Consider the following 72,089-nt stretch of genomic DNA (forward strand, 5'->3'; position numbering starts at 1 on the left):
GTAAAGGTATTTGAATCGAATCTCACTACTATAAGACAACTGGTCAATTACAAAATCTGTTAGAAATCAATTTCAATTGTTACAATATTTCTGTTCTTGATTTCCTAATTAACTCATGATGACCTTATTACTATCTTATCTATATTTATAGATATACATATTTACAAATAGAGGGATATACGCTTACAACAACCGTTAATTTCTTTATTCTTCTACTTTCATTGACAACCATCCTCTTTAAACACCATTCGACCACAATAACCTAACCATTTTTCTTTCTTCCAACTTTCACTAGAGTCACTTGCAAATCCCCTTAAACCCATAGTCACACTACCATTTTTTTTTCTCTTATCTTGTATCCGAAAACCGTTAAATCACCAAAACATCAACACTTGCATTTTTCTTTTCCATTTCGTTTTCAACCGTTAAACCACCACCGTTACTACACGATGAGAACTTCACCACCACTTTCAACCACGGCATCTCACCATCATCCATAACTACCATAGTACGCCACCACCACATCCCGTTTGTTTACTTCTTCTATTTCTCTTCTAATCATGATCAACCAAAAACTATCACCATTTGTTCAATAACTAGCTGCTACTGTTTCCTATATCATCACCATCGACCCACCACTGTTACATCTGTTTCATTCCCTCTTTAATCACCCTTCACCACCATCACATACATAAAAATATATGCTTTCCATCGACCACACCTCAAACCCATTCTCCTTCGTGAACCCCATTGAAACAACCGAGCACCAACTCCTCTTCTTTTCTCTCATTACGTTTCTATTTATATTCGAAAACCATCAAATCCCTTTACAATAAAAGAATCGCTGCAGTATGAAAATTCTTACGCATCATGACACTATATATTTGGATGTGCAATCACCAAATAACTTTATCAAATAAAAAAAATGCTGCAGCGTGCTTCTTTATTCTCTTTATGGCCGACCAAAATATATAAAGAAACGTACAATTCACTTTTTCTTAAAGATTGGGACCGGCTTGTTGCTTCTCTTTTCTTTTTGACGAGCTGCAAACCTCACCCACTAAACCTTGATTGATTAACTTAATTCCCAAAACTTTATAAAAGTGCCATTAATTTGTCTGTTGGGTTATGATAGAGACACGATTAGGAAACTAGTCGGTATACCTAATTAAGTTATCTTTATGATTATATTATTGGAGGGTGATGTAAGGATGAAGTATGAGATGCTAAATAACCAAAAACATTGACCTGTGAATTCTCCTTCTGTTTTTGTTTATAAGCTGGGTCGAGATACACACAAAGTGTAACAACCCTGATTTTTCCGTTACTTTCGTTAACCTTCCGTTAGTTTATTTAACGGCGATTATATAACTTTTATGTGGTTACGTGTAATAAATGCATATTCGATCTTTGGAGGGTTACAATAATTAATATGGGTTGATATTAACTCAAATATATATTTCGGATATTGAAATACGATAAAAACGATACGATTTTGATAACTGCTTTTTGAGCAACGAAACGCTCGGGTTTATGTTAATAATTAATTTTATTAATTATTAACTTTTTTTTTAATATTTAATTTATTGGATTTTTAATAAATTAAACGATTGGTTGCGTTTAACGATCGGGTTAGCGTTTCGGGCCTTCGGTACGACTAAACGACACTTGAAACGAACCACACTTTGTGAACAAGCAAGCCAAAACATAATATAAATAAATTTTAATAATTATATTATATAATTATTATGTTTTAAACATACTTTCAATTTATTAGAATTTATATAGATTAAAACACGAGAAATTGACGTTTAACATTCCGGTTTGCGTTTTCGGCTAACGACACCTAACGGGTTACACAATAAAACTTCTAGATAGGTAAAATAAGTCCATTGACTCCCTCATGTGCCCCTTTGGTCGAATTTCCCAATCCATGGGCATTCCTTTGATTTAATTTTGGCCCGATTAGTTAAATGGTCCACCTAGCCTTTTAATTGAGCCCTAAACCCAACTTAAACCCTCATTTAACAAAAAATAAAGCAAGGCTTCTTTCCTCCCTCCAAAATCACGACTAGGGCAGCTCCAAATCAGCCCCCATCATCGATTTTATCATTCTCCTCAAATCAACAACGAATTTTGCTTATTAGCTCTTGCATTCAACACGAAATCGATTGCTCTTATCATCCTCTACGCGTAGCTACTAATTAATTGTGATTTAGAGGTATATTTTCATAAACCCTAACTTCTAAAATCTGATTTTATTGATGTTTCATAGTTTATGTTGTCAATTTCTCAAGTCTATACGCGTACGTGTTAATCGTTATCGTTATTTTGTTTGTTTGATGCGCTAGGGTTTAAAAACGAATTTGTTTTTGCATGATCAGAAAAATTAAGTTTTTCAAATATTAATTATTATGTTATAATCAGATTCCTTGCGAAAAACTATTGATTTTAGACTTTGGATTCGCTTGATTTCGTTTCCGTATGATTAAGTTATGTCGATTTGAATTATCGTTGTGTTTTTGTTGATTGATCAGAAATCTGGAATTGTTAGACAACGAATTGGCATATGAAACTTATACCACTGGAAATATAATTTAAAAACACTCAATTTAGACTAAGATATCATGTCGTTTGCTTATGTATAACCAAAGATATGCTTGAATTAGTGTAAAAGTAGTTTTATACAGAACTTGCATGAAAATAACCTTGCATGATAAAATGTGTTAATCTCTGTGATTAAAACTTTTCATATTTGAAAAGTAGACAAAAAGTACTTCATCTTTCATGTGGATATCATAGACTAATTGTATCTAGATCTTCGGATAATCGCGTGCGAATGTGGCTAGCTAAATGAGAATCGAATCTATAACTTGCTCACGGTTTTGTACTCTGTGGATTGTGTGAATTGCATGAGCATGTATGCTTCTAGAAAATGAAACTAAACATGATATGTGACTTATTTTTAGTTTATGCCAATCTCTGAAACCTTATGCATTGGGCATAATAGAGCCATACTTTATGTGAATTCTGATTTGAGCTGAAAACTGAATGTTCAACTTGTACGAATAAACTGTACAAATTGGCTAAACAAAAGTTGCTAGATTTTTTATATGTGTTACTTTGATTTGTCTTTGAAATATGGCCACTGGTCTTGTATCAATTTCATGTTCCTAACTCCGGTTATAGCCAAAATGAAATCAGTGTGCGGTCAGAGACTGACTTGGCAAACCCCAAATGTATCCCTTCTGATTCCTGACTTTTAATTGTCGTATGAGTCCCTGTCCAGACTTTTTGGAATCTATTTTAAGTATATTTATGATCTGGAGTTTTTCATTTTTATGTGAATTATGTACTATGAGATAATGTGCTAAGTATGCTACGTGTTCATGAACTTTGTGCATAACGATAAACTGAAATTGTGAAAATGATCTTTCATGACCTAAAACGTGTTGTTTGACTTAGGTTTGACATGTTGACCAAATATTTGACATGAACCTACTGATGTTGACTTTAGTTGACCACATTGACCAAGTTTGACTTCGGTTGACTTAGTTTGACTTGCATGATATAGTTGACTTTTACTTTGAAACGCGTCGAGTCGAGCAATAAGACAACGTACACAATGAAACCACACTTATTTAAGATATGTATATTGACTAACCTAAATACGTATACTTAGGTTGCATTACTCTGCTATAAACCGTACAAGTTAATTGTTCACTTTTCAATCCGAGCTTTATTCAAAGGTGAGTCTACAGTCCCGCTTTTTACATGTTTTCAGGGATGAGAATACATGCTGTTATATTTACATTTTCAAATACTTTGTATTGACATAAGTACTACACATATGCATATTGAGTTTTGTTCAAAAAGCCTCTAGCTTGAATACTTTTAATATCATCGGTGTAAGCACAATTTAGATGGACGGATCCGTTAGGTTGACATCCTCACCCGTTATAAAAACTGTGTTGCATTTATTTTGAACATTAAATACATTTGAACAAGTGTATAACATTTTACGAGGTAAGGCGGGTATAGTGGCTTCTATACTCGGGTCATTGCTAGTATTCAGTTGATCGGTTTATGCAAACGATAGAATCTCGTGGTCAAGGAAATTAAACTATTTTTCTGATAACTGTTTTTCAGATACTGTTACATTACTTTAAACCAGTAGATTCACTCAACATTATTGTTGATTCGTTTTACGTGTTTTAATTTCAGGTATTAATTGCTTCCGCTGTAGAATATTGCCGTTACGTAGAAGTCAAGCCAAGCACTGGGACTAGTGTTAGCATTCCGTTAAAGGGAATTTTGACGGGGTGTTACATTTGGTATCAGAGCTGTGGCTATAGGGAAGTAGGATACATTAGTGTGTCTAACTGTAGGGCGCATTAGTGAAGTCTAGTCTATAGCCGTGTGTCTTGGACGACTTTTATACACCATACCTGCACTATTTGCTTCATAATGCTACATGTAGGGCTACACATTACACCACATACATATACGCCTTATACCATGCAACAAGGACTTGGACTAAATATAATATATCACGAAATACATACGTACACCCGAATCCATGTTTAACTAAATTAAGTTGACTACGCCATCTTAAACTTATGGAGTGATGTCGAATGGAAATGTGAGATAGCGTAATGTAATGACCGGGATTACATTACGGTAACTCATATAGAAGTTCCGACATCGCAAAATAAGGAATTGGGACCGAGTCAAGTAGGTTACCTTGATAGATAGCGTTTAGAACACAAACCGTATAACCCAAATATGAGAAGAAACTTACCATGTGCAAATTAATTGTTAATATAGCTTGTAAGTAACTTGTGATCTTGACCCAACTCATCACTGCTCGACATTGTCTGTCACCACCAATCGCTACTTGTCACTACTAAGACACTACTCGAACACAGTCGTCATCTCATGCCACTACTCGATACTGTTTATCACTGATAACTACTACTCAACGCCGCCTTTCACTGCTAGTCACGACTGATCACTGCTTCTCACTGCTTGTCATTACTAAATACTACTCACTACTACCCCTTGCTACTTGCTACTACTCAATACTACTCATTACTGCTTACCACTACTCGGTAATAGTTGACACTACCAACACCTCAGCGTTTTACTACTCGCTAATGTGCATCACAACTCATTTCTGATACGTCTTTAGAGGAGGAATTCCTGATAATCGCCCGCACAATACGTAGTAGATATTGTCCACTCGATTACCAACTTACCTATCATTCAGCCATCCGCCGTCCATGACTTTGTTTTCTAAAACGAGCCTACCGACTGAAGCCCATTATGCCTTATTGGGTGCATTAGAGTACATGTGCATATACTTATGATGTGAGCATGCTATCTAACAACTTATACGTCACTACTATCATCACTGCTTATCACAACCTATCGCTACTTATCGCTAATGCCACCACTCATTGCAACTAGTAATGCTACTCGTTACCATATCCCTGCTCATTCTGTTCCAACGTACGTTTCTTAAGCGGCAATCATTTTCATTATACACACAAACATTACCAATCAACTTTGAACACATCGACGCGAACTACACTTCATTTATTTTTTCGCGAGGCACATACATCTGGAAGGTTGCACCAACCCTTTTTGATTAAATATCATATTTTGTTTGAGTTGCCATTACACCTTGTTCATTTTCGTTTTCCACGAAATTCATCACGTTCTCGCTCATCAACCATAATGTTTATATATGCTGTCAACGCCTGTACTGAGAGAAGCTTTAACGCTAGAGAATTTGGTCACAACGTTTATAACCCTGTAGCTTCCTTAGACAACGTGTACTCTATAAAACTATTAAACTGGGAAGTTTTAACTTAGTGGTTGAAACAAACTGGTTATCTGACGATACAACTGAGGCAGCTACGACCAGAAGACTATTCGAATTTCTTTCACCGACGATAATAGTGTACGGAGAAGAGATTAGTACACCGTCATGTTACACTAATTACTCGATGGTCCAAAAGTACATGAGATGAGAATGGCTCGTAATTCTGGCACATGTGAGTAAAGATGAGCCGACATTTAAGAGACCCGAATATTTCCCAACTATTAGGGATTGCCCTGAGGTAACACGTCCACCCCACCGTGAAGTCGAATTTCGGATTGATTTGGTGCCAGCAGCTGCACCCGTCACACGTATAATATACGGACTTACACCTTTAGAACTACAAGAGCTTCCCGTGGTGAAGAACATCAGAGTTGTAATGCCCTAATTTGTGACAGGTACTAGAAGGTAGGTCACATAGTCATGAATTTCCGAGCTGGAGCTCCGGTCTTGTTTGTTAAGAAGAAGGATGGGTCGATGAGATTGTGTATCGACTACAGAGAATTGAACAAGTTGACAATTAAGAATCGGTATCCGTTACCGAGGATTGATGACTTATTTGATCAACTTTAGGGATCCAGTTGTTATTCGAAGATTGATTTGAGATTCGAGTATCACCAATTGAGAGTCAAAGAAGCTGATGTCCCGAAGACAGCGTTTAGAACACGTTATGGACATTATGAGTTTACAGTGATGTCGTTTGGTTTGACGAACGCACCGGCAGTGTTCATGGACCTCATGAACCGTGTGTGTAAGCCATACCTAGATAAATTCGTCATTGTGTTTATTGATGATATATTGGTGTATTCCAAGAACATAGAAGAGCACGAGCAGCATCTACGTTCGATATTGACTATGCTTAGAGAAGAGCAGTTGTATGCAAAGTTTTCTAAGTGTGACTTTTGGTTACCAGAAGTACAATTTCTTGGCCATGTTGTAGGGGCCAATGGAATACAGGTCGATCCAGCAAAGATTGAGTCAGTTAAGAACTGGGAAACTCCAAAGATGCCAACACATATTAGGCAATTTTTGGGTCTAGCTGGTTACTACAGGAGATTCATTGAAGGATTCTCTAAGATCGCCCGACCAATAACCGCGTTGACTCATAAGGGCAAGAAATTTGAGTGGTCAGAACCGCAAGAGGCTGCATTTCAATTGTTGAAAGAGAAGTTAACAACTGCACCAGTATTGTCTCTACCCGAGGGAAGTGAAGATTTTATTTTTTATTGTGATGCCTCACATCAAGGAATGGGTTCCGTGCTTATGCAACGAAACAAGGTTATTACTTATGGATCGCGTCAGTTAAAGATTCATGAGCAGAACTACACTACGCACGACCTTGAGTTAGGAGCTATTGTCTTTGCACTTAAAATGTGGAGACACTACCTGTTTGGAACCAAGTTCACTATCTTCACTAACCATAAGAGTTTACACCACATATTCGATCAGAAACATCTCAACATGAGACAACGACATTGGATGGAACTACTTAATGATTATAACTGCGAACTTTAATACCATCCGGGCAAGGCGAATGTTGTGGCGGATGCCTTAAGCAGAAAGGAGCGAGAGAAACCTCTTAGGGTTAAAGCGCTTAACATAGTTGTCCGTACAAACCTCACATCACAGATCCGTGAAGCACAATAAGAAGCTCTGAAGCAAGAAAACGTCGACGTTGAATTTCTCAGAGGAATGGATAAGAAATTTGACATCAAGAAGGACGGAACACGGTACTTTGCTAACCTAATTTGGGTACCAAAGTTTGGTGGGTTAAGAGAGCTAGTGTTGGAGGAAGCACACAAGTCGAGATACTCAATTCATTCGGGATCAGATAAGATGTACCAAGATTTGAAGGCGTTTTATTGGTGGCAAAATTTGAAAGCTGACATTGCTACCTATGTCGGGAAGTGCTTGACTTGCGCTAAAGTCAAGGCTGAGCATCAAAAGCCATCAGGATTATTAACTCAACCAGAGATTCCCCAGTGGAAGTGGGAAGGTATTTCCAAGGACTTCATCACGAAACTGCCGAGAACGGGGGGAGTTCACGATACTATTTAGGTTATCATGGATCATCTCACTAAGTCTGCACACTTCTTACCGATAAGGGAAACTGATAAAATGGAGAAGTTGGCTCAGATCTATATTAAGGAAGTTGTCTCTAGGCATGGAGTGCCTATATCCATTATATCCGATCGCGACAGCAGATTTACTTCCAGATTTTGGCAGTCATTATAGAAAGCAATGGGGACTCATTTAGATGTGAGTACAGCATATCACCCCCAAACGGATGGCCAGAGCGAACGAACAATTCAGACTTTTGAGGACATGTTGAGAGCGCGTGTCATTGATTTAGGAAACGGATGGGATAAGAATTTACCACTGTCTAAGTTCTCATACAATAACAGCTACCATGCGAGCATTAAAGCTGCACCTTTGGAAGCGTTGTACGGAAGGAAGTGTAGATCTCCCGTTTGTTGGAGCGAATTGGGGGATAGTTAGTTGACAGGTCCTGAGATTATTTAGGAGACAACTGAGAAAGTCCTACAGAATCAGGAACGATTGAGAGCAGCTCGAAGTCGTCAAAAGAGTTACATCGATGTTAGACGGAAGGACATAGAGTTCCAAGTTGGTGACAAGGTTATGCTTAAGGTATCACCTTGGAAGGGTGTTGTACGATTTGGGAAACGAGGTAAACTGAGTCTTAGATATGTTGGACCATTTGAGATAACTGAAAGAGTTGGACTGGTAGCTTACAGATTGGAACTGCCACAATCACTCAGTGGCATTCATGACGTTTTCCATGTATCCAATCTAAAGAAGTGCCTAGCCGATGATAATTTGATTATTCCTTTAGAAGAACTACGTATCGACGACAAACTTCATTTCATTGAGGAACCTATTGAAATCTTGGGCCGTGAGGTCAAACAGTTGAAGCAAAGCAGAATTCCTATCGTTAAAGTTCGGTGGAACGCGAGAAGAGGACAAGAGTTCACGTGGGAGCGTGAAGACCAGATGAGGCTGAAATATCCGCAATTGTTTCCCGAGGAAACTACTTCAGCGGACGATCACTAAAATTTCGGGACGAAATTTTCAATAACAGGTGGGTAATGTAACAACCCTGATTTTTCCGTTACTTCCGTTAACCTTCCGTTAGTTTATTTAACGGCGATTATTTAACTTTTATGTGGTTACGTGTAATAAATACATATTTGATCTTTGGAGGGTTACAATAATTAATATAGGTTGATATTAATTCAAATATATATTTTGGATATTGAAATACGATAAAAACGATACGATTTTGATAACTGCTTTTTGAGCAACCAAACGCTCGGGTTTATTTTAATAATTAATTTTATTAATTATTAACTTTTTTTTTTAAATATTTAATTTATTAGATTTTTAATAAATTAAACGATTGGTTGCGTTTAACGATCGGGTTAGCGTTTCGGGCCTTCGGTACGACTAAACGACACTTGAAACGAACCACACTTTGTGAACAAGCAAGCCAAAACATAATATAAATCAATTTTAATAATTATATTATATAATTATTATGTTTTAAACATACTTTCAATTTATTAGAATTTATATAGATTAAAACACGAGAAATTGACGTTTAACATTCCGGTTTGCGTTTTCGGCTAACGACACCTAACGGGTTACACAATAAAACTTCTAGATAGGTAAAATAAGTCCATGGACTCCCTCATGTGCCCCTTTGGTCGAATTTCCCAATCCATGGGCATTCCTTTGATTTAATTTTGGCCCGATTAGTTAAATGGTCCACCTAGCCTTTTAATTGAGCCCTAAACCCAACTTAAACCCACATTTAACAAAAAATAAAGCAAGGCTTCTTTCCTCACTCCAAAATCACGACTAGGGCAGCTCCAAATCATCCCCCATCATTGATTTTATCATTCTCCTCAAATCACCAACGAATTTTGCTTATTAGCTCTTGCATTCAACACGAAATCGATTGCTCTTATCATCCTCTACGCGTAGCTACTAATTAATTGTGATTTAGAGGTATATTTTCATAAACCCTAACTTCTAAAATCTGATTTTATTGATGTGTCATAGTTTATGTTGTCAATTGCTCAAGTCTATACGCGTACGTGTTAATCGTTATCGTTATTTTGTTTGTTTAATGCGCTAGGGTTTAAAAACGAATTTGTTTTTGCATCATCAGAAAAATTAAGTTTTTAAAATGTTAATTATTATGTTATAATCAGATTCCTTGCGAAAAACTATTGATTTTAGGCTTTGGATTCGCTTGATTTCGTTTCCGTATGATTAAGTTATGTCGATTTGAATTATCGTTGTGTTTTTGTTGCTTGATCAGAAATCTGGAATTGTTAGACAACGAATTGGCATGTGAAACTTATACCACTAGAAATATAATTTAAAAACACTCAATTTAGACTAAGATATCATGTCGTTTGCTTATGTATAACCCAAGATATGCTTGAATTAGTGTAAAAGTAGTTTTATACAGCACTTGCATGAAAATAACCTTGTATGATAAAATGTGTTAATCTCTGTGATTAAACCTTTGCATATTTGAAAATTAGACAAAAAGTACTTCATCGTTCATGTGGATATCATAGACTAATTGTATCTAGATCTTCGGATAATCGCGTGCGAATGTGGCTAGCTAAATGAGAATCGAATCTGTAACTTACTCACGGTTTTGTACTCTGTTGATTGTGTGAATTGCATGAGCATGTATGCTTCTGGAAAATGAAACTTAACATGATATGTGACTTATTGTTAGTTTATGTCAATCTCTGAAACCTTATGCATTGTTCACAATAGAGCCATACTTTATGTGAATTCTGATTTGAGCTGAAAACTGAATGTTCAACTTGCACGAATAAACTGTACAAATTGGCTAAACAAAAGTTGCTAGATTTTTTATATGTGTTATTTTGTTTTGTCTTTGAACTATGGCCACTGGTCTTGTATTAATTGCATGTTCCTAACTCCGGTTATAGCCAAAATGAAATCAGTGCGCGGTCAGAAACTGACTTGGCAAACCCCAAATGTATCCCTTCTGATTCCTGACTTTTAATTGTCGTATGAGTCCCTGTCCAAACTTTTTGGAATCTATTTTAAGTATATTTATGATCTGGAGTTTTTCATGTTTATGTGAATTATGTACTATGAGATAATGTGCTAAGTATGCTACGTGTTCATGAACTTTGTGCATAACGATAAACTGAAATTGTGAAAATGATCATTCATGACCTAAAACGTGTTGTTTGACTTAGGTTTGACATGTTGACCAAATATTTGACATGAACCTACTGATGTTGACTTTAGTTGACCACATTGACCAAGTTTGACTTTTGGTTTGACTTCGGTTGACTTTGTTTGACTTGCATGATATAGTTGACTTTTACTTTGAAACGCGTCGAGTCGAGCAATAAGACAACGTACACTATGAAACCACACTTATTTAAGATATGTATATTGACCAACCTAAATACGTATACTTAGGTTGCATTACTCTGCTATAAACCGTACAAGTTAATTGTTCACTTTTCAATCCGAGCTTTATTCAAAGGTGAGTCTACAGTCCCGCTTTTTACATGTTTTCAGGGATGAGAATACACGCTGTTATATTTACATTTTCAAATACTTTGTATTGACATGAGTACTACACATATGCATATTGAGTTTTGTTCAAAAAGCCTCTAGCTTGAATACTTTTAATACCATCGGTGTAAGCACAATTTAGATGGACGGATCCGTTAGGTTGACAACCTCACCCGCTATAAAAACTGTGGTGCATTTATTTTGAACATTAAATACATTTGAACAAGTGTATAACATTTTACGAGGTAAGGCGGGTATAGTGGCTTCTATACTCGGGTCATTGCTAGTATTCAGGTGATCGGTTTATGCAAACGATAGAATCTCGTGGTCAAGGAAATTAAACTATTTTTCTGATAACTATTTTTCAGATACTGTTACATTACTTTAAACCTGTAGATTCACTCAACATTATTGTTGATTCGTTTTGCGTGTTTTATTCTCAGGTATTAATTGCTTCTGCTGTAGAATATTGCCGTTACGTAGAAGTCAAGCCAAGCACTGGGACCAGAGTTAGCATTCCGTTAAAGGGAATTTTGACGGGGTGTTACACAAAGTTATGTTTTGGGCTTGTATATGTTGGGCTTGGGTAAATTGTTGTTGGGCCAGAAATTAGAGAAGTTATCGAGCTGCATTCTGTGTTTAAGGAAATGGTGATGATAATAATGAAGATGTAAAATGATGATCGTAATGATTTTGTTATTGGTATGAAAGCGATAATGATGATTATGATTCAAATGATGATGATCATCGTGATGATGATCATGGGTGCGATGACGATCATGTTTGATCTGTATGTTGGATTGATTATTTTAGGATGTCAGATATTATGATAAAGATGATGATTATGGTAGTGATGTGATGAAGATGATAAAACATCTTTTTACATAATAAATAAATAAAACGCGTGTATAATAACAAGAAAAATGAGTTAGATCGGATGGTTTAGGGGTGCTTGTGTTTAACGGGAGGTCACGGGTTCGAGCCCGGGCGGTGGCATTTTGTTTTTAAATCCGGTTCTTTCAAAGGTTCGTGAATCTGAGGCCAACCCCACACTTGTTCAATGTCGTCATATGTATTTTTACTACAAAATACATTATGGTGAGTTTCATTTGCTCCCTTTTTAATTGCTTTTGCAATATATATTTTTGGGCTGAGAATACATGCGCTGCTTTTATAAATGCTTTACGAAATAGAGAGAAGTGATCATAAATGATAATTCTACGGATTGATGTGTTAGGTAATTTATTTGCATGTTATAAGAGCATGTGAGCGCGAATCCTAAAGATAGATCTATCGGGCTTAACACCCCCATCCTGTAGGCTGCACTAGACATAAGAGCTAGTGGGCAGATGTTTAGTACTTCGAGGAATATTTATACACTTGCGAGTGTACATATCCATCTTTGCGAAGATGACTTATTATATTATTGTTAAGGTTGGTTACTGATGCCTCAATATAACCAGAACGGTTTTATACACTTGCGAGTGTACATATATTTATAAATGGAAATCTTGTGGTCTATTAATATATTGAAATGATTGTTATGATAAACCTATGAACTCACCAACATTTTGGTTGACACTTTTAAGCATGTTTATTCTCAGGTACGAATTAAGTCTTCCGCTGTACATTTGCTCATTTTAAAGATATTACATGGAGTCGTTCAAGACATATAGAGGTATGTACCTCGCAATGGAACCAGTTGTTGAAGAGTTCATCCAGGTGGATTAGGACGGGTCATCACAGTTGGTATCAGAGCGGTGGTCTTAGCGAACCAGGTCTTGCATTAGTGTGTCTAACTGATAGTTGTTTAGATGCATTAGTGAGTCTGGACTTCGACCGTGTCTGCATGTCAAAAGTTTTGCTTATCATTTCTAGTCTGAAATCATCTGTTTTTCATCCTTAGAAAATTACCTGCTTATCATTCTTAGTCTAGACACATCTTACTGCATTGACTACATGAATAGTGTATAGATAAAATTCATATCTTAGCGTATCTGTTACCGTAGACTTTTCCTGACAGCTTTCGTAGATTCCTCCGTAACTTATGGGATTTTAGTATTATATATGCATATGTAAATTATGTATTGCAGGGTACTAATCTACATCCTATAACCTATTTCTTATCAAAAATCCTTCATATGATCGTACGAGATGAATCCCTCAACCAGTTCGAGTCCCTCAGATTTTGATAGCTATTCCGATAGTTATTCTGACAGCTATTCCGACATGGATGTTCACCTAAGCTCCGAAAGCAGCGTCACCAAAATGAATCAACCAATCAGCCATCCCTAATTCATCTGATGGGTTCGTAGTCTACTTAATCATTGGAGACAAGAATAAGATGATCCTTTTCATCAAACGAATTCACCTCTTGGCGATGAACTTGAAGCACTTACCGGCGAGCCTATTCGTAACACCATTTTCTCTCTCATTTCCAGAATATCTCGTCACGATTAAATACTATCTCAAATTCTAATCCTTATTCATCCGCTCGTTTCGACCGATAATCATCCCGGAGTAATCCAAGAAGTCAACGAGCTTCGCGCTCGAGTAATCAATTTGGAGAACATGGTGCAAAACTTACCAGCTTCAGCAACATCACCGGCACCAACAGTACCACCAACATCAATACCAGTACCACCAACAACCCAAGTTTCAACATCACACGCCTAATCATCGTTCTTCGAATCGATCTACATCATTTATCTTCGTTCTACATGGCGATTATGTAATCTCTAATGTTTTAGAGATTATGTATCATAGTTTTAATCATAAATCAGATGAATTCAATATCACATTGACTCATTAAATCCATGATTACATCTGAATAAAATATATATGTATATATGTTTTCATAAAGATTGTAATTAAAATTTTTTTTGTACAAACTGTTAATGATGAAAATATTTTAACGGGTAGGTAATACCCGAGGAATATTTAGATTTCACATTAATAAGTTACACTGTGCATTATTCGAATCTGATTCAACAGTCATTTACTATCCTACTTACATCCAAAGATATACGTATCCGTTCACCGCAGAATAACCATTTCCACTCATCTTCATATTGGATTTTGACTTATCGGAATCCAACAAGTGGCATAATGAAGAAAATATTGGACAAAATAAAATTTGTTAGAAACAAACGAATTAACTATGAGAAATTCTATTAAGAATCAACGCTAACAAAATCCTAGCTAACTGTTAATTCTTTATTACATTTATTTATCGCAATTTTAATTCTCGCAATTTTATTTATCGTCATTTAAATTCTGTTATTTATATTACGCACTTTAAATATCGGGACACGTATACAATGTTTTGACATATCATATCGACGCATCTATATATATTATTTGGAATATCCATAGACACTCTATATGCAGTAATGCTGGAGTTAGCTGTACAGGGTTGAGGTTGATTCTACAATAATATATATACTTTGAGTTGTGATCGAGTCTGAGACATATACACGGGTCACGATACGTATTAATTAAATTGAATATTATATATTAAGCTATATATGAATTATTGGACTGTTAACTGTGGACTATCAACTGTGAACTACTAACATTGGACAATTAAAATGAATTAAAATACTGATTATAACATATGAAACTAAACAATTCTTCAAGTTTGCCACTTGATTTTATCTTAAACCTCATTTGTATCTTAAAGATTACAATCTGCATTCAAACCTTTCATGATTCTTGAAAACGCCTCAATCGGGAGGATAAACCAACCGCACTTCCTCTACGGAAGAAGAGATTAATGCATATAGTTATGCACTTGGAAAACTCTCGGAACCTGAGTAAACGTTTAACACGTATCTGTGCTAGCTCTTTGGGCGTTGTTATTATCGAAAATAACTTTACAACCCCTCTCCAAATTAGCCAGTTTTGTCACAGCTCCAGCAAGTCAACTTTAACTTTTCATTCGAAATAACCTTACTATAACTTTAATTTATATGTGTGCTCTTTTATTGTTACCAGAGAACCTTTTATATTCCTCCATATTACCATCAGCGTTTAATCATCTAAAAACACAATTCTCTTGAACCCACCTCAGATTGATCACCGATGTTTCAGATATGGTAGCATTAGATGCAGAGGAAACAGTAAAATTGTAGATGGTCTAAACGACCAAAAGTTTGATAATAAAGAATGGAAGGTTGAGAATGCTTGATAGAAATTTAGTACTGAAAAACGGATTGAACTAATCTTGAAGGAGACCGAGGACAAATACAAGGACCATACCATATATTTAAAGAATCCAGGTAATTCTGGATCCGATGAAACCTTCAACGAATATCTTGCTTCGTACTCATGTTAAAATCTTGCGGAAAATCTTTCTTTATCAACCATCGAACTTAGAAATTCCAAAATATCATCATAAATATCTTCGATATTTCTGAAGATATTTTCATAAATATTCTCGTCCGAAATTATTTATCTCTTCGTGCTATCCATATTACATCATAAAGGAAACTACTTTAGTTTCTAAATTTCTTTAAAATTCGAGTTTGAATTATGAATGATTTTTAAGTAGTATTGGGAACTGATGCATGAGTTAGTATAATATAATGACACTTGATCAACGTGATTATATTACAGTAAGTCATGCTGAGTTTCTAATGGATCGTGACGATTCACAGATTATAACGTCATCATGTGCCATGTTACACGACTTTTACATTCTACCTAATTTCCAAACATATCAAAAACATATCTTCCTGATAGTTCTATCTTTTATCTTGAATTCTGGTAATTTAACCAATCAAGATCGTGCTATTACAATCTCTTTCTTAAAACATTAGTCATGTTCATTCAAAACTTCATACCTACGAATTTTGAACCATTATTCGCTTGACTTAAAATCGCGAAGAGAAAACAAGAAGGATGAAACTCCAAAATATAAGGAAACGAAGGGAATAGAATTATAGTGAAATGTCAGACAGAGCAATTGAGACAGATCATCGCATTTAACCAAAGAGGATCCTAATTTCCTTAATTACCGAAGAATCAAATCTTATTACGAATATTTTCTTTAAACCCCTTGAACTCCGGAAATCAACTCTATCAACGTCAAAAGATATGACGAAACTTTACTTTTCTCATTTCATTGTTTTGTGATAGCTTCACTCGTACTCTTCGAATAATCGAATTGTTTTATCCATATTACTCAATGATGATAAAACTCTATTTATCAACTCATATTCGTCAGGAAAACATTATTATTGTTAGCCATGATGATCCTACTCAAATTTCGGGACGAAATTTCTTTAACGGGTAGGTACTGTGACGACCCGAAAATTTCCTATCAAATTTAAACTTAATCTTATAATGATTTCCGACACGATAAGCAAAGTCTATTAAACCGAGTCTCAAAATGTTGGAACTATTTTTCATAAAAGCATTTGACCTTGACTATTTCCGATGATTCACGAACAATTGTTTGTAAATAAATACGATTATATATATTATGTAGATGTAGGTATATATAATAATCTGAAATTACAAAATATAAAAATTAAACATTAGATTCTAATATGTAAAAATAAGATACAAAATAATTAAGTGTAAATTTAAAAATGAATATATATAAATATATGTATGATTTATATTAATAGTTATTTGTAATATATATAAAATATATAAATATTAAATAAATGTTATCCTATAATATAATATTATATAATTTTAATATTAATGTATTAAATTACAAGTTAAACTATAGTTGTTATATTAATGATTTCATTATTTTTATTAATATTAATATCGGTGTTATATCATTAGATATAGATATGAAATTCGATACATTTTATTTGTTATAATACTAATATTATTGTTATCATTATTAATATCATTATTATTAGAATTAGTAGAAGAATTATGATTTTAGTTATTATTATAGTTATCATTATTACTAATTATTATTAAACTTATTATTATCATTAAAATTATCATTTTTATTAATATTATCATATTATCATTTTTAGTATCTTTATCAATAATATCATTATTTATATTATTATTATTATTATTATTATTATTATTATTATTATTATTATTATTATTATTATTATTAATTAGTATTATTATTATTACTAATATATTTATTAATTATTAATATTAATTAAATATAATATAGTACAAATTAGTTATCCATCTATTTCCTTTCTGTCCTTCATGTCTGCTGGATTTAACAGTTCGATTACATTATCAATACCAAACAAAATCTGTTACACAAATTGTTGTTACAAAATCTGTAAAGGTATTTGAATCGAATCTCACTACTATAAGACAACTGGTCAATTACAAAATCTGTTAGAAATTAATTTCAACTGTTACAATATTTCTGTTCTTGATTTCCTGATTAACTCATGATGACCTTATTACTATCTTATCTATATTTATAGATATACATATTTACAAATAGAGGGATATACGCTTACAACAACCGTTAATTTATTTATTCTTCTACTTTCATTGACAACCATCCTCTTTAAACACCATTCGACCACAATAACCTAACCATTTTTCTTTCTTCCAACTTTCACTAGAGCCACTTGCAAATCGCCTTAAACCCATAGTCACACTACCATTTTTTTTTCTTATCTTGTATCCGGAAACTGTTAAATCACCAAAACATCAACACTTGCATTTTTCTTTTCCATTTCGTTTTCAACCGTTGAACCACCAACGTTACTACACGATGAGAACTTCACCACCGCTTTCAACCACGGCATCTCACCATCATCCACAACTATCATAGTACGCCACCACCACAACCCGTTTGTTTACTTCTTCTATTTCTCTTCTAATCATGATCAACCAAAAACTATCACCATTTGTTCAATAACTAGCTGCTACTGTTTCGTATATCATCACCATCGACCTACCACTGTTACATCTGTTTCATTCCCTCTTTAATCACCCTTCACCACCATCACATACATAAAAATATATGCTTTCCATCGACCACACCCTAAACCCATTCTCCTTCGTGAACCCCATTGAAACAACCGAACACCAACTCCTCTTCTTCTCTCTCATTACGTTTCTATTTATATTCAAAAACCATCAACTCCCTTTACAATAAAAGAATCGCTGCAGTATGAAAATTCTCACGCAACATGACACTATATATTTGGATGTGCAATCACCAAATAACATTATCAAATAAAAAAAATGCTGCAGCGTGCTTCTTTATTCTCTTTATGCCGACCAAAATATATAAAGAAACGTACAATTCACGTTTTCTTAAAGATTGGGACCGGCTTGTTGCTTCTCTTTTCTTTTTGACGAGCTGCAAACCTCACCCACTAAACCTTGATTGATTAACTTAATTCCCAAAACTTTATAAAAGTGCCATTAATTTTTCTGTTGGTTATGATAGAGACAAGATTAGGAAACTAGTCGGTATACCTAATTAAGTTGTCTTTATGATTTTATTATTGGAGGGTGATGTAAGGATGAAGTATGAGATGCTAAATAACTGAAAACGTTGACTTGTGAATTCTCCTTCTGTTTTCGTTTATAAGCTGGGTCGAGATACACACAAAGTTATGTTTTGGGCTTGTATATATTGGGCTTGGGTAAATTGTTGTTGGGCCAGAAATTAGAGAAGTGATCGAGCTGCATTCTGTGTTTAAGGAAATGGTGATGATAATAATGAAGATGTAAAATGATGATCATAATGATTTTGTTGTTGCTATGAAAGCGATAACGATGATTATGATTCAAATGATGATGACCATCGTGATGATGATCATGGGTGCGATGACGATCCTGTTTGATCCGTATGTTGGATTGATTATTTTAGGATGTTAGATATTATGATAAAGATGATGATTATGGTAGTGATGTGATGAAGATGATAAAACAACTTTTTACATAATAAATAAATAAAACGCGTGTATAATAACAAGAAAAACGAGTTAGATCGGATGGTTTAGGGGTGCTTGTGTTTAACGGGAGGTCACGGGTTCGAGCCCGGGCGGTGGCATTTTGTTTTTAAGTCCGGTTCTTTCAAAGGTTCGTGAATCTGAGACCAACCCCACACTTGTTCAATGTCGTCATATGTATTTTTACTACAAAATTCATTATGGTGAGTTTCATTTGCTCCCTTTTTAATTGCTTTTGCAATATATATTTTTGGGCTGAGAATACATGCGCTGCTTTTATAAATGCTGTACGAAATAGAGACAAGTGATCAAAAATGATAATTCTGCGGATTGATGTGCTAGGTAATTTAGTTACATGTTATAAGAGCATGTGAGCGCGAATCCTAAAGATAGATCTATCGGGCTTAACACCCCCATCCTGTAGGCTGCACTAGACATAAGAGCTAGTGGGCGGATGTTTAGTACTTTGAGGATTATTTATACACTTGCAAGTGTACATATCCATCTTTGCGAAGATGACTTATTATATTATTGTTAAGGTTGGTTACTGAGGCCTCAACATAAGCAGAACGGTTTTATGCACTTGTGAGTGTACATATATTTATAAATGGAAATCTTGTGGTCTATTAATATATTGAAATAATTGTTATGATAAACCTATGAACTCACCAACCTTTTGGTTGACACTTTTAAGCATGTTTATTCTCAGGTATGAATTAAGTCTTCCGCTGTGCATTTGCTCATTTTAAAGATATTACATGGAGTCGTTCAAGACATATAGAGGTCTGTACCTCGCAATGGAACCAGTTGTTGAAGACTTCGTCCATGTAGATTAGGACGGGTCATCACATAATATATCCCTACTAGCCACAAATCCTTACACGTTTAGTGACATCTTAGTTTAATTGTATGATTATTTTGCGACACTTTTTGATATCTCTCAATTCATTACTCTATAATTGTTTCTATTTTAAAATTTCATATTGAATAAAAATATATTTGACTATAGTTTCATTTCGATAATAATTCATAGCTGCAAAACACATTTTTAAGCACATTATGTTGGCCCCATAATCGGGCCAAATTATGTGGCCGCAAGCGTGCTAAAAAAACTTCATATGAATATTGGACCCACTTTCGCATGATGAATAGATACCAAAGGTATAAGAAAGACTTCCTGAAGGCTTTCTTCCATTCGAAATAGTTTTGATGTCAAACAAGTCAGTTTGCTATTTCTAAAGGTAAATTTTGAACTTTCAGATTTTAGGATAATTATTACCTTTGCATTTGAACTCTTATGCATATTTAAATACCATTTTGATACTTGTTTTTTATGTAACACTTTATTTAGGTTCATTGAGAATATATTTTTGGGGTTAATATATCCCTACTAGTCACAAATCCTTACACGTTTAGTGACTTCTTGGGTTAATGGTTCGATTATTTTGTGACACTTTTTGATATCTCTCAATTTAACTCTATAATTGTTTCTAATTTAAAACTTTATATTGAATGAAAATATATTTGACTGCAGTTTTGTTTCTATAATAATTCATGGCCGCAAAACACTTTTTTTTGCCCATTACGTTGGCCACATAATCAGGCCAAATTATGTGCCAAACATGCTAAAAACCTTCAGTTGAAAATTGGACTCACTTTCGCACGATGAATAGATAACGACGCTATGAGCAAAACTTCCTGAAGGCTTGCTTCCATTCAAAATAGTTTTGACGCCAAAAATGTCGTTTAGCTATTACTAAAGGTGATTTTTGAACTTTCAGATTTTACGATAATTATAACCTTTGCATTTGAACTCTTATGCATATTTAAATACCATTTTGATACTTGTTTTTTTATGTAACACTTTATTTAGGTTCATTGGGAATTTTTTGGGGTTAATATATCTCTACTAGCCACAAATCCTTATACGTTTAGTGACATCTTGGTTTAATGGTTCGATTATTTTGTGACACTTTTTGATATCTCTAAATTCATAACTCTATAATTGTTTCTATTTTAAAATTTTATATTGAATGAAGATATATTTGACTATATTTTGATTTCGATAATAATTCATGGCCGCAAAATACATTTTTGAGCACATTAAGTTGGCCACATAATCGAGCCAAATTATGTGGCAAGCATGCTAGAAAAACTTTGGTTGAAAATTGGACCCACTTTCATTTGATGAATAGATAACGACGCGATGAGCAAGACTTCCCGAAGGTTGTCTTCCATTCGAAATAGGTTTGTCGTAAAAAAAGTCGTTTTGCTATTTCTAAAGGTGAATTTCGAACTTTACGATTTTACGATAATTATTACCTTTATATTTTAACTCTTATTCATTTTTAAATACCACTTTTGATACTTTTTTTTATGTAACACTTTATTTAGGTTCATGGAAAATATTTTTGGGGTTAATATATCCCTACTAGCCACAAATTCTTACACGTTTAGTGATATCTTGGTTTAATGGTTCGATTATTTTTTGACACTTTTTGATATATCTCATTTCATAACTCTATAATTGTTTCTATTTTAAAATTTCATATTGAATGAAAATATATTTGATTATAATTTCATTTCGATAATAATTCATGGCCGCAAAATACATTTTTAAGCACATTACGTTGGCCACATAACCGGACCAAATTATGTGGCCGCAAGCATGCTAAAAAAACTTCGTATGAAAATTGGACACACATTCGCACGATGAATAGATATCGAAGGTATAAAAAAGTCTTCCTGAAGGCTTGCTTCATTCGAAAAAGTTTTGACGCTAAAAACTGTGACAACCCAGAAATTTCCGACCAAATTTAAACTTGATCTTTATATGTTTCCGACACGATAAGCAAAGACTGTAATGTTGAAATCTCAAAAAAACTTTGAACTGTGTTCATGTATTCATTTACCCTTCGACTGTTCCCGATGAATATATATATATATATGTGTGTGTGTGTGTGTAAATAAATATGCATGAATATATATATATATATATATATATATATATATATATATATATATATATATATATATATGTGTGTGTGTGTGTGTGTGTGTGTGTGTGTGTGTGTGTTTGTGTGTGTGTGTGTGTGTGTATGTGCGTGAATATTAAATTGGGAAAACATTAAACGGTTTGATTGTTATGAAAATAAGTTTTGAAGTCTATTATATGACTTGAGAATATTAACAATGTATTAAACGTATAATACTTTACATGAACGTACTTGTTTCAATATGTTTATCGGTGAAATTAAAAGATAATATCAAATGATTGATTTATCAGATACATTGTATGATTACGAGTCTCTGTTGAGAGGTCCACTTTGATTTAGGAAACCTTTCCTTTTTAACGGTATTCAGAATAAATGGTAAAGTCATTTACAAGTAAGAACAAATATGTTAATTGACGTGGGTTAGACAAAAGTTAGTGGAGAACTGGATTTCATAATATTCGACTGATCTATTTTCAAACGTATGAAAATGATTTCAAAAACTGAGTATTGTAATCTGTTATTTATAAAGGATTATATAAAATTAGAAGAATTGAATTAAAGCTTTATATTATAAATGTATATATATAGTGTTTCAAAAACGTAAACGTGATACGACATAGTAGATTCAATTATTTAAATGGTTATACATGATAATCTTTGAAATATAATTAGTTTTGAAAAACCAAATATTATATTATTAGATAAATATTTCAGACATATATATTATGTATAAATTTATAATTCTAAATGAATATATATATATATATATATATATATATATATATATATATATATATATATATATATATATATATATATATATATATATATATATATATATATTAAATTGGTCATAAAACATTTTGATTTAAATTAATATGCTTTGATAAATAACGAGGCGTTGATTTATAGAAGCAAATGACCAAAACACTTAAATGATTAAGTTACACTTTGAATAATATAGTTAATGGTGAACTAAGTCAAATTATTCATAAAAGTATACGTCGCGTATTGTTTAGTACAAGTTTTCTCAGCTTACGAGTTAGCGTTCAAGAAACCGAAACCGAAACATAAATCGAGAGACAACGTACGTGTCATTGGAACAAATTTTACAAGTCAATTATGCTCGTGAATATAATATAATATATAAATAATTATATAAATTAAATAATTAATTATATATAATAATAAAATAAGTGTCGGCAGCCAAAATAATGCGACGTGAGCTGGATTTCAAAGCCATGCGATCACATGGCCATGTAGTTCTAGCCCCATGCGATCTCATGAGGTGCTGTTTCAAAAATGATTCTATAAAGCTCGATCGTTCTGGACTCAAACACACACATATCACATATCCATTTATATTACTCCGTATATATTTATATTATTATTATTATTATTATTATTATTATTATTATTATTATTATTATTATTATTATTATTAGGAGTATTAGGTATTGTTATTATTAGTATTTATACATAAAATACTACGACAGAGTGTTGATCGAGTAATTTAAAAATGGATTTTTGAGCGGGATAGAGATGAGGAAACTATGGGTTATAGCTATGGAGGTTATGGGTATGGTTCATGGGTTTGTTAGTGAGGTCAATCTAGTGTTTATCATCTCCGTTGCGTCTACGTACAATTCCTGCAATATTGAATCACAATATTGATACGTGAGCACTCAAAACTTAACTTTTATATATTAATAGTGTATCCCTGACTAGTGCTCGAGTATATATGTTTATGCATGCTTGTATGTTTAATTTTATCGTAAGATAGCTTATGATAAATTATGAATTTGGTACATATGCGATTGGAATAAGGTATATGATATGCACGTCGTTGGAAAGCTGGCGAAAAATTAATAACTTTTCATTTAGATATCGAATGGTTTCGATGAACGGATTAAAAGTTATAGTCAACTGAATTTTAGTATTATTGTTAAAATGATTATTATTACCAGTGTTGTAAAAGTCGGCCGACTTGGCCGACGCGTCGGCCGATGCGTCATTTTTTTTGGTTCTCCGTCCTGTTTTTCAGAAAACGACTCAAAAGATGGTCAGAGCTAAAAGTTATGTCAAATTCTATCAAAGACGGTCAAAAATGGTCAAAGTCAGTAAAATTTTCGTCAAGATCCGATATATTTTCAAATTAGGGGTTGTTTTCATTTTTTGGGCCGCTCTTTTCTCTGTGTCCTTACTGATTATGTACTCGGTAACATTAATTGAGTTTGAAGTTTGATTTTTTTTAAATTCGAGTTCTTATTTAAGAAATTTATGGTACATAATCAACTATTTTATATATATATAAGTATATATTTAAGAAATTATTAATAAAGTCAACGTTGGTCAACGACCGATGCGTCCCCGACGCGTCCCCCGACTCGGCCGACGCGTCCTTTTTAGGTCTCGACCGATGCGTCCCCGACTCGCGACTTTTACAACCTTGATTATTACTATCGTCGTTATTATCGTCGTTATTATTATTATTATCTAATTATTATTATTAGTATTATTATTATTATTATTATCATTATTATTATTAATATTATCATTATTAATATAAATATTATAATTAAAAATTGTTATTGTCATTATTATTATTATTATTATTGTTATAATTGAATATTATTATTAATATTATCATTATTATTATTATCATAATTATTAGTTTTATCATTAATATTATTATAATACTTATTAGTATCATTATCATTAAAAATAATATTAGTATCATCTAATTATTATAATTGCTATTATTATCATCATTATGAATGCGATATAAAAGAGTACTAAAAGCTATTAAACGAATCGATTAGGAAATAATGAGTATAAGTATTATGATAAAATAAAAATATTGTAAGTTATTGATTTAGATAAAAATATCATATTCATTATTTTTTATCATTATTATTAATATTAAAACTATCATTCTTACTAAAATTATTATTTTTAATAAAAATATCTTTGTTATTATAAATTATCATTTTATCATAATTATTATCATTTTTAGTAAATATAAATATTGTTCTTTCTATTAGTAGAATAATAATTATTATTACAAAATAATACAACTTTTACTTATTATTGTTATTATCGATATTATTTTATCAAATAAATATGTGATACAAAGATATTATACTACATGTAATATAATTACATTAATAATACTTATCATTATATTTTTATGATATTAAATGAAATTTATAAATTTTATTACTTAAGATATATAAAAGTATATTTTTATTATATAAATTTTAATATAAAATTTTATTTATTAATAAATGAATTATATTATTTACTCTAATAAAAGCTGTTAAATATATTAAATATATAAAACGACTATATTTAAGTTATATAATAATCATGTATAAATTTTGGAAATCATTTTTTTTAGTCAGATTGACTTTTGTTGACTTTTGCATGATAATCTCGAGCATTAGGATTGTGATACACTATGACCTGACCTAAACTGTTAGACAGTTATTGACCAATATATATATATATATATATATATATATATATATATATATATATATATATATATATATATATATATATATATATAATTAGGTTCGTGAATCCGAGGCCAACCTTGCACTTGTTCAATGCCATCATATGCATATTTACTACGAAATACAGTATAGTGAGTTTCATTTGCTCCCTTTTTAAATACTTTTGCAATATATTGGGACTGAGAATAGATGCACTGCTTTTATAAATGTTTTGCGAAATAGACACAAGTAATCGAAACTACATTCTATGGTTGGATTATCGAATCGAATATGCCCCTTTTAGTCTGGTAATCTAAGAATTAGGGAACAGACACCCTAATTGACGTGAATCCTAAAGATAGATCTATTGGGCCCAACAAGCCCCATCCAACGTACCGGATGCTTTAGTACTTCGATTTTATCATGTCTGAAGGATGTCCCGGAATGATGGGGATATTCTATATGCATCTTGTTAAGGTCGGTTACCAGGTGTTCAATCCATATGAATGATTTTTATGAAGATACATGATGTTTATGAGAAATGAAATGAAAATCTTGTGGTCTATTTAAATAATAGAAATTATTGATTTCGATAAACTAATGAACTCACCAACCTTTTGGTTGACACTTGAAAGCATGTTTATTCTCAGGTATCAAAGAAATCTTCCGCTGTGCATTTGCTCATTTTAGAGATATTATTTAGAGCCATTCATGGCATATTTTAAAAGACGTTGCATTCAAGTCGTTGAGTTCAATAAATATTATTATTAAGTAAATGACAGATTAGGTCATTTATAGTTCGGATATTATGAAATGGTATGCATACCTGTCAACTTTTGATGTAATGAAAGGTTATCTTTTGAAAACGAATGCAATGTTTGTAAAATGTATCATATAGAGATCAAAACCTCGCAATGTAACCATATATTATTGTATTCGTCCTTATGGATTAGGATGGGACGTCTCAAAAAAGTCGTTTTGCTATTTCCAAAGGTGAATTTTGAACTTTCAGATTTTACAATAATTATTACCTTTGCATTTGAATTCTTATGCATATTTAAATACCATTTTGATACTTGTTTTTTATTTAACACTTTATTTAGGTTCATTGAGAATATATTTTTGGGGTTAATATATCCTTACTAGCCACAAATCCTTACACGTTTAGTAACTTCTTGGGTTAATGGTTCGATTATTTTGTGATACTTTTCGATATCTCTCAATTTATAACTCTATAATTGTTTCTATTTTAAAATTTCATATTGAATGAAAATATATTTGACTGTAGTTTCATTTTTATAATAATTCATGTCCACCAAACACTTTTTTTTTTGCACATTACGTTAGCCACATAATCGAGACAAATTATGTGCCAAACATGCTAAAAAACTTCGGTTGAAAATTGGACCCACTTTCGCACGATGAATAGATAACGACACTATGAGCAAACGTTCCTGAAGGCTTATTTCCATTCGAAATAGTTTTGACGCCAAAAAAGTTGTTTAGCTATTTCTAAAGGTGAATTTTGAACTTTCAGATTTTACGATAATTATACCCTTTGTATTTGAAATGTTATGCATATTTAAAATACCATTTTGATACTTGTTTTTTATGTAACACTTTATTTTGGTTCATTGAGAATATTTTTGGGGTTAATATATCTCTACTAGCCATAAATCCTTAAACGTTTAGTGGCATCTTGGTTTAATGGTTCGATTATTTTGTGACATTTTTTGATATCTCTAAATTCATAACTCTATAATTGTTTCTATTATAAAATTTCATATTGAATGAAAATATATTTGACTATAGTTTCGTTTCGATAATAATTCATGATCGCAAAACACATTTTTGAGCACATTATATTGGCCACATAATCGGGACACATTATGTGGCAAGCATGCTAAAAAACTTCGGTTTAAAATTGGAACCACTTTCGCTCGATGAATAAATAACGACACAATAAGCAAGACTTCCTGAAGGCTTGCTTCCATTCGAAATAGGTTTCACACCAAAAAGTCGTTTTGCTATTTCTAACTGTGAATTTTGAAATTTCAGATTTTACGATATTTATTGCCTTTGCATTTGAATTCTTATTTATATTTAATTACCATTTTTGATACTTGTTTTTTATGTAACACTTTATTTAGGTTCATTGAAAACATTTTTAGGGTTAATATATCCCTACTAGCCATAAATACTTACACGTTTTGTGACATCTTGGTTTAATGGTTCGATTATTTTGTGACACCTTTTGATATCTCTCAATTCAAAACTCAATAATTGTTTCTATTTTAAAATTTCATATTGAAGTAAACATATTTGCCTAAAGTTTCATCTCGATAATAATTTGTGGCCGTAAAACCCATTTTTGAACACATTACGTTGGCCACATAATCGGGCCAAATTATGTGGCAAGCATGCGAAACAAACTTCGTATGAAAATTGGACCCACTTTCGTACGATGAATAGATAACGAAGCTATGAGCAAGTCTTCCTGAAGGCTTGCTTCCATTCAAAATAGTTTTGACACCAAAAAAGTCGTTTTGCTTTTCTAAAGGTGAATTTGAGCTTTCAGATTTTACGATAATTATTACCTTGACATTTGAACTCTTATGCATATTTAAATACCATTTTTGATACTTTTTTTTATGTAACACTTTATTTAGGTTCATTGAAAATATTTTGGGGATAATATATCTCTACTAGCCACAAATCCTTACACGTTTAATGACATATTGGTTTAATGGTTCGATAATTTTGTGACACTCTTTGATATCTCTCAATTCATAACTCTATAATTGTTTCTATTATAAAATTTCATATTGAATGAAAATATATTTGACTATAGTTTTGTTTTGATAATAATTCCTGGCCGCAAAACACATTTTTGAGCACAATACGTTGGCCGCATAATCGGGCCAAATTATGTGGCAAGAATGCTAAAAAAAACTTCGTATGAAAATTGGACCCACTGATGTTAAAGCTAAGGGGTATAAAATACTCTTAAATTTTAGCAGAAAATACTATTAAATACAATACATTTTTACACAAGATATTTATTTATTTAGAGAACGGATATACTTAAACTTTGCTACAACACTTATAGGCAGTGTACCTAATCGTACAGTAGTGTAGTTTTTAGTAAGTCCGGTTCGTTCCACAGGGAATCTTTTTTAAACAAAGCTCAACGCTATATTAATTTACTTTTATAAAAATACAAACATATATATAAGAAATATTATTATTATAAAGGGGGGTTTTTACCGTTTAATGACCGGTTTGTCGATTTTAAGACTTTAGTCGCAGTTAAAACCTAATGTAAAATATAAAATAAATACAAGACTTAAATTAAAGCGTAAAGTAAATAACGATAATGAAATTGCGAATAATAAAAGTGCGATAAAATAAACTTGCAATAATTAAAAAGGACGATAATTAAAAGTGCAATTAAATAACAATAAATAAAAGTGCGATAATTAGAAGTGTAATTAAATATAAAATAAAGGAAATTAAATATGAAATAAAAGAATTATGCTTATTTAAACTTCCGTAATCATGATGTTTGACGTGTTGATTTTAGTTTTATGCCCATGGGTTAATTGTCCTTTGTCCTGGATTATTTAATATGTCCGTCTGGTTTTTGTCCATAACAGTCCATCAGTCATAAATATAAAGTGCGAGTGTCCTCATCAAATTATTCTTATACCCGAAGTTAAATATTCCAACTAATTGGGGATTCGAATTGTAACAAGGTTTTAATACTTTGTTTAATGAATACACCAGGTTATCAACTGCGTGTAAACCAAGGTTTTACTACTTTGTTAGCAATTACACCAATTACCCTTGAATGTAATTTCACCCCTGTTTTAATTATTCTAGTGGCTATTAATCCATTCCCGTGTCCGGTTAAATGAACGATTATTCGTACATATAAATACCCCGCCCATCGTGTCCGATCGAGTGTATATGGTAATTTATAGGGACGCCCAATTGTAAATCTTTATATTAACATTAACAAACTATCATTTAGTTAAACAAATATAAAGCCCATTAATAGCTCATAGTCTAATTTCCACAAGTGTCGTTCTTTTGTCCAAACCCCAATTATGGTACAAAGCCCAATTACCCAATTTTAGTAATTAGCCCAACATCATGATTACTTCGTTTTAAATAAGCATAATAATAACTTAGCTACGAGACATTAATGTAAAAAGGTTGAACATAAGTTACAATGATTAAAAATAGCGTAGCGTTACACGGACAGAATTTCGACTTACACCCTTACAATATTCGCTAACATACCCTTATTATTAGAATTATAATTAAAATTAAAATATAAATTATAAATATATATATATATATAATTTACGTATGATAAGAAGAAGAAAAATATGGATAAAAATGATCAGAATTCGGTTGGCTTTATAGGCAGTTTTTCAATTTGGGGCTCCGCGACTCGCGGTGAAATCCTCTTCAAACTCCGCGAGTCGCGGAGAATGAATTTACAGCTCAGTCCCTTGGAGTCTTTCTCTGCCGACGGTTTTTATTTATAAATATAATATATATATAATTAATATAATTAATTATATATTATATTATATTTATATACATAGTTAACTTGTAATTTTTAGTCCGTTGCGTCGAGCGTTGAGAGTTGACTCTGGTCCCGGTTCCGGATTTTCGAACGTCCTTGCGTACAATTTTATATTTTGTACTTTGCGTTTTGAATCTTGTACTCTTGTAATTTCGAGACGTTTCTTATCAATAATTGGAACCTCTTTGATTGTCTTTTGTACTTTTGAGCTTTTTGGTCGTTTGCATCTTCAATTTGTCGAATCTGTCTTTTGTCTTCACCTTTTATTATTTAAACGAATATCACTTGTAAATAGAACAATTGCAACTAAAAGCTTGTCTTTCTTGAGGAATAATGCTATGAAATATATGTTCGTTTTTAGCATTATCAAATATTCCCACACTTGAGCGTTGCTTGTCCTCAAGCAATATCGTCTTGAAATACTAGAATCACTTCTTTATTCTTCACACTTTGTACATCAGTGATTTTCTATACGGCGGTATAAACAATGGTAGTAACGATATGGTTTACAGTCCCACATGACTATAAAAATTTAGATCCATTAAGGAAATTGGATCTTTATGAAAACATTTGATCTTTTGAAAATTAAATCTAGTTTTTACCCTAGATAAGTATTCCGGAATAACCCTTTACCGGTGTTTGCAAAATATTTTTGTGGGTTTGGTGGGTTTCAGAATTGAAAATTTTAGCTCAAAACTTATGGTTTTGTGTCACCCACTTGCTAACCTTGTATTTGGAAAGCAACACGTCCAGTTCACTTGTCCCGTATGTTACCTTTCGGTAAACTACCGTCCGGTTGTAAAGGAAAGCGTTGAACAAGCAACTGTTAAGGCTATGTCCCCTGACATGCTTTTAATTATGGTCTATAATGTGTCGGACGCAATTACTATCCTTGGTAGGAGCAATAGTAAAGCTCAACCTTATGATTTTTCGGTATGGCACAAGGTCCTGTCTTTGACCATGCTATGCAACCACCGTTCTTACGGTTGATGTGACAACCTGGAAATTTCCAACCAAATTTAAACTTTAATCTTTATATGTTTCCGACACGATAAGCAATATTTGTTAAGTTAAATTTCAAGAATTTTAAACTATGTTCATACATTCATTCAACCTCGACCAAGTTCCAACGATTCACGAACCATTAAACGAATATGATTATATATGTATATGTGTATATATATTATAACTTGAAACATAAACAAAATATTAGATTAAATACTTTATATGATTGTATCTGTTTCAAAATGTTTATCAATGGAATTAGAAGATAAGATCAAATGATTGAATTATCAGATATATTAAATTATGATTACAAGTCTCTGTTGAAAGGCCCACGTTGATTTGAGAAATCTTTTCATTTTAACAATATTCGGAAAATGGTAAAGTGATTTATAAATATGAACAAATTGTCAATCATTGAGAACTAGACAAAGGATATTGGAAGATTGAATCTCAAAAAGACTCGATTGATCTATTTAGTTTCAAACGTACAAAAACATTTTCAGTTTAAAAAGAACTTTATTATTAAAACGTATATAACTTTTATAAATATCTAGAACCACTTTTGACAACTCATATGATAAAGATAACGATATTTATATTTTATTTTATTAAATATATATAACGATTTAAATTAATATTATATATATTTATACGCATATTATACGTACATAGTTTTATACTTTTACTATACTTAAACTTTACCTTTACTTTATTTTTACTTTACTTTAACTTTAATAATTCATACTTTAATAATTCACTTTAATAATTCATACTTTAATAATTCACTTTAATAATTCATACTTTAATAATTCACTTTAATAATTCATACTTTAATAATTCACTTTAATAATTCATACTTTAATAATTCACTTTAATAATTCAAAAATCTATTATAAATAGAATTCAATAGGTTTCATTATTTCATAGAAACTTGAAAATAGTTTTCTCTAAACTCTCTCAATCGATTTACATATATATATTTACTTCGTATTATCTCAAGATATTATTAGTATACATAAAATATTACGACGGAGTGATGTCCGAGTGATTTCAAAGTTGTTTTTTTCGAGTGGGATAAGATTAAGGAAATTATGGGTTATAGCTATGGAGGTGATTGAGTATGGTTCATGGGTATGCTCGTGAGGTCAATATAGTGTTTATCATCTCCGTTGCGTTTACGTACCTTTCCTGCAATATTGAATCTCAATATTGATATGTGAGTACTCATAATTTAATTTTTACATACTAATAGTGTATCCCTGACTAGTGCTCGAGTATATAGGATTATGCATGCTTGTACTTTTGATATTGCCATTAGATAGGTTATGTTGATTCCTGAATTAGTTACATATACAATTGAGATAAGGTATAAGATATGCATGTCGTTGGAAAGCTAGCGAAAAATAGTTAAATTTTAGTTTAAGAATCACTTGAATCCAAGTAACGGTTAGAAAGTTATGAAATAAACAAATTGCATAATTAATTTTGTAATTAAAATTGCTGATGATAATTAGTGAACTAATTTTCTGGGTTATAAAAAGTGGTTATTTGGATTCTACTCGTCGAGTAGATGAATTTTCATATAAAGCACGTCTCGTTTCGTTGAACGGTTGTCAAGTTATGGACAAAAGAAGTTTTGCAAATTTTGATGAAATGTCGAAACGGGAACTGAAATTCTCGCTGATCTGCGTTGTTTCATATATAAAAAAAATACCGCTGAATTCTTTGCTGTAAGGTCTAACAAACGACTCTGGCCGTTTGTCAATTCGAGTCTCGACGATTTTTCTAAAAATCATCAAAGTTGACGGTTTGGTCACATTTTAAAATTCTAAAAAGAGCTGAAACTTTTTTATTTAAAAATGTCAGTTTTGTATCAGTTGTCATGGTCGGCCTGATATGTGTTTACTCTTGCTAAAAATCATATTATATCTTTGTGGTAACGAGAATTTGCAGGCTTTGACCGTTTGTCAATACGAGTTTTGAGGAATTTTCTAAAAATCTCCAAAGTAGGCTACTCGGTCACTTTTGTAAATTTATTAAAGCTGAAAAATTAACTTTGAAACGCCGAAAACGCGTTGGCAACTACGAGTTGTCTAGGTTTAGTTTACTTATGTAATATTTATGCTTAATCTTTTTGGTAATGTGTAACTTTTATCTTTGGCCGTTTATCAATCGGAGTTCCGATAATTTTTCTAAAAATAGCTGAAGTGGCCCGTTTAGTCATGTTTGACCGAAAATCATTTTTGTATAAGTTATTATATATTTGCATGCGACCTCATTTTTACTTTGACCTTTGACTTTTGACTTTAACCTTTGACTTTTGACTTTGAACTTTGACTTTTCCTGTTAACTTTTCAGTTAACTTTTTGTGTTGATTTTCTCTAAAAAAAAAAAAAAAAAAAAAAAAAAAAAAAAAAAACCTAAAATACTATTTTATGATTATGAAACCATTTGTGTTACGTTGTTTCACACGTCACCTTTTACTAGAATCTTAATTGAGCATGAGTAATATAAATGTTACTATACTGTAGAATCAGACTCGAGCTATAGGATAGGATTACACTATGACCTGACCTAAATTGCTATACAAATATTGACCAACATATAAATATATATAATTAATATAGGTTCGTGAATCCGAGGCCAACCTTGCACTTGTTCAATGACGTTATATGTATTTTTACTACGAAACACAGTATGGTGAGTTTCATTTGCCTTTTTTACCCTTTATATTTTTGGGACTGAGAATACATGCGCTTTTATAAATGTTTGACGAAATAGACACAAGTAATTGAAACTACATTCTATGGTTGAATTATCGAAATCGAATATGCCCCTTTTTATTAAAGTCTGGTAATCTAAGAATTAGGGAACAGACACCCTAATTGACGCGAATCCTAAAGATAGATCTATTGGGCCTAACAAACCCCATCCAAAGTACCGGATGCTTTAGTACTTCGAAATTTATATCATGTCCGAAGGAGGATCCCGGAATGATAGGGGATATTCTTATATGCATATTGTTAATGTCGGTTACCAGGTGTTCACCATATGAATGATTATTTTTGTCTCTATGCATGGGACGTATATTTATTAGAACTGGAAATGAAATTCTTGTGGTATATTAAAATGATGGAAATAAATGATTATGATAAACTAATGAACTCACCAACCTTTTGGTTGACACTTTAAAGCATGTTTATTGTCAGGTGTTAAAGAAATCTTCCGCTGTGCATTTGCTCATTTTAAAGATATTACTTGGAGTCTTTCATAGCATATTTCAAAGAACGTTGCATTCGAGTCATTGAGTTCATCAAAGATTATTATTAAATCAATTTATAGTTGGATAGTGGATATTATGAAATGGTATGCATGCCTGTCAATTTTCGATGTAAAGAAAGATTGTCTTTTAAAAACGAATGCAATGTTTGTAAAATGTATCATATAGAGGTCAAATACCTCGCAATGTAATCAACTATTGTGAATCGTTTATAATGTATATGAACGGGTCCTTTCAGTTGGTATCAGAGCGGTGGTCTTAGCGAACCAGGTCTGCATTAGTGTGTCTAACAGATAAGTCGATAGGATGCATTAGTGAGTCTGGACTTCGACCGTGTCTGCATGTCAATAGTTTTGCTTATCATTTTGTGTCAAAAATTAACTACTTATCATCCTCAGGAAATTACCTGCTTATCATTTTTAGTCTAAGACACGTCTTGCTGCATTGATTGCATGAATAGTGTATAGACAAAAATTCATATCTTAGCGTATCTGCTAAATCATATCTTATCGTATCTATTACTGTAAACGTTGCCTGATATATCCCGTAAATTCCTCCGTAATTTACGAAATCTTTTGTTCTATATATATGGATATTCTATGTAATTAGAATACCATCCGATAACCGAAAATCATTTCATATCAAAAAAAAAATCCTTATTCAATCGTACGAAATGGAATTCATCATTAATTCAAGTTCCTCGGATTTCGAAATGGAATCCCACTCCAGCTCTGAAAGCAGTGTGACCGGAATAGATCAACCAATCAGTCATCACCTATTCTAGATGAATTGGGGATGGGTTCGTAGCCTCCTCAATCATTGGAGACAAGAAGAAGGTGATCCCTTCCATCCACCACATTGCCCTCTTGACGAAGAACCTGAAGCACTTACCGGCGAACCTGTCCGAAACACCATTTTCTCGCTCATTTCCAGAGTATCTCGTCACGATTATATATTACATCAAATTTTAGATTTTATTTATCCGCTCGTCCGAACCGACAATCACCCCGGTGTAATAGAAGAAGTCAACGAGCTTCGCGCTCGGGTAGTGGCTTTGGAGAATATGGTGCAGAGATTACAAACAACAGCAGCATCAGCAGCATAACCAGTAACACCATCATCAACGCCAATAGTACCATTACCACCCCAACCACAACCACGTCGTAAACCTCAACTTTACACTCTGTCCCACGAGCACCAATGTCATACGCCCTGTAGATACCAAGGAATACCAACAACAATAACCGATGAAGTATTAATTCATAACTTCATTGGAGAAACATTCCGCGCAGATTATGTAATCTCTAAAGTCTTAGAGATTATCTAATCTAGCCCTACCCATAAATCAGTTAAGCGAACCAAAATGATAGAAGGAAGAGTAGAAACCCTGACAAAAATGGTGTGTGATTAACAAGCTAAACTTGTTTTACCAACAACATCAACAGTACCGTCAGCGTCACCAGCATCATCAGTACAGTCAACATCAGAATCAACAACACCTATAACATCACAAACTCCGTCAGCTCAAGAATCGCTATGGACATCATTACGAATCAATAACCCGTATATTGTATCAACGAGTTATGAAGAATTAACTCATTCCCTTTGAAGAAATTATATTTATATTTTATATATTTTGAAATAAAAATAAATCTTTCCGTGCTAAGCTATTGTGTGTGAATCTTAACTACTCGGTTAATTCATATTACAAATATGCAATAATGTACGTCCTTCGGCCGCAACTTAACCAGAGTTAACTACAATCTCTATCGCAATTCAAAAAATTCCAATTCATAATAAATCAAGTATATATTTGATTTTACACTTTCATCATCGATGTACCCGAAACTTTTCAGATAACATCATTCGTACTTCGCAAAATTCACAAGAATTCCACGAACCGAACATCATACATCAACAAATTATGAAGTATTGATTCATAATTTCAATGTCATTAAAGAAATACTGCGTAAAAGTTATGTACTTTTTAAAGCCTTTAGGGATTATTCAATTCTAGTTTCAACCGTAAATCAAATGAGTTTAATTTAACATTAACTCATTAAATCTATGTTACATCTGAAGTAAATATACATATATATATTTTCATAAAGACTGTAATAAAATTCTTTTGTACAAAATATTAATTGTGAAATTTTTTTTAACGGGTAGGTAATACCCGAGAGATATATAAATTCACAATTAATATATTACATTCTTCGAATCTGATTCAGCAAATCATCCATTATACTCCCTACTTTCACAACAATATACATTCTTTTATAGAAATCAAAACAACCATACTCATTCAAAATTTAATTACATATTCTGATTTTGAAATCTCAAAATTCAACTTGAGATATGACCAAAATCATCACTCTTAGATCCTTACATCTTTCACAAGCTATATTTTAACTTCAAAACTGTGTTAGAACATCAAATGTATGTTAACAATTACAATATGTGTTCAAACCCTTCAAAAATTTCTGAAGACACTTCGAATGATGAGCAATCGAGATGATGATCCAACCACATGTTACCCACAGTTATGTACCCGAAAAACTCTTGAAACCAAAGTAAAAGTTTAAACAACGTATCCGCGTCAGATTCTTTAGCATTTATTAGCAAAAATAACTTTGCGACTCCTATTCAAAGTAGCCAGTTTTGTCACAGCTCCAGCAAGTCAACTTCGACTTTTCAGTCAGACTAACCTTATTATAACCTTGAGATATACACCATCGTTACCAGGGAACCTTTTACATTCCACCACATTATTAACAGATGTATCAACAACTTCATTACCCTTTGACTTTAGCCTCTCCAAAAAGTCATTATAATTATTCATTGAAACCCCATCATTTACTCATTCGCATCTTGTAATGAGAATTTCCATACGAATCATTGGGAATTAGCAATCAGTATTTTGAAATCTCGCAGCATGTCTACGCCAACAGTTATATGTGTATATATAACGTCTATCTTCTGGACTTAATTTGAATGTGAAGATTCTGAAAAACACTTCGAACTACGAATTGGTTCTCCGAAAATGGAAAAATACTGATGAAGCAGCAAAAAAAAACTATAAACGACCTTAACAGTAAAAGTTTGATGATAATGAATAGGTGTGCTGGCAAAGTGCAGAAAAAGAGAAGTCTTGGAACTGGAAAACGGATTGAGCAAAGTAGGAATGAGGCTGTGGACAAATTACAAAGACTGAACCTGACTTCAAAGGATCCAAATAATTCAGTATCTGCTGAAGTCATTAACGAATACCTTGCTCCTGACTCTAAACTCCTGCGGACAATATTCTTCATCATCCTCTGATATTAGAAATTCTAAAATATCATCATATCTTTCATTATAAATATCCTCCATATTTCTGAAGATATTTTCTTAATTTTTCTTATTTGAAATCATTTACCTCTTCGCGCTATCTGTATTACATCATAAAAGAAACTATTTTAGTTTCTAAATTCTGAAACATTCAAGTTTAAAATAGGAATATTTTGAAGTAGTGTTGGGAACTGAAGCATGTATTAGTATAATATAATGACACTTGATCAATGTGATTATATTACAGTAAGTCATGCTGAGTTTCTAAATGGAACGTGATGATTCACAGATCATAACATCATCATGTGCCATGTTATACGACTCTTGTATTCTATTTAACCTCTAAAATATCAAGAAAATATTTCTTGATGATTTCGGCCTTTTCCAAGGTATTTTAGTAATTTGACAAGTCAAGATCGTGCCATCACAATTTCCTTCCTAGAACATTAACAATGTACATTTCGAAATTCATATCTGTGAATTCTGGACCATTACAAGCGGTGCTTAATAGCAAGAAGAAGAAACGAAAGGACAAAACTCCGAAATAGAAATTGGGGTATAAATTGCAGCAAATAAAAGAGAGCATTAACTGTGAATGATAATGATTATAGAAGACAGAAGCAGAGACTTTGAAATATAAGGGAACATATAAAGCCCAACGACAAATTAGAAATTATAAACCATATATATCGATGCATATAGCAATATAAAGACACGGGAGAACTAGGAACACTATAAACCCAAGAGTATAGTAGAAGTAAATAGATTCTTCCGGCGGTAGATGAAAAAAAAAGAAGAATGACCGATATGAAAGTTAGAAGTATATCGAGAATCAGAACTGGATGGAGCATATTGATGAATACTTTAAAATATGAGTTGAGGGGGAAAGAATAGAAGGTGATGAAACATGACTAGTGTAGTGACCCGAACTTTTCCATGTTTATATATATTAATTGAGATTGATATTTACATGATTAAATGTTTCCAACATGTTAAGCAATCAAACTTGTTAAGACTTGATTAATTGAAATATGTTTCATATAGACAATTGACCACCCAAGTTGATCGGTGATTCACGAACGTTAAAACTTGTAAAAACTATATGATGACATATATATGGATATATATATATATAGTTAACATGATACTATGATAAGAAAACATATCATAAAGTATATTAACAATGAACTACATATGTAAAAACAAGACTACTAACTTAATGATTTTTAAACGAGACATATATGTAACGATTATCGTTGTAAAGACATTTAATGTATATATATCATATTAAGAGATATTCATACATGATAATATCATGATAATATAATAATTTAAAATCTCATTTGATATTATAAACATTGGGTTAACAACATTTAACAAGATCGTTAACCTAAAGGTTTCAAAACAACACTTACATGTAACGACTAACGATGACTTAACGACTCAGTTAAAATGTATATACATGTAGTGTTTTATTATGTATTTATACACTTTTGAAAGACTTCAATACACTTATCAAAATACTTCTACTTAACAAAAATGCTTACAATTACATCCTCGTTCAGTTTCATCAACAATTCTACTCGTATGCACCCGTATTCGTACTCGTACAATACACAGCTTTTAGATGTATGTACTATTGGTATATACACTCCAATGATCAGCTCTTAGCAGCCCATGTGAGTCACCTAACACATGTGGGAACCATCATTTGGCAACTAGCATGAAATATCTCATAAAATTACAAAAATATGAGTAATCATTCATGACTTATTTACATGAAAACAAAATTACATATCCTTTATATCTAATCCATACACCAACGACCAAAAACACCTACAAACACTTTCATTCTTCAATTTTCTTCATCTAATTGATCTCTCTCAAGTTCTATCTTCAAGTTCTAAGTGTTCTTCATAAATTCCAAAAGTTCTAGTTTCATAAAATCAAGAATACTTTCAAGTTTGCTAGCTCACTTCCAATCTTGTAAGGTGATCATCCAAACTCAAGAAATTTTTGTTTCTTACAGTAGGTTATCATTCTAATACAAGGTAATAATCATATTCAAACTTTGGTTCAATTTCTATAACTATAACAATCTTATTTCAAGTGATGATCTTACTTGAACTTGTTTTCGTGTCATGATTCTGCTTCAAGAACTTCGAGCCATCCAAGGATCCATTGAAGCTAGATCCATTTTTCTCTTTTCCAGTAGGTTTATCCAAGGAAATTAAGGTAGTAATGATATTCATAACATCATTCGATTCATACATATAAAGCTATCTTATTCGAAGGTTTAAACTTGTAATCACTAGAACATAGTTTAGTTAATTCTAAACTTGTTCGCAAACAAAAGTTAATCCTTCTAACTTGACTTTTAAAATCAACTAAACACATGTTCTATATCTATATGATATGCTAACTTAATGATTTAAAACCTGGAAACACGAAAAACACCGTAAAACCGGATTTACGCCGTCGTAGTAACACCGCGGGCTGTTTTGGGTTAGTTAATTAAAAACTATGATAAACTTTGATTTAAAAGTTGTTATTCTGAGAAAATGATTTTTATTATGAACATGAAACTATATCCAAAAATTATGGTTAAACTCAAAGTGGAAGTATGTTTTCTAAAATGGTCATCTAGACGTCGTTCTTTCGACTGAAATGACTACCTTTACAAAAACGACTTGTAACTTATTTTTCCGACTATAAACCTATACTTTTTCTGTTTAGATTCATAAAATAGAGTTCAATATGAAATCATAGCAATTTGATTCACTCAAAACGGATTTAAAATGAAGAAGTTATGGGTAAAACAAGATTGGATAATTTTTCTCATTTTAGCTACGTGAAAATTGGTAACAAATCTATTCCAACCATAACTTAATCAACTTGTATTGTATATTATGTAATCTTGAGATACCATAGACACGTATACAATGTTTCGACCTATCATGTCGACACATCTATATATATTTCGGAACAACCATAGACACTCTATATGTGAATGTTGGAGTTAGCTATACAGGGTTGAGGTTGATTCCAAAATATATATAGTTTGAGTTGTGATCAATACTGAGATACGTATACACTGGGTCGTGGATTGATTCAAGATAATATTTATTGATTTATTTCTGTACATCTAACTGTGGACAACTAGTTATAGGTTACTAACGAGGACAGCTGACTTAATAAACTTAAAACATCAAAATATATTAAAAGTGTTGTAAATATATTTTGAACATACTTTAATATATATGTATATATTGTTATAGGTTCGTGAATCAACAGTGGCCAAGTCTTACTTCCCGACGAAGTAAAAATCTGTGAAAGTGAGTTATAGTCCCACTTTTAAAATCTAACATTTTTGGGATGAGAATACATGCAGGTTTTATAAATGATTTACAAAATAGACACAAGTACGTGAAACTACATTCTATGGTTGAATTATCGAAATCGAATATGCCCTTTTAAATAAGTCTGGTAATCTAAGAATTAGGGAACAGACACCCTAATTGACGCGAATCCTAAAGATAGATCTATTGGGCCTAACAAACCCCATCCAAAGTACCGGATGCTTTAGTACTTCGAAATTTATATCATATCCGAAGGGTGTCCCGGAATGATGGGGATATTCTTATATATGCATCTTGTTATTGTCGGTTACCAGGTGTTCACCATATGAATGATTTTTATCTCTATGTATGGGATGTGTATTGAAATATGAAATCTTGTGGTCTATTGTTACGATTTGATATATATAGGTTAAACCTATAACTCACCAACATTTTTGTTGACGTTTAAAGCATGTTTATTCTCAGGTGAATATTAAGAGCTTCCGCTGTTGCATACTAAAATAAGGACAAGATTTGGAGTCCATGTTTGTATGATATTGTGTAAAAACTGCATTCAAGAAACTGATTTCGATGTAACATATTTGTATTGTAAACCATTATGTAATGGTCGTGTGTAAACAGGATATTTTAGATTATCATTATTTGATAATCTACGTAAAGCTTTTTAAACCTTTATTTATGAAATAAAGGTTATGGTTTGTTTTAAAAATGAATGCAGTCTTTGAAAAACGTCTCATATAGAGGTCAAAACCTCGCAACGAAATCAATTAATATGGAATGTTTTTAATCAATAAGAACGGGACATTTCAGTTGGTATCCGAGCGTTGGTCTTAGAGAACCAGAAAATTTGCATTAGTGTGTCTTATCGAGTTTGTTAGGATGCATTAGTGAGTCTGGACTTCGACCGTGTTTTCTTTAAAAATGATTGCTTAACATTTTTGTTGGAAACTATATATTTTTAACATATGAATATTATGTGATATATTAATCTCTTAACGTGTTTGATATTATGTGATAGATGTCTACCTCTAGAACAAGTCCCATTGACTCACCTAATAATAATGAAGAGTCAAATGTAAATTGGAATGATTTGTGGACTGATTCACAAGTTCCCGAAGAGGAACCGGAAGAAGAGTCGGAACCGGAAGAAGAATCGGAACCGGAAGGAGAATCGGAACCGGATGAAGAAATAGAACCGGTGGGGGAAATAATAAAACGGTTAAGTAAAAGAAAATCCTCAACCAACCGACCAAAGTTAATTATGGTCAATGGTGTTTCCGCCAAGGAAGCAAAATATTGGGAGGATTACCAATTCTCCGATGAATCGGATTCCGACGAGAATTCCGATGATGTTATAGAAATTACCCCAACTGAATTTAAAAAAGCAAAAGAAAATAATAAGGGTAAGGGCATAAAAATAGAGAAATCTAATTCCAACCCCGATGAACTTTATATGTATCGTCAACCCCCAAAGTCCTTAAGTTGTAACAATGACCCGGGAACCTCTAAACCACCAGGTTTTTCTAAACCAATGTGGACAACGACGGCTCGTATTAGGGGAACATCATATATCCCTAGAAACTTGGCAAAACGAACCAAAACCGAAGAAGAAGAAACGAGCGAGTCGGAATAAGATAGTTGTATTCGTGTGGTGTAATATATGTGATATAGTGTTCTTATGCTTTATGATATATGTAAAAATTGCTTGTATTAATAAGTATTTTTTTATGAAACTAACTCTTGTCTATTTTACAGTTTAAAAACACAAAATGGATAGACAACCCAATATTTTAAGAGACCTACCCGGAGACATGATTGATGAAATCTTGTCTAGAGTCGGCCAGAATTCTTCGGCACAACTATTTAAGGCGAGATCAGTTTGTAAGACATTCGAAGAACGTTCCAAGAATGTCTTGGTTTATAAGAGACTTTCGTTTGAAAGATGGGGGATATCACATTGGGAAACCCATAAGTTACGATGTGTTTACTTTGACGCATATATTGCGGGGAACCCAAATGCTATTTTACGCAACGGGTTAAGAAATTATTTTGACTCAATATATCCGAATATTGGACTTCGTGATTTAGAAAAAGCGGCTAACATGCAACATAAAGAAGCATGTTATGCTTACGGATTAGTAATGTTCGCTTCTCACCAAAGTGAGAACAAGAACATCGGGCTACAACTATTAAACAAAACGTTTCCACAAGTGACGGAGTCGGTAATTGGGGTAAGAAATGAGGTTTTTAGATTATTACGGGACTGTTGGACATTACGTAACCCTCGTCCCTTTGATGACGTTACAACACGCTGTCTTATCAACGGCCATAACGGTTATGTTGCACAAGACCAAGGATGGGAAGTAGTCCTAGTAAAACCAGAATGCATGACTTGTTTCTGGACGTATGAATTACGTGTCTTTATTGCCTTTGCCGAACGACTTGTGTACTAGCTAGAATTGTCTTCACAACTATCTTGTATCAAAGTTATTGTGTGCTATATTTCATGCTTTATGTAAAATAAGCGGTATTGTAAGTTTGTAAAATATTGTATAAAAGTTTGAACGCGAAATATTATTACAATCAGTTTTTCATATAGAATTGTAGTAGTTGAATTGTATATTAGCTACTAAGTATGAACTTAACGGGTAGGTACTACCCGAATTTAAACTTATAAAACGCTAATATGAAGAAAAAGCTTTTATAAATGAGTTCATATTATGCTACGAAATACTATTAACTACTCTTAATATTCTGTATGATTAACTTGTTCCATTTAACTATTTTGAAGGAAATGGCACCGACTACTCGACACACCGTGAATATGAATGAAGAGGAATTCCGTACTTTTCTAGCTTCAAACATAGCCGCAGTACAGGCTGCGCTACATACCAACAATAACCTTGGATCTAGCAGTACAGGAAATCGTGTAGGATGCACCTACAAAGAATTCACTGCCTGCAAACCTTTGGAATTTGATGGAACCGAAGGACCGATCGGATTGAAACGGTGGACCGAGAAGGTTGAATCGGTGTTTGCCATAAGTAAGTGTACTGAAGAGGACAAAGTGAAGTACGCTACGCATACCTTCACAGGTTCTGCGTTAACATGGTGGAATACCTATCTAGAGCAAGTGGGACAAGATGATGCGTACGCACTACCGTGGTCAGCATTCAAGCACTTGATGAACGAGAAGTACCGTCCCAGAACCGAGGTCAATAAGCTCAAGACAGAACTTAGAGGGTTACGAACCCAAGGATTTGATATTACCACGTACGAAAGACGATTCACAGAATTGTGCCTATTGTGTCCGGGAGCATTCGAAGATGAGGAAGAGAAGATCGACGCGTTTGTGAAAGGATTACCGGAAAGAATCCAAGAAGATATAAGTTCACACGAGCCCGCCTCCATACAACAGGCATGTAGAATGGCTCACAAACTAGTGAACCAGATTGAAGAAAGAATTAAAGAACAGACTGCTGAAGAGGCCAATGTGAAGCAAGTCAAAAGAAAGTGGGAGGAAAACGGTGATAAGAATCACCAATACAACAACAACAGCAATTACAACAATAATCGCAACAATTATCCCAACAATCGCAACATCAATCGCAACTACAACAAACGGCCCAACAACAACAACAACAACAACAACAACAGCAGCAACTACAACAATCATCCCAACAACAATAATAACCGCAACAACAACAACAACAATCAGAAGCAGCTATGCCAAAGGTGTGAAAAGAATCACTCGGGGTTCTGCACCAAATTTTGCAACAAGTGTAAAAGAAATGGTCATAGCGCGGCGAAGTGTGAGGTCTACGGACCAGGGGTTAATAGAACGAAAGGAACAAATGGTGTCGGAACGAGTAATGGCGGAGCAAGTAGTGTCGGAGCAAGTTATGCCAATGTAGTTTGTTATAAATGTGGAAAACCAGGCCACATTATTAGAAATTGCCCGAACCAGGAGAACACGAATGGACAAGGCCGTGGAAGAGTTTTCAATATTAATGCGGTAGAGGCACAGGAAGACCCGGAGCTTGTTACGGGTACGTTTCTTATTGACAATAAATCTGCTTACGTTTTATTTGATTCGGGTGCGGATAGAAGCTATATGAGTAGAGATTTTTGTGCTAAATTAAGTTGTCCATTGACGCCTTTGGATAGTAAATTTTTACTCGAATTAGCAAATGGTAAATTAATTTCAGCAGATAATATATGTCGGAATCGAGAAATTAAACTGGTTAGCGAAACATTTAAGATTGATTTGATACCAGTAGTGTTAGGGAGTTTTGATGTGATAATCGGTATGGACTGGTTGAAAGAAGTGAAAGCGGAGATCGTTTGTTACAAAAATGCAATTCGCATTATACGAGAAAAAGGAAAACCCTTAATGGTGTACGGAGAAAAGGGCAACACGAAGCTACATCTTATTAGTAATTTGAAGGCACAAAAACTAATAAGAAAAGGTTGCTATGCTGTTCTAGCACACGTCGAGAAAGTACAAACTGAAGAAAAGAGCATCAATGATGTTCCCATTGCAAAAGAATTTCCCGATGTATTTCCGAAAGAATTACCGGGATTACCCCCACATCGATCCGTTGAATTTCAAATAGATCTTGTACCAGGAGCTGCACCAATAGCTCGTGCTCCTTACAGACTCGCACCCAGCGAGATGAAAGAACTGCAAAGCCAATTACAAGAACTTTTAGAGCGTGGTTTCATTCGACCAAGCACATCACCGTGGGGAGCTCCTGTTTTGTTTGTCAAGAAGAAAGATGGTACATTCAGGTTGTGTATCGACTACCGAGAGTTGAACAAACTTACCATCAAGAACCGCTACCCACTACCGAGAATCGACGACTTATTTGATCAACTACAAGGCTCGTCTGTTTATTCAAAGATTGACTTACGTTCCGGGTATCATCAAATGCGGGTGAAAGAAGATGATATTCCAAAGACTGCTTTCAGAACACGTTACGGTCATTACGAGTTTATGGTCATGCCGTTTGGTTTAACTAATGCACCAGCTGTGTTCATGGACCTTATGAACCGAGTGTGTGGACCATACCTTGACAAGTTTGTCATTATTTTCATTGATGACATACTTATTTACTCAAAGAATGACCAAGAACACGGTGAACATTTGAGAAAGGTGTTAGAAGTATTGAGGAAGGAAGAATTGTACGCTAAGTTTTCAAAGTGTGCATTTTGGTTGGAAGAAGTTCAATTCCTCGGTCACATAGTGAACAAAGAAGGTATTAAGGTGGATCCGGCAAAGATAGAAACTGTTGAAAAGTGGGAAACCCCGAAAACTCCGAAACACATACGCCAGTTTTTAGGACTAGCTGGTTACTACAGAAGGTTCATCCAAGACTTTTCCAGAATAGCAAAACCCTTGACTGCATTAACGCATAAAGGGAAGAAATTTGAATGGAATGATGAACAAGAGAAAGCGTTTCAGTTATTGAAGAAAAAGCTAACTACGGCACCTATATTGTCATTGCCTGAAGTGAATGATGATTTTGTGATTTATTGTGATGCATCAAAGCAAGGTCTCGGTTGTGTATTAATGCAACGAACGAAGGTGATTGCTTATGCGTCTAGACAATTGAAGATTCACGAACAAAATTATACGACGCATGATTTGGAATTAGGCGCGGTTGTTTTTGCATTAAAGACTTGGAGGCACTACTTATATGGGGTCAAAAGTATTATATATACCGACCACAAAAGTCTTCAACACATATTTAATCAGAAACAACTGAATATGAGGCAGCGTAGGTGGATTGAATTATTGAATGATTACGACTTTGAGATTCGTTACCACCCGGGGAAGGCAAATGTGGTAGCCGATGCCTTGAGCAGGAAGGACAGAGAACCCATTCGAGTAAAATCTATGAATATAATGATTCATAATAACATTACTACTCAAATAAAGGAGGCGCAACAAGGAGTTTTAAAAGAGGGAAATTTAAAGGATGAAATACCCAAAGGATCGGAGAAGCATCTTAATATTCGGGAAGACGGAACCCGGTATAGGGCTGAAAGGATTTGGGTACCAAAATTTGGAGATATGAGAGAAATGGTACTTAGAGAAGCTCATAAAACCAGATACTCAATACCTCCTGGAACGGGGAAGATGTACAAAGATCTCAAGAAACATTTTTGGTGGCCGGGTATGAAAGCCGATGTTGCTAAATACGTAGGAGAATGTTTGACGTGTTCTAAGGTCAAAGCTGAGCATCAGAAACCATCAGGTCTACTTCAACAACCCGAAATCCCGGAATGGAAATGGGAAAACATTACCATGGATTTCATCACTAAATTGCCAAGGACTGCAAGTGGTTTTGATACTATTTGGGTAATAGTTGATCGTCTCACCAAATCAGCACACTTCCTACCAATAAGAGAAGATGACAAGATGGAGAAGTTAGCACGACTGTATTTGAAGGAAGTCGTCTCCAGACATGGAATACCAATCTCTATTATCTCTGATAGGGATGGCAGATTTATTTCAAGATTCTGGCAGACATTACAGCAAGCATTAGGAACTCGTCTAGACATAAGTACTGCCTATCATCCACAAACTGATGGGCAGAGCGAAAGGACGATACAAACGCTTGAAGACATGCTACGAGCATGTGTTATTGATTTCGGAAACAGTTGGGATCGACATCTACCGTTAGCAGAATTTTCCTACAACAACAGCTACCATTCAAGCATTGAGATGGCGCCGTTTGAAGCACTTTATGGTAGAAAGTGCAGGTCTCCGATTTGTTGGAGTGAAGTGGGGGATAGACAGATTACGGGTCCGGAGATTATACAAGAAACTACCGAGAAGATCATCCAAATTCAACAACGGTTGAAAACCGCCCAAAGTCGACAAAAGAGCTACGCTGACATTAAAAGAAAAGATATAGAATTTGAAATTGGAGAGATGGTCATGCTTAAAGTTGCACCTTGGAAAGGCGTTGTTCGATTTGGTAAACGAGGGAAATTAAATCCAAGGTATATTGGACCATTCAAGATTATTGATCGTGTCGGACCAGTAGCTTACCGACTAGAGTTACCTCAACAACTCGCGGCTGTACATAACACTTTCCACGTCTCGAATTTAAAGAAATGTTTTGCTAAAGAAGATCTCACTATTCCGTTAGATGAAATCCAAATCAACGAAAAACTTCAATTCATCGAAGAACCCGTCGAAATAATGGATCGTGAGGTTAAAAGACTTAAGCAAAACAAGATACCAATTGTTAAGGTTCGATGGAATGCTCGTAGAGGACCCGAGTTCACCTGGGAGCGTGAAGATCAGATGAAGAAGAAATACCCGCATCTATTTCCAGAAGATTCGTCAACACCTTCAACAGCTTAAAATTTCGGGACGAAATTTATTTAACAGGTAGGTACTGTAGTGACCCGAACTTTTCCATGTTTATATATATTAATTGAGATTGATATTTACATGATTAAATGTTTCCAACATTTTAAGCAATCAAACTTGTTAAGACTTGATTAATTGAAATATGTTTCATATAGACAATTGACCACCCAAGTTGATCGGTGATTCACGAACGTTAAAACTTGTAAAAACTATATGATGACATATATATGGATATATATATATAGTTAACATGATACTATGATAAGAAAACATATCATAAAGTATATTAACAATGAACTACATATGTAAAAACAAGACTACTAACTTAATGATTTTTAAACGAGACATATATGTAACGATTATCGTTGTAAAGACATTTAATGTATATATATCATATTAAGAGATATTCATACATGATAATATCATGATAATATAATAATTTAAAATCTCATTTGATATTATAAACATTGGGTTAACAACATTTAACAAGATCGTTAACCTAAAGGTTTCAAAACAACACTTACATGTAACGACTAACGATGACTTAACGACTCAGTTAAAATGTATATACATGTAGTGTTTTAATATGTATTTATACACTTTTGAAAGACTTCAATACTCTTATCAAAATACTTCTACTTAACAAAAATGCTTACAATTACATCCTCGTTCAGTTTCATCAACAATTCTACTCGTATGCACCCGTATTCGTACTCGTACAATACACAGCTTTTAGATGTATGTACTATTGGTATATACACTCCAATGATCAGCTCTTAGCAGCCCATGTGAGTCACCTAACACATGTGGGAACCATCATTTGGCAACTAGCATGAAATATCTCATAAAATTACAAAAATATGAGTAATCATTCATGACTTATTTACATGAAAACAAAATTACATATCCTTTATATCTAATCCATACACCAACGACCAAAAACACCTACAAACACTTTCATTCTTCAATTTTCTTCATCTAATTGATCTCTCTCAAGTTCTATCTTCAAGTTCTAAGTGTTCTTCATAAATTCCAAAAGTTCTAGTTTCATAAAATCAAGAATACTTTCAAGTTTGCTAGCTCACTTCCAATCTTGTAAGGTGATCATCCAACCTCAAGAAATCTTTGTTTCTTACAGTAGGTTATCATTCTAATACAAGGTAATAATCATATTCAAACTTTGGTTCAATTTCTATAACTATAACAATCTTATTTCAAGTGATGATCTTACTTGAACTTGTTTTCGTGTCATGATTCTGCTTCAAGAACTTTGAGCCATCCAAGGATCCATTGAAGCTAGATCCATTTTTCTCTTTTCCAGTAGGTTTATCCAAGGAAATTAAGGTAGTAATGATGTTCATAACATCATTCGATTCATACATATAAAGCTATCTTATTCGAAGGTTTAAACTTGTAATCACTAGAACATAGTTTAGTTAATTCTAAACTTGTTCGCAAACAAAAGTTAATCCTTCTAACTTGACTTTTAAAATCAACTAAACACATGTTCTATATCTATATGATATGCTAACTTAATGATTTAAAACCTGGAAACACGAAAAACACCGTAAAACCGGATTTACGCCGTCGTAGTAACACCGCGGGCTGTTTTGGGTTAGTTAATTAAAAACTATGATAAACTTTGATTTAAAAGTTGTTATTCTGAGAAAATGATTTTTATTATGAACATGAAACTATATCCAAAAATTATGGTTAAACTCAAAGTGGAAGTATGTTTTCTAAAATGGTCATCTAGACGTCGTTCTTTCGACTGAAATGACTACCTTTACAAAAACGACTTGTAACTTATTTTTCCGACTATAAACCTATACTTTTTCTGTTTAGATTCATAAAATAGAGTTCAATATGAAATCATAGCAATTTGATTCACTCAAAACGGATTTAAAATGAAGAAGTTATGGGTAAAACAAGATTGGATAATTTTTCTCATTTTAGCTACGTGAAAATTGGTAACAAATCTATTCCAACCATAACTTAATCAACTTGTATTGTATATTATGTAATCTTGAGATACCATAGACACGTATACAATGTTTCGACCTATCATGTCGACACATCTATATATATTTCGGAACAACCATAGACACTCTATATGTGAATGTTGGAGTTAGCTATACAGGGTTGAGGTTGATTCCAAAATATATATAGTTTGAGTTGTGATCAATACTGAGATACGTATACACTGGGTCGTGGATTGATTCAAGATAATATTTATTGATTTATTTCTGTACATCTAACTGTGGACAACTAGTTATAGGTTACTAACGAGGACAGCTGACTTAATAAACTTAAAACATCAAAATATATTAAAAGTGTTGTAAATATATTTTGAACATACTTTAATATATATGTATATATTGTTATAGGTTCGTGAATCAACAGTGGCCAAGTCTTACTTCCCGACGAAGTAAAAATCTGTGAAAGTGAGTTATAGTCCCACTTTTAAAATCTAACATTTTTGGGATGAGAATACATGCAGGTTTTATAAATGATTTACAAAATAGACACAAGTACGTGAAACTACATTCTATGGTTGAATTATCGAAATCGAATATGCCCTTTTAAATAAGTCTGGTAATCTAAGAATTAGGGAACAGACACCCTAATTGACGCGAATCCTAAAGATAGATCTATTGGGCCTAACAAACCCCATCCAAAGTACCGGATGCTTTAGTACTTCGAAATTTATATCATATCCGAAGGGTGTCCCGGAATGATGGGGATATTCTTATATATGCATCTTGTTATTGTCGGTTACCAGGTGTTCACCATATGAATGATTTTTATCTCTATGTATGGGATGTGTATTGAAATATGAAATCTTGTGGTCTATTGTTACGATTTGATATATATAGGTTAAACCTATAACTCACCAACATTTTTGTTGACGTTTAAAGCATGTTTATTCTCAGGTGAATATTAAGAGCTTCCGCTGTTGCATACTAAAATAAGGACAAGATTTGGAGTCCATGTTTGTATGATATTGTGTAAAAACTGCATTCAAGAAACTGATTTCGATGTAACATATTTGTATTGTAAACCATTATGTAATGGTCGTGTGTAAACAGGATATTTTAGATTATCATTATTTGATAATCTACGTAAAGCTTTTTAAACCTTTATTTATGAAATAAAGGTTATGGTTTGTTTTAAAAATGAATGCAGTCTTTGAAAAACGTCTCATATAGAGGTCAAAACCTCGCAACGAAATCAATTAATATGGAACGTTTTTAATCAATAAGAACGGGACATTTCAACTAGGAACTTAGAAATCAACAGATTTAACTCACACAATGGCAGAATAAGTGAATCAAACCCTCTAGTGAATAGGTTAAGTTTTTTTTTATTAATTTAGTCAAACCACAACTAAATCAAGTGTGATTAGATCAACACCTAGAGCTATTATTCACCACCTGGGTGATTTGGACTGAGAGAAAATCGAAGGAGCTCACTAGATCTGAGTGTGTGTAACAAATGAGAGGCTTAACCTAAAATGAAGAACATAAGACTTTATACACTTACTCATTTCACTCTTCTATGTTAGCTTCATTCGTACTCTTCATATAAATGGATTGTTTATCCAAATTATTCGCTGATGATAAAACTCTAATTTTCAGCCCGTATGCATCATGAAAACATACTTATTATCATTCAAGACCTTTCCACTCAAATTTCGGGACGAAATTTCTTTAACGGGTAGGTACTGTGACAACCTGGAAATTTCCAACCAAATTTAAACTTTAATCTTTATATGTTTCCGACACGATAAGCAATATTTGTTAAGTTAAATTTCAAGAATTTTAAACTATGTTCATACATTCATTCAACCTCGACCAAGTTCCAACGATTCACGAACCATTAAACGAATATGATTATATATGTATATGTGTATATATATTATAACTTGAAACGTAAACAAAATATTAGATTAAATACTTTATATGATTGTATCTGTTTCAAAATGTTTATCAATGGAATTAGAAGATAAGATCAAATGATTGAATTATCAGATATATTAAATTATGATTACAAGTCTCTGTTGAAAGGCCCACGTTGATTTGAGAAATCTTTTCATTTTAACAATATTCGGAAAATGGTAAAGTGATTTATAAATATGAACAAATTGTCAATCATTGAGAACTAGACAAAGGATAGTGGAAGAATGAATCTCAAAAAGACTCGATTGATCTATTTAGTTTCAAACGTACAAAAACATTTTCAGTTTAAAAAGAACTTTATTATTAAAACGTATATAACTTTTATAAATATCTAGAACCACTTTTGACAACTCATATGATAAAGATAACGATATTTATATTTTATTTTATTAAATATATATAACGATTTAAATTAATATTATATATATTTATACGCATATTATACGTACATAGTTTTATACTTTTACTATACTTAAACTTTACCTTTACTTTATTTTTACTTTACTTTAACTTTAATAATTCATACTTTAATAATTCACTTTAATAATTCATACTTTAATAATTCACTTTAATAATTCATACTTTAATAATTCACTTTAATAATTCATACTTTAATAATTCACTTTAATAATTCATACTTTAATAATTCACTTTAATAATTCAAAAATCTATTATAAATAGAATTCAATAGGTTTCATTATTTCATAGAAACTTGAAAATAGTTTTCTCTAAACTCTCTCAATCGATTTACATATATATATTTACTCCGTATTATCTCAAGATATTATTAGTATACATAAAATATTACGACGGAGTGATGTCCGAGTGATTTCAAAGTTGTTTTTTTCGAGTGGGATAAGATTAAGGAAATTATGGGTTATAGCTATGGAGGTGATTGAGTATGGTTCATGGGTATGCTCGTGAGGTCAATATAGTGTTTATCATCTCCGTTGCGTTTACGTACCTTTCCTGCAATATTGAATCTCAATATTGATATGTGAGTACTCATAATTTAATTTTTACATACTAATAGTGTATCCCTGACTAGTGCTCTAGTATATAGGATTATGCATGCTTGTACTTTTGATATTGCCATTAGATAGGTTATGTTGATTCCTGAATTAGTTACATATACAATTGAGATAAGGTATAAGATATGCATGTCGTTGGAAAGCTAGCGAAAAATAGTTAAATTTTGGTTTAAGAATCATTTGAATCCAAGTAACGGTTAGAAAGTTATGAAATAAACAAATTGCATAATTAATTTCGTAATTAAAATTGCTGATGATAATTAGTGAACTAATTTCTGGGTTATAAAAAGTGGTTATTTGGATTTTACTCGTCGAGTAGATGAATTTTCATATAAAGCACGTCTCGTTTCGTTGAACGGTTGTCAAGTTATGGACAAAAGAAGTTTTGCAAATTTTGATGAAATGTCGAAACGGGAACTGAAATTCTCGCTGATCTGCGTTGTTTCATATATAAAAAAAATACCGATGAATTCTTTGCTGTAAGGTCTAACAAACGACTCTGGCCGTTTGTCAATTCGAGTCTCGACGATTTTTCTAAAAATCATCAAAGTTGACGGTTTGGTCACATTTTAAAATTCTAAAAAGAGCTGAAACTTTTTTATTTAAAAATGTCAGTTTTGTATCAGTTGTCATGGTCGGCCTGATATGTGTTTACTCTTGCCAAAAATCATATTATATCTTTGTGGTAACGAGAATTTGCAGGCTTTGACCGTTTGTCAATACGAGTTTTGAGGAATTTTCTAAAAATCTCCAAAGTAGGCTACTCGGTCACTTTTGTAAATTTATTAAAGCTGAAAAATTAACTTTGAAATGCCGAAAACGCGTTGGCAACTACGAGTTGTCTATGTTTAGTTTACTTATGTAATATTTATGCTTAATCTTTTTGGTAATGTGTAACTTTTATCTTTGGCCGTTTATCAATCGGAGTTCCGATAATTTTTCTAAAAATAGCTAAAGTGGCCCGTTTAGTCATGTTTGACCGAAAATCATTTTTGTATAAGTTATTATATATTTGCATGCGACCTCATTTTTACTTTGACCTTTGACTTTTGACTTTAACCTTTGACTTTTGACTTTGAACTTTGACTTTTCCTGTTAACTTTTCAGTTAACTTTTTGTGTTGATTTTCTCTAAAAAAAAAAAAAAAAAAAAAAAAACCTAAAATACTATTTTATTATTATGAAACCATTTGTGTTACGTTGTTTCACACGTCACCTTTTACTAGAATCTTAATTGAGCATGAGTAATATAACATGTTACTATACTGTAGAGTCAGACTCGAGCTATAGGATAGGATTACACTATGACCTGACCTAAATTGCTATACAAATATTGACCAACATATAAATATATATAATTAATATAGGTTCGTGAATCCGAGGCCAACCTTGCACTTGTTCAATGACGTTATATGTATTTTTACTACGAAACACAGTATGGTGAGTTTCATTTGCCTTTTTTACCCTTTATATTTTTGGGACTGAGAATACATGCGCTTTTATAAATGTTTGACGAAATAGACACAAGTAATTGAAACTACATTCTATGGTTGAATTATCGAAATCGAATATGCCCCTTTTTATTAAAGTCTGGTAATCTAAGAATTAGGGAACAGACACCCTAATTGACGCGAATCCTAAAGATAGATCTATTGGGCCTAACAAACCCCATCCAAAGTACCGGATGCTTTAGTACTTCGAAATTTATATCATGTCCGAAGGAGGATCCCGGAATGATAGGGGATATTCTTATATGCATATTGTTAATGTCGGTTACCAGGTGTTCACCATATGAATGATTATTTTTGTCTCTATGCATGGGACGTATATTTATTAGAACTGGAAATGAAATTCTTGTGGTCTATTAAAATGATGGAAATAAATGATTATGATAAACTAATGAACTCACCAACCTTTTGGTTGACACTTTAAAGCATGTTTATTGTCAGGTGTTAAAGAAATCTTCCGCTGTGCATTTGCTCATTTTAAAGATATTACTTGGAGTCTTTCATAGCATATTTCAAAGAACGTTGCATTCGAGTCATTGAGTTCATCAAAGATTATTATTAAATCAATTTATAGTTGGATAGTGGATATTATGAAATGGTATGCATGCCTGTCAATTTTCGATGTAAAGAAAGATTGTCTTTTAAAAACGAATGCAATGTTTGTAAAATGTATCATATAGAGGTCAAATACCTCGCAATGTAATCAACTATTGTGAATCGTTTATAATGTATATGAACGGATCCTTTCAGTTGACACCCAATTTGGTTCAGGTGACCTAATAAATTCCAGGTGAATTCCTAGGATTTTACGTTCAATGGTAATGAACGCATTGAAAATAGGGTTTTCAGAAAATAAATCGGTTTGTAATTTTGATCAAAATATTTTCTCGTTCAAGCTCGAGTTTAGATATCATTGAATTCCATGAGTTTGTAATTCTCAATCTTTAAGGTCAATCTCTAGAATTGAGTAATATCAGTCTTAAAAGCTGATTTTTAATCTTTAAGGAGATTATCCTTTCTGGGGATCTGATTCATTAGTCTTGTCCAGCTAATTTGCATGGTGCCCCCCCATTGTACGAGATAAATCCTTCTCATGGTTAGGATAAATCTGACCACTTTGCGACCCTGTTTGATGCTGAGGTCCGTAGATTTCCTGCTGATTTTAGTGATGACTTTTCTAGATTTTTCGTCAACCTACAGCTGGTCTGGACGACAACTTCATGACCTAAATCAAGAAGCGCGTGTCTTTTTCGGAAGACTTTACTTCCTTTTAATGATGGAATTGATTCATCGTGTAGATCCATCTCTTCTTTTCTTTCATCGGGTAAAACAGTTTAGTTTAGTCCAAAGCAAAAGTATTTTCAGTTATTTGTTACAGATATATGTGACATATGTTTAAGATAACTTGGTAAATTTTCCCACACTTGGCTTTTATTTTCCTTTTTATCGTCCTCTATTCCATTTTAAATGAATTTTAACATTTTAGTTTGTTTCTCAATTTATGTCCTTTTTGAGGTAAAAATAATTTCGGTGTTAAAACCTAGTTTTATCGTTCATAAATATGTATAAACATGATTTTTAGTTCATTTAATTGAAAATTTTGAAAAATTTTACTAGAATTGGGTAGTCAGTATATAAGACCAGGGCTGTTCTTTATTATCAGAGAGCACTAGATTCTAATACAACTACTGCTTTACTAGTATTTTTAATGGTAACCAAGAGTATAAAGTAAAAAATTTTAAAATCCGAAAGAATTTAACCCCTTCCCACACTTAAGATCTTGCAATGCCCTCATTTGCAAGAAATCAGGAATAATTTAAATTATTGAGGGTGATTTGTGTGAAAATGATTAAATTTTTACCAAAGTTTCCAAATATATTGGCGTTTGTTTGCTGAATGATAAATGGTGCACATCATTTGTTCATTCCGTCTTGTTGTTATTTCACATATATTTTGCATCTTGTCGTCAAAATTAGTTGCTTTTGCTGAACTTAATGCCAGTCTTTGAAAATGCGTTGTTTTACCCTGTTGTGTACATAAGATAAACTGCAAACATATATACATATTTTTGAAGTTTGGTATATTACCCCACATTCAAAAATTATTAAAATCTAAGAATAAAAGTTAGATAATTATAAAAATAATTACAATATTAACAAAAGTATTAAACGTATCAATAATTACAAATTACAAAAAAAAAATAAAAAAAAATTATAAGTATACTAGGGATGATACTGGTACCAATAGGGGTTCCAGGCATAACCATAGGTGCTATAGAATGCTTCGGCAGGGTCATAAGTAGGATACGGTGGCTGCATCTCTATAGACCAGGGAGGGAAGATGGGTTTCGGTGTAGGAATATAGTTTCTACCTATATGTTGACAATGAGCTATGATTAGGTTCTGATGAACTTGCCAATCTTCAAATGCTCTCTGTCTAGCATTTTCGTATTCCTGAGAAGCTATAAACCTTTGTATTTCTTGCATCTCATTCCCCCCTCCTACATTACCTTGCTGTTGGTTTCTCTCCACCTGTGGATGTCTACCATGGTATCGTACTGCGGCGTTATTTCGCCTCTTCAAAACTTTCGCACCATGGTATACATTTAAACCTATAGTATCGCGGGGTTCTGGTTCTTCTACTAATAATCCCCCCCGACTTATATCCACACCGAGATATTCACCAATCAAAGTAATAAAAATACCACCTCCTATTATGCTATGCGGTCGCATCCCCCGAACCATAGCTGATAAATAATAACCCACACAATACGGTATACTTACAGCGCTTTGTGGGTCTCGAATACACATATGGTAAAACAAATCCTGTTCATTTACTTTTTCCTTGTTCTTACCCCTTTGTGTAATCGAATTAGCTAAAAACCTATGTATCACTCTTAATTCGGCTCTATCTATATCCAAATAAGAGTAATTTCCCCCTTTGAAACGGTGATGGCTTGTCATTTGACTCCACACACCGTGTGTATCAAAATTTTCATCTATCTTTCTACCGTTTAGTATCAATCCTCTACAATCGGCAGACGCTAACTCCTCAGGCGTATATATACGTAAAGCCTGAGCCATGTCCAGTAAAGACATGTGGCGCATCGAACTGCCTAACAAAAATCTAATAAAAGAACGATCGGTTAAACTAGCTACCCGATCATTCAACTCTATACTACATAACAATTCTTCACACCATACTTTATATACAGGTCTACGTATGGTGAATAAACGTACCCAGTCATTAAAAGAAGAATTACCATACCTCTGTACAAGTAATTCCCTAATTGGCCCGGCCAATTCTACAGCTTCTAAGGGTCCCCATTCTATGACCCTTGGTACCTCAACAACCTTAGAATGAAGAGTATGCAAACCCCTTTGATATTTTGGATAATCTATCCAAAGTCTGTCAAATCTCAGGTTCGGGTGCAACTCTTCCAAGTGCATATCGGAAAAGGTTATGACTGGATGAGGTATATCCTGCTTGTAGTAGTTATCCACCTCCTGTTGTTCCAAATTCTCAGCAGGAGCATTACGGGCTTGGGATGAAGATTCACCCCTTTCATTCTGCAAAACACATCAAACACAATTTTTGTGCATCCAAATATGCATTAGTGTCAGCAAAATCATCAATCAAAATAATTACAATGACATTATCAATTTATATCAAACTTAAGCTCATTTTCATATTTTCATCAAATCTACACTTTTTCAAATAAGCATATACGAAAATGTTCGCCAAGTTCATATGCATTCAACTCAAATAACATGTCAAAATAATCATTACTAGCAATTAAACAAGTCTCAAATGGCATTATCTTTCAAAAATCAAGTTCATGAATTTTAGACTTGAAAAAGTCCACTTTAATTCTCAAAATCATGTTTAGGCTCAAAGTTTGGATCATTTAACTACCTAGACATGTTACACTACTCAATTTAGCAACAATTCATGACAAAAATCGGCCATAACCTGTTTATATCAAAAAGCCCCAAATTTGCTCAAGAACACAAACCCTAGATTACTCAAAATTTGAAGTTTAAGGCTTCTAATCATGTTAAACAGCATCAATCTAGGTTATACAAGCATAATACATAAACAATTTAAGCCTAATTACACTAAAAAGCATCAAAATCAAATTGGGGAAAAAATTGCTCAAGAACACCAAATTTCGGATTAAATGGTGTTTAGGTGTAGAAATTTATCGTTTTTCTTGAGTAATTCTTAGATAGCATCCTTCTCAACATGATTTTAGCAAAAGATTTGATGATTAACGGTTAAAAATTGTGATTTTTGGGGTGTTTTTGCGGGGTTTTTCGCGCAGGTTTTCGCAGTTTTTTTTTTCTGTGTTGGGACTGATCAGTTCGGGTGTTTATATTTTTTTCTGATTTTTCGACCCCTCCGCGAGTCGCGGAGATTAAAGCTCCAAACTCCGCGAGTCGCGGAGTTTGGTATTTTTTTTTTTTTATAATCTTTAACTTATTAAAACAATTAAGTAATTAATTTTAAAATTTTGTTTCCCTTGTTATTTAGGACGAGGTCGTTTCGGATCGATGTCCTAGTCCGTCCTTCGACAAAATTTTAAAATTTGTCTTTTTGTAGCGATTGTTTTAAAAGCTAAGATTTTTGGGTTTTTTAATGTTTTTGGCATACCTTAATTCAATAAGATTAAAAATAATGATAATAAAAGTTCTCGTCCCTCCCTCGGGTAAAGCAATTTCGGTTCAAAGACCTAGTCTTCAACTTACGACGAATTTTAAAAATCATATTCTTAACTTAATGAGATAAAGTAAATTTTTGTTTTTAAGTTCACATAACTTAAATATAAAATTCAAAATTAATATTAAAAATTCACACCAAACTTAAAATTTAAAATGCATAAAATTAAAATTTTATATTTTAAAAATTCACACCAAACTTAATTTAAAAATTCATATTATAAATTCACACCAAACTTATATTACGGTTCAAATATTTACAATTTTAAATATATTGTTTTTACAAAGTTTACAATATTAATTTAAGATTTAAATATTAATATTAAAAACATGGTAAGAATAAAATTAAAAATCTTTTTGTCTTTTTATCCCACTTTAATCAATCAAATATTATCAAAAATATGCGCCCCTATTTTCGGTAGAGTAATTTCGGTTCCAAGACCTAATTTAACTCATGACGAATTTTTGAAATATTTTGGGTTGATTGATTAAAGATATTTATACCTTAAGAATAAACATTAAATTTCGCAGTGATGTAATAAATTTTTGAATGATATCAATAATTTCGGTCGCCAAACCTAATTTTATTTAATACCAATTTAATACTTTTTAGCGAACAAATTAGCATTTATTATCAAAAGGTTAAAAATAAAAATAAAAATAAAAACTGTACAGACATACCTGTGGAATAGATTTCTTAGTTATATGATCTATCCCATTCATAAGATAGTCGGTTTAATTGATTTTCCATGGCTACATAGGCGTAACCTCGAGCATTCAGTGTCTTTTCTTCTAAACATATGAACGGTCCGTCTCTGCATAAAGTAACAAATTCGGTATTTGAATAGGTTTGATTATTTGAACATTTACCTCCATGTGACCATTTTCCGCATTTGTGACATCGTTCTAGGTGTCGTGCTCTTCTTTTCACTGCGGATTTTGATTTTCCTTTACCAAATTGTAACTTATTATCTTCGTATCTAGATTCTTTTCTAACTCCGTCCATTCTTTCTCTGATTACTGATACTATTTCACTCGGTAGTATGTCATTATTACGTTTAGTGATCAAAGCGTGTAGCATTAGACCATGGTTTAGTTCACAGGCAGTCTTCATTTTGTAAAAACCTAAAAAAAATAAAAATTCAGAATGGGGGGAGAAGACTAGTTCTTTAGGGTCTGCTAGGGAAAGACCATTCGGGTTCCATTTTCGAGAACTACACGAAAACAGACAATCTAACTCTAACAGAAATACATATTATCCTTTAAAGACTTGATTCTCCCCACACTTAGTTAGCTGTGGTGTCAAAATTGTGATTAACTTCGTTGTCGACTTCCATCGGACCATGTATGTAATGTTTAACTCTGTGACCATTAACTTTAAATTCAATCCCATTTGAATTTATCAATTCTATCGTTCCGTATGGGAAAACTCTTTTGACTATGAATGGTCCAGACCATCTTGATTTCAATTTTCCAGGAAATAGCTTGAATCGTGAATTGAAAAGAAGAACTCTGTCTCCTTCTTTAAATTCTTTTGAACTTCTGATTCTTTTATCATGCCATTTCTTCGTTCTTTCTTTATAGATTAACGAATTTTCGTATGCTTCATGTCTTAATTCTTCTAATTCGTTTAGTTGAATTAATCGTAGACGTCCAGCTTCATGTAAATCAAGATTACATGTTTTCAAAGCCCAAAATGCTTTGTGTTCAATTTCTACTGGAAGATGACATGCTTTTCCATAAACAAGTCTAAAAGGTGTGGTTCCAATTGGAGTTTTGTAGGCTGTTCTAAAAGCCCAGAGTGCATCCTCCAATTTAATGGACCATTCCTTCGGATTTGATCCTACGGTTTTCTCTAAAATACGTTTTAAAGCTCGGTTGGTATTTTCAACTTGTCCACTTATTTGTGGATGATATGCGGTGGAGATTTTATGAGTTACTCCATATCTTTTAAGAACTTTCTCAAGTTGATTATTACAGAAATGAGTACCCCGATCACTTATTATAGCTTTCGGTGTTCCAAACCTTGCAAAAAGACGTTTTAAAAAGTTGACTACAACTCGTGCATCGTTAGTTGGGAGAGCTTGTGCTTCCGCCCATTTAGATACATAATCAATGGCTACGAGTATATATAGATTATTATGAGATTTTGGAAATGGACCCATAAAGTCAATACCCCAAATGTCAAATACTTCACATACTTGGATGACATTTTGTGGCATTTCATCACGTTGATTTATTTTTCCGGCCCTTTGACATGCATCACAGGATTTGCAAAGAAGGTGTGCGTCTTTGTAAATTGTAGGCCAATAGAATCCAGCTTCATAAACTTTTCTTGCTGTTAGTTGAGGCCCATAATGCCCTCCTGTTGGTCCTGTGTGACAATGGTTTAAAATTTTACTAGCTTCATCTCCAAATACACATCGGCGTATTATTCCATCGGGACAACTTTTAAACAGGTGTGGATCTTCCCAGAAATAGTGTTTTATATCACTGAAGAATTTCTTTCGTCTTAGGTACGATAATCCTTTTTCAAGGAATCCACAAACTAAGTAGTTTGCATAGTCTGCAAACCATGGGATTTCATTATAATCTATCTTCAATAGATATTCATCAGGAAAGTTGTCTTGTATGGCCGATTCATTCAGAACTTCTAATTCGGGATTTTCAAGACGAAAAAGATGATCAGTGGCGAGATTATCTGCTCCTCTTTTATCTCGGATTTCAATATCAAACTCTTGTAAGAGTAAGATCCAACGGATTAATCTTGGTTTAGCATCTTGATTTGAAAATAGGTATCTAAGAGCAGAATGGTCGGTATAGACCACCGTTTTTGCTAGAACGAGATATGATCGAAATTTGTTAAAAGCAAAGACAATAGCAAGGAGTTCTTTTTCAGTAGTTGTATAGTTCGTTTGTGCTCCTTGTAACATCTTACTAGCATAATATATAGGTTGAAATCGTTTTTCAATCCTTTGTCCTAAAACGGCTCCCATTACAAAATCACTTGCATCGCACATTAGTTCAAATGGTAGATTCCAATTTGGTGTTATCATGATCGGTGCATTAGTGAGTTTCTCTTTAAGAATATTAAAAGATTTGATACACTCATCTGAAAAGATGAATGGAGCATCCTTTTCTAGGAGTTTATTCATAGGAGTGGCAATTTTAGAAAAATCTTTTATGAAACGTCGGTAAAAACCGGCATGCCCTAGAAAACTCCTAACTCCTCTAACATTGGTGGGATGTGGAAGTTTAGCAATTACATCTACTTTAGCTCTATCCACTTTAATTCCTTCTTTTGAAATTTTATGTCCAAGAACGATGCCTTCTTTAACCATGAAATGGCATTTCTCCCAATTAAGTACTAGATTTGATTTTTCGCATCTAATTAGCATTCGTTCCAGATTAACTAGACATGATTTAAATGTATCACCGAAGACTGAAAAGTCATCCATGAATACTTCCATGCATTCTTCTATCATGTCGTGAAAAATCGTCATCATACACCTTTGAAAGGTTGCAGGGGCGTTGCAAAGTCCAAATGGCATGCGTTTGTAAGCAAAAGTACCATAAGGGCACGTGAATGTGGTTTTCTCTTGGTCCTCGGGTGCTATTGGAATTTGAAAATATCCGGAAAATCCATCTAGAAAACAATAGTAACTATTTCCGGTTAATCTTTCCAATATTTGATCTATGAAAGGTAAGGGAAAGTGATCTTTTCTGGTGGCGTCATTTAATTTTCTATAATCAATACATACACGCCATCCTGTTACAGTCCTAGTAGGAATAAGCTCATTTTTCTCATTTGTAATGACAGTCATGCCACCCTTCTTAGGCACACATTGAACTAGGCTTACCCATGGACTATCAGAAATTGGATATATCAAACCTGCATCTAGCAGTTTAATAATCTCCTTCTTAACTACATCTTGCATATTAGGATTTAGTCTTCGTTGGCATTGCACATACGTTTTATGACCTTCTTCCATAAGGATTTTATGTGTGCAATACGAAGGACTTATTCCTTTAATATCATGAATCTTCCATGCAATGGCTGGTTTATGAGCTTTCAACACAGAAATGAGTTGTGATTTCTCATTTTCAGTAAGAGAAGACGATATTATTACAGGTAATTCAGATTCACCATGTAAATAAGCGTATTCCAAATGGTTTGGAAGTGGCTTTAACTCTAATTTCGGAGGTTCTTCTATCGATGATTTGTATCGATATCTGTCTTCTTCTTTTAGCATTTGAATTTCTTCTGTTGTTGGTTCATATCCATTAGCTATAAGTGTAGCTAACATTTCAGCTTCATCAATTGGTTCATTACCTTCTCCTAAAGAACATTCTCCTGTTCCTTGTAATTCTGGAAATTCTTTTAATAATTCTGCATGTGCATCTATAGTTTGAATATAATAACATGTATCATCTGCAGATTGTGGTTGTTGCATTGCTCTATCAACTGAAAAGGTAACACTCTCATCCTCTATACTTAGGGTCAGTTTCTTACCGAACACGTCTATCATTGCTTTAGCCGTGTTTAAGAATGGTCTTCCTAATATGAGAGGAACTTGAGAATCTTCTTCCATGTCCAGAACAACAAAATCTACTGGAAATACTAAAGTACCAACTTTAACTAGCATGTTCTCCATTATCCCTCTAGGATATTTTACTGATCTATCGGCTAGTTGTATGCTTATTCTGGTTGGTTTTAATTCTCCAAGGTCTAGTTTAGCGTATAGTGAATACGGCATTAGATTTATACTAGCACCTAAGTCTGCCAATGCTTCTATTGAACTAAGACTACCCAGAAAACATGGAATTGTGAAACTTCCTGGATCAGATAGTTTTTCTGGTATCTTATTCAACAGCACTGCTGAACAATTAGCATTCATAGTAACAGCCGAGAGTTCTTCCATTTTCTTTCTATTTGAGATTAGATCTTTCAAGAATTTAGCATATCTAGGCATTCCTGAAATCACATCAATGAAAGGAAGATTTACATTTATCTGTTTAAACATATCCAAAAATTTGGATTGCTCGGCTTCAAGTTTTTCTTTCTTCATTTTACTCGGGTAAGGAAGTGGTGGTTGATATAGTTTAACATAAGGTTTATCCTTAACTGTGTTATCTTCATTAACCTTTTCAACTACCGGTTCTTTTCCTTATCTTGACCAGGTTGTGGTTCTTGTGGAGTAGGAATGGTTTCATCAGAAGTTACAGGTATTTCAGGTGGTTTAAGTGTTGTACCACTTCTTGTGGTAATAGCTTTAGCTGTTTCATTCCGGGGGTTAGCATTTGTATCACTAGGTAGACTTCCCGGTTTTCTTTCACCTATTAACCTTGCTAGGTTACTCACTTCTTGTTCTAGATTTTGAATAGAAGCTTGTTGATTTCTAAATGCTTGAGCATTTTGTTCATTGGTTTGTTTTTGAGATGTGAAAAACTGCGTTTGAGTTTCAACTAGCTTCGTCATCATATCTTCTAAATTCGGCTTTTTATCATCGGTTTGTTGTGGTGGTTTGTTTTGAAAATTCGGTCTTTGCTGATTGTAAGTATTATTGGATACTTGTTGATTGCTAGGACCTTGTTGGTTGTTGTATGGAATATTTCGGTTATAATTCTGGTTTTGATTGTAAATCGGTCTTGGCGGTTGATAATTATTCTGATAATTATTTCCAGGCCTTTGGTTTATGTATGAAATATTCTCTCTTTGTTCCATTGTTAATTTAATACTGAGACAATCTTTTGTCAAATGTGGTCCTCCACACTGCTCACAACTAATTCGTATTGAGTGAATATCCTTAGTCATCTTTTCCATTCGTCTCTCCACAGCATCTATCTTTGCGGAAATGGAATCTAAGTCATGGCTAGAATCGGCTCTAGCTGCTTTAGATGATCTAACGATGTCTTTTTCTTGGTGCCACTCATGTGAGTGGGAAGCAGTGTTATCAATAATTTTGTAAGCATCAGTTTCGGTTTTCTTCATAATAGAACCACCAGCTGCTATATCTATGTCTTTCCTTGTAGTGATGTCGCATCCTTGGTAGAATATTTGTACTATTTGACAGGTGTCTAAACCATGTTGCGGACATCCTCTTAACAACTTTCCATATCTAGTCCACGCCTCATATAGAGTTTCATTTGGCTTCTGTGTGAACGTAACAATTTCTGCTTGAAGTCTTACGGCTTTAGATGCAGGAAAGAATTGTTTAAGAAATTTGTCAACTAAAACATCCCATGTATCAATCGCCCCTTCAGGTAACGATTCCAACCAATCTTTGGCTTCTCCCTTTAAAGTCCAGGGAAATAACATGAGATATATCTGTTCATCCTCCACTTCTCGGATTTTAAATAGTGTGCAGATCCTATTAAAGGTACGTAGATGTTCATTTGGATCTTCCTTCGGCGTACCACTAAATTGGCATTGATTAGTCACCATGTGTAGAATTTGTCCTTTGATTTCATAATCTGGCGCATTAATGTCTGGATGAGTAATTGCGTGACCTTGGCCAGTGCGTTTAGCTCTCATTCAGTCTTCCATACTTAAAGGTTCCAGATTCTCCATAATTGAATTTGTTGAATCGGTATCACTAGATGATTCTGATTTAATGGTTCGTTCCTCAACAATCTCTGTTCGAATGATTGGTGGCTCCGGAAGAAAGTTTAATGGTTCAGGATCTATGAACCGTTCCTGAATATTTTCCGGATTCTCAATTGTGAGGTCGGGTTCAAAAAATGGATTATCGGAAATATGAACTGAAGTACTTGGTCGACTGGATGACGATTCTAAAGAAAAATCAACGGCGGTTATATTTGCTAAATGTCTTGATCGAGTTACAGGTGGTGAACGTACAAAAGGTGGTGAGCGTCTTGCTCGGTGCATTCACTGAATATCCTATTAGTTTTAAAAAGGAAAGAAAAATTATAATAAGTTATCCAACCAATAGACCTTTCTGATTTTGCTCACGTTTCGAATAGCCAAAAGATGCAGCAGAGGGGCAGGATTCGTTTGGTCTCAATATAATTGAGGACTGTTTGGCTCCAATAACCCGGTCCACGTACAAATCCAACTATTACTACGAACCAGAAAATTTTGATGTCTATTAATTTAACCACTTAAAATAAATTTTCGTAATTTTAAGAAATTTAGATAAGAAGTAGAATAAAAATCTATGTCCTAAAAACTAGAATGGCGAGAAATAAGAAAGAAAAAGAGTTCGTCGAAAAAAAAAAAATTGAAAAAGAAAAATGGTTGAAAAAAAAATAAAAGGTGACGGAAAAATAAAAGAAACTTATAAAAAAATTAAAAATACTTGACTAACCTAACCTTATTACTACAACTAACTTAAAATTATAATCGCAAATTGATATTACTAATTGGAATGATAATTGATACATAGTAAAAGGTGTCTAAAAATATTAAAGCTTACAGGAAAAACTAAATTCCAAATGGAAATAACTTAAAAAGAAACTAAAACTTAAAAAGGCGTCGCAAAATTCTAAAGCACCTAAATCTTAGACTAAAGAAAAAGCACTTAAGGAATTCTACGGCAAAGCCTAAAAATCTAGGAGTAAAAATAACTATAGCAAAAACTAAGTTTAAAATTAAATATGAGCTAAAAATACAAATATTACGCTAAAACGATTAAAAAGGGACAAAATATAAAAATATACAAAAAGTTGTAAAAAGTACAATTTTTATAAAAATATTATTTTTATATTATTTATTTAATAAAACTACTAATTTTACAATTTAATAAAACTAATTAATACTAAATACATAAATTAAATAAAAAGTAAAAGTTAAAATAAAATTAATTATAATAATAATAATAATAATTAGGGTTAATAATAATAATAATTATTAAATAACCCGTAATTAATGCAGTTTAGGGTTTCTGTCGGTGTGTCAGAGTCACTCCGCGAGTCGCGGGGTTCAGAAATTCAGATGACAGCTTATTAAATTCAACGCGTTTTTTCTTTATTTATTTTTTTTTGTTTTCTGTTTTTATATAAATAAAAGATATTTAAATAAAACTTATATTTTTTATAAACTAAAATAAAAATAAAGAAACTTATAAAACTTAAATATTTAACAAAATCTTAAAAATACTTATATTTTTGTTTTTCTTTTTATATTTTTGAATAATTAAAACGTATTTTTACAAAAACGAATTTTAATAGAAAAAATCTCTTTTTTTTTTATTAGCGTTGCGCTTCCGGCGTTTAGAAAGTTCCCCGGCAGCGGCGCCAAAAATACTTGATGTCAAAGCTAAGGGGTATAAAATACTATTAAATTTTAGCAGAAAATACTATTAAATACGATACATTTTTACACAAGATATTTATTTATTTAGAGAACGGATATACTTAAACCTTGCTACAACACTTATAGGCAGTGTACCTAATCGTACAGTAGTGTAGTTTTTAGTAAGTCCGGTTCGTTCCACAGGGAATCTTTTTTAAACAAAGCTCAACGCTATATTAATTTACTTTTATAAAAATACAAACATATATATAAGAAATATTATTATTATAAAGGGGGGTTTTTACCGTTTAATGACCGGTTTGTCGATTTTAAGACTTTAGTCGCAGTTAAAACCTAATGTAAAATATAAAATAAATACAAGACTTAAATTAAAGCGTAAAGTAAATAACGATAATGAAATTGCGAATAATAAAAGTGCGATAAAATAAACTTGCGATAATTAAAAAGGACGATAATTAAAAGTGCAATTAAATAACAATAAATAAAAGTGCGATAATTAGAAGTGCAATTAAATATAAAATAAAGGAAATTAAATATGAAATAAAAGAATTATGCTTATTTAAACTTCCGTAATCATGATGTTTGACGTGTTGATTTTAGTTTTATGCCCATGGGTTAATTGTCCTTTGTCCTGGATTATTTAATATGTCCGTCTGGTTTTTGTCCATAACAGTCCATCAGTCATAAATATAAAGTGCGAGTGTCCTCATCAAATTATTCTTATACCCGAAGTTAAATATTCCAACTAATTGGGGATTCGAATTGTAACAAGGTTTTAATACTTTGTTTAATGAATACACCAGGTTATCAACTGCGTGTAAACCAAGGTTTTACTACTTTGTTAGCAATTACACCAATTACCCTTGAATGTAATTTCACCCCTGTTTTAATTATTCTAGTGGCTATTAATCCATTCCCGTGTCCGGTTAAATGAACGATTATTCGTACATATAAATACCCCGCCCATCGTGTCCGATCGAGTGTATATGGTAATTTATAGGGACGCCCAATTGTAAATCTTTATATTAACATTAACAAACTATCATTTAGTTAAACAAATATAAAGCCCATTAATAGCTCATAGTCTAATTTCCACAAGTGTCGTTCTTTTGTCCAAACCCCAATTATGGTACAAAGCCCAATTACCCAATTTTAGTAATTAGCCCAACATCATGATTACTTCGTTTTAAATAAGCATAATAATAACTTAGCTACGAGACATTAATGTAAAAAGGTTGAACATAACTTACAATGATTAAAAATAGCGTAGCGTTACACGGACAGAATTTCGACTTACACCCTTACAATATTAGCTAACATACCCTTATTATTAGAATTATAATTAAAATTAAAATATAAATTATAAATATATATATATATAATTTACGTATGATAAGAAGAAGAAAAAGATGGATAAAAATGATCAGAATTCGGTTGGCTTTATAGGCAGTTTTTCAATTTGGGGCTCCGCGACTCGCGGTGAAATCCTCTTCAAACTCCGCGAGTCGCGGAGAATGAATTTACAGCTCAGTCCCTTGGAGTCTTTCTCTGCCGACGGTTTTTATTTATAAATATAATATATATATAATTAATATAATTAATTATATATTATATTATATTTATATACATAGTTAACTTGTAATTTTTAGTCCGTTGCGTCGAGCGTTGAGAGTTGACTCTGGTCCCGGTTCCGGATTTTCGAACGTCCTTGCGTACAATTTTATATTTTGTACTTTGCGTTTTGAATCTTGTACTCTTGTAATTTCGAGACGTTTCTTATCAATAATTGGAACCTCTTTGATTGTCTTTTGTACTTTTGAGCTTTTTGGTCGTTTGCGTCTTCAATTCGTCGAATCTGTCTTTTGTCTTCACCTTTTATTATTTAAACGAATATCACTTGTAAATAGAACAATTGCAACTAAAAGCTTGTCTTTCTTGAGGAATAATGCTATGAAATATATGTTCATTTTTAGCATTATCACCCACATTCACACGATGAATAGATAACGAAGCTATGAGTAAGACTGCCTGAAGGCTTGCTTCCATTTGAAATAGTTTTGACACCAAAAAGTCGTTTAGCTATTCCTAAAGGTGAATTTTGAAATTTCAGATTTTACGATAAGTATTACCTTTGTATTTGAACTCTTATGCATATTTAAATACCATTTTGATACTTATTTTTAGGTTCATTGAGAATATTTTTGGGGGTAATATGTGTAGTGACCCGAACTCTTCCATGTTTATATATATTAATTGAGATTGATATTTAGATGATTAAATGTTTCCAACATGTTAAGCAATCAAACTTGTTAAGACTTGATTAATTGAAATATGTTTCATATAGACAATTGACCACCCAAGTTGACCGGTGATTCACGAACGTTAAAACTTGTAAAAACTATATGATGACATATATATGGATATATATATAGTTAACATGATACTATGATAAGTAAACATATCATTAAATATATTAACAATGAACTACATATGTAAAAACAAGACTACTAACTTAATAATTTTTAAACGAGACATATATGTAACGATTATCGTTGTAAAGACATTTAATGTATATATATCATATTAAGAGATATTCATACATGATAATATCATGATAATATAATAATTTAAAATTTCATTTGATATTATAAACATTGGGTTAACAACATTTAACAAGATCGTTAACCTAAAGGTTTCAAAACAACACTTACATGTAACGACTAACGATGACTTAACGACTCAGTTAAAATGTATATACATGTAGTGTTTTAATATGTATTTATACACTTTTGAAAGACTTCAATACACTTATCAAAATACTTCTACTTAACAAAAATGCTTACAATTACATCCTCGTTCAGTTTCATCAACAATTCTACTCGTATGCACCCGTATTCGTACTCGTACAATACACAGCTTTTAGATGTATGTACTATTGGTATATACACTCCAATGATCAGCTCTTAGCAGCCCATGTGAGTCACCTAACACATGTGGGAACCATCATTTGGCAACTAGCATGAAATATCTCATAAAATTACAAAAATATGAGTAATCATTCATGACTTATTTACATGAAAACAAAATTACATATCCTTTATATCTAATCCATACACCAACGACCAAAAACACCTAAAAACACTTTCATTCTTCAATTTTCTTCATCTAATTGATCTCTCTCAAGTTCTATCTTCAAGTTCTAAGTGTTCTTCATAAATTCTACAAGTTCTAGTTACATAAAATCAAGAATACTTTCAAGTTGCTAGCTCACTTCCAATCTTGTAAGGTGATCATCCAACCTCAAGAAATCTTTGTTTCTTACAGTAGGTTATCATTCTAATACAAGGTAATAATCATATTTAAACTTTGGTTCAATTTCTATCACTATAACAATCTTATTTTAAGTGATGATCTTACTTGAACTTGTTTTCGTGTCATGATTCTGCTTCAAGAACTTCGAGCCATCCAAGGATCCGTTGAAGCTAGATCCATTTTTCTCTTTTCCAGTAGGTTTATCCAAGGAACTTGTCATAACCCGTCCTTAACCATAAGAACGAGTTAGATAACGTATGATTTCATTGCGAGGTATTGACCTCTATATGCGACATTTTTAAAAGAACAACTGCATTTATTTTACATTACAAACCATAACTCTTATTTTAATACAAGCTTTAGACAATAAAAAGATGATTATCGTTTAGCGATAATCTTAGACTTACAAACTTTACATGTGATGATAACAATACGATTTCT

Source organism: Rutidosis leptorrhynchoides, chromosome 4 (assembly GCF_046630445.1).
Source record: "Rutidosis leptorrhynchoides isolate AG116_Rl617_1_P2 chromosome 4, CSIRO_AGI_Rlap_v1, whole genome shotgun sequence".
Taxonomy (NCBI): domain Eukaryota; kingdom Viridiplantae; phylum Streptophyta; class Magnoliopsida; order Asterales; family Asteraceae; genus Rutidosis; species Rutidosis leptorrhynchoides.